Source organism: Spinacia oleracea, chromosome 2 (assembly GCF_020520425.1).
Source record: "Spinacia oleracea cultivar Varoflay chromosome 2, BTI_SOV_V1, whole genome shotgun sequence".
In the NCBI taxonomy this organism is placed as follows: domain Eukaryota; kingdom Viridiplantae; phylum Streptophyta; class Magnoliopsida; order Caryophyllales; family Amaranthaceae; genus Spinacia; species Spinacia oleracea.
The window spans coordinates 106,969,907-107,025,720 of NC_079488.1; the positions used below are offsets into that span (position 1 = coordinate 106,969,907).

General features: G+C 36.6%; 10 protein-coding genes across 18 annotated transcripts; 5 read left to right on the plus strand and 5 right to left on the minus strand.

Annotated features, from left to right (window-relative positions):
• The first annotated feature begins 3,056 nt into the window (after window positions 1-3,056).
• Window positions 3,057-7,840, plus strand: LOC110786167 (nucleolin 1). Of its 2 annotated transcripts, none has more exons than XM_021990702.2 (16): window positions 3,057-3,219; window positions 3,330-3,372; window positions 3,467-3,648; window positions 4,096-4,197; window positions 4,279-4,374; window positions 4,459-4,575; window positions 4,688-4,795; window positions 5,123-5,326; window positions 5,594-5,650; window positions 5,765-5,850; window positions 5,927-6,044; window positions 6,199-6,287; window positions 6,390-6,474; window positions 6,553-6,644; window positions 7,121-7,431; window positions 7,551-7,840. In XM_021990702.2, exons 1-16 carry the CDS (start codon window positions 3,196-3,198, stop codon window positions 7,574-7,576), a joined length of 1,740 nt encoding a protein of 579 aa, XP_021846394.2. In that variant the 5' UTR covers window positions 3,057-3,195; the 3' UTR covers window positions 7,577-7,840. The 2 variants fall into 2 exon arrangements, with proteins under 2 accessions (XP_021846394.2, XP_021846399.2); XM_021990707.2 differs by having other exon boundaries at window positions 4,279-4,323.
• Window positions 7,841-9,901: 2,061 nt separating this feature from the next.
• On the plus strand, window positions 9,902-16,321 carry LOC110786182 (uncharacterized). Of its 3 annotated transcripts, none has more exons than XM_021990729.2 (12): window positions 9,902-10,270; window positions 12,448-12,630; window positions 12,707-12,829; window positions 13,447-13,641; window positions 13,718-13,912; window positions 14,008-14,193; window positions 14,267-14,398; window positions 14,492-14,617; window positions 14,696-14,827; window positions 15,131-15,289; window positions 15,585-15,650; window positions 15,750-16,321. In XM_021990729.2, the coding sequence occupies exons 1-11, from the start codon at window positions 10,147-10,149 to the stop codon at window positions 15,602-15,604; spliced, it is 1,575 nt and encodes a 524-aa protein (XP_021846421.2). In that variant the 5' UTR covers window positions 9,902-10,146; the 3' UTR covers window positions 15,605-15,650; window positions 15,750-16,321. The 3 variants fall into 3 exon arrangements, with proteins under 3 accessions (XP_021846421.2, XP_021846413.2, XP_021846424.2); XM_021990721.2 differs by having other exon boundaries at window positions 9,903-10,270; window positions 14,002-14,193; XM_021990732.2 differs by having other exon boundaries at window positions 9,903-10,270; window positions 12,719-12,829; window positions 14,002-14,193.
• Window positions 16,322-16,870: 549 nt separating this feature from the next.
• On the minus strand, window positions 16,871-23,463 carry LOC110786205 (long chain acyl-CoA synthetase 4-like). The gene is made up of 19 exons (XM_021990749.2): window positions 23,103-23,463; window positions 22,907-22,970; window positions 22,717-22,806; window positions 22,069-22,125; window positions 21,913-21,961; window positions 21,739-21,815; window positions 21,558-21,597; window positions 21,371-21,465; window positions 21,072-21,239; window positions 20,847-20,957; window positions 20,679-20,766; window positions 20,452-20,518; window positions 19,714-19,789; window positions 19,514-19,631; window positions 18,975-19,220; window positions 18,351-18,490; window positions 18,052-18,234; window positions 17,176-17,295; window positions 16,871-17,097 (listed from the first exon to the last, which is right to left on the minus strand). The coding sequence occupies exons 1-19, from the start codon at window positions 23,252-23,254 to the stop codon at window positions 17,056-17,058; spliced, it is 1,983 nt and encodes a 660-aa protein (XP_021846441.1). The 5' UTR covers window positions 23,255-23,463; the 3' UTR covers window positions 16,871-17,055.
• A 651-nt stretch (window positions 23,464-24,114) lies between these two features.
• Window positions 24,115-31,194, minus strand: LOC110786215 (mitochondrial inner membrane protein OXA1-like). Its single transcript, XM_021990755.2, has 10 exons — window positions 30,963-31,194; window positions 29,900-30,384; window positions 27,907-27,997; window positions 27,276-27,323; window positions 27,055-27,113; window positions 26,854-26,929; window positions 26,629-26,760; window positions 26,350-26,457; window positions 25,579-25,633; window positions 24,115-24,571 (listed from the first exon to the last, which is right to left on the minus strand). Exons 2-10 carry the CDS (start codon window positions 30,382-30,384, stop codon window positions 24,333-24,335), a joined length of 1,293 nt encoding a protein of 430 aa, XP_021846447.1. The 5' UTR covers window positions 30,963-31,194; the 3' UTR covers window positions 24,115-24,332.
• A 3,306-nt stretch (window positions 31,195-34,500) lies between these two features.
• On the minus strand, window positions 34,501-36,132 carry LOC110785019 (non-specific lipid-transfer protein A-like). Its single transcript, XM_021989465.2, has 3 exons — window positions 35,673-36,132; window positions 34,795-34,850; window positions 34,501-34,704 (listed from the first exon to the last, which is right to left on the minus strand). The coding sequence occupies exons 1-2, from the start codon at window positions 36,026-36,028 to the stop codon at window positions 34,832-34,834; spliced, it is 375 nt and encodes a 124-aa protein (XP_021845157.1). The 5' UTR covers window positions 36,029-36,132; the 3' UTR covers window positions 34,501-34,704; window positions 34,795-34,831.
• Window positions 36,133-36,633: 501 nt separating this feature from the next.
• LOC110786226 (beclin-1-like protein) lies at window positions 36,634-43,048 on the minus strand. Of its 2 annotated transcripts, none has more exons than XM_021990763.2 (10): window positions 42,744-43,048; window positions 41,777-42,180; window positions 41,442-41,612; window positions 41,001-41,125; window positions 40,825-40,873; window positions 40,385-40,543; window positions 39,546-39,631; window positions 38,548-38,619; window positions 37,865-38,014; window positions 36,634-37,156 (listed from the first exon to the last, which is right to left on the minus strand). In XM_021990763.2, exons 1-10 carry the CDS (start codon window positions 42,865-42,867, stop codon window positions 36,913-36,915), a joined length of 1,584 nt encoding a protein of 527 aa, XP_021846455.2. In that variant the 5' UTR covers window positions 42,868-43,048; the 3' UTR covers window positions 36,634-36,912. The 2 variants fall into 2 exon arrangements, with proteins under 2 accessions (XP_021846455.2, XP_021846459.2); XM_021990767.2 differs by having other exon boundaries at window positions 41,816-42,180; window positions 42,744-43,047.
• Window positions 43,049-45,234: 2,186 nt separating this feature from the next.
• Window positions 45,235-46,747, plus strand: LOC130467698 (uncharacterized). Its single transcript, XM_056836292.1, has 6 exons — window positions 45,235-45,318; window positions 45,425-45,549; window positions 45,701-45,864; window positions 45,929-46,167; window positions 46,285-46,627; window positions 46,725-46,747. Exons 1-6 carry the CDS (start codon window positions 45,235-45,237, stop codon window positions 46,745-46,747), a joined length of 978 nt encoding a protein of 325 aa, XP_056692270.1.
• A 33-nt stretch (window positions 46,748-46,780) lies between these two features.
• On the plus strand, window positions 46,781-47,407 carry LOC130467699 (uncharacterized). Its single transcript, XM_056836293.1, has one exon. It carries the CDS (start codon window positions 46,781-46,783, stop codon window positions 47,405-47,407), a length of 627 nt encoding a protein of 208 aa, XP_056692271.1.
• A 2,719-nt stretch (window positions 47,408-50,126) lies between these two features.
• LOC110786241 (uncharacterized) lies at window positions 50,127-55,067 on the plus strand. 5 transcript variants are annotated; one of them, XM_021990775.2, is made up of 5 exons: window positions 50,127-51,528; window positions 51,615-51,676; window positions 51,922-53,722; window positions 54,239-54,347; window positions 54,430-55,067. In XM_021990775.2, the coding sequence occupies exons 1-3, from the start codon at window positions 50,449-50,451 to the stop codon at window positions 52,700-52,702; spliced, it is 1,923 nt and encodes a 640-aa protein (XP_021846467.2). In that variant the 5' UTR covers window positions 50,127-50,448; the 3' UTR covers window positions 52,703-53,722; window positions 54,239-54,347; window positions 54,430-55,067. The 5 variants fall into 5 exon arrangements, with proteins under 5 accessions (XP_021846467.2, XP_021846475.2, XP_021846484.2 ...); XM_021990783.2 differs by having other exon boundaries at window positions 54,462-55,067; XM_056837704.1 differs by having other exon boundaries at window positions 50,131-51,528; window positions 51,922-53,702.
• LOC130468083 (non-specific lipid-transfer protein A-like) lies at window positions 54,428-54,845 on the minus strand. The gene has a single exon (XM_056837706.1). It carries the CDS (start codon window positions 54,843-54,845, stop codon window positions 54,486-54,488), a length of 360 nt encoding a protein of 119 aa, XP_056693684.1. The 3' UTR covers window positions 54,428-54,485.
• Window positions 55,068-55,814: the final 747 nt, after the last annotated feature.

Genomic DNA, 55,814 nt, shown 5'->3' on the forward strand with positions numbered 1-55,814 from the left:
TTCGCTCTCCTCCGCGCAAACTGCGCGCAACCACACGACCACCCCTGACTTCGCGGTTTGCCGCACCCTGCCTCCCTCCCCACACGACTTCCCTGTTCCTTCGCCGGATTGCACAACCTCAGCGCCGCCATGCTGGCGTTACCGCCGGCTTTCTGCCGCCGCCCAAGCCGCACAGACCCGCCTCCTAATCTCCTTCTTTTCTCCTCCCCCGTCGTGCTTGCTCCTCTGCTTTTCTTTTCTTGGCCTTGCGCCCTTGCCTGCTTCACGTTCCAGGAACTAAGTTCCATTTTGGAACTTTGGGCTCCTTCCAAAATCTAAATTCTGGCCCAAGTTTTTGTTAGGTGAGCCTTATGCCCTTATTTCATTTTCAGATTTTACCTATTTCTTTTCATACAATATTAATGTTTTATGAAAGAAATTTTAGTTAAGCACTTTAACCTTTGTTATAATATTATGAATTTTAATAATTATATATATATATATATATATATAAATGTATTTTGACATAAATCTAATTTAATAATATTTTGATTAAATTATGGAACTATGTTTTAAAATCATTATTTATAAACTTATTATTTATAAAAATATCGATTTTAGATTACTTATCATTTTAATAACTAATTCAATAATTTGATACCTTGAAAGAAATCGAACTCGGAACTCGGAAAGAACGAACCAAGGGCAACGCTTAACAATCGTGGAATTGAGGTAACGGTTATTGCTAGTACCCGCATTCCCTTCGAAATGTATTTATGAATGATGTTATGAATGATTGATGTTTTATAATGATGTTTTATGAATTGCGGGATTACAAGTATGATTTGATTGAATTGTTTTACGATAATGCAGCTTTATGCAAAGTATTGATTTAATGAATTATTATTATTCCTGAAAGAAATGATTTTATGAAATAATGAGATTTAATGGTTTATTGAACCACCCTGAACGATTGAGATTTTCCTGATTAATGTTCGATTAAAAGAAATGTAAACATGATAAATAAAAGTGTAAGAACTGGTCAAGTTCCCCTGATATGGAGCCCAGGCTCCCCCTGATAAGAAGCACTGGCTTCCCCTGATATGGAACCAAGGTTCCCCCTGATAAGAAGCACTGGCTTCCCCTGATATGGAACCAAGGTTCCCCCTGAAATGAAGCACTGGCTTCCCCTGTTATGGAGCATTGACTCCCCCTGTTATGAAGCACTGGCTTCCCCTGTTCGTAGGAGACGTCCTACCATGTTTTCCTGTAAAGTCATGACGACCAGAATAAATACTGTTAAAAGGAAAAAGATTAATGAAATGACGTTCCTGAAATTAATGTTCCTGAAATGATGTTTTTGAAATGATGCTTCTGAAATATTGATTTATTAAATGTTTTACTATATTCTATTCTCCCTGTTTATTAAATAAAATGAATTGAAATGATGTTACGATGCTAGGGTAACTTGTTACTGAGTCTTCGGCTCACCGTTTTGTTTTCCGTTTTAGGTACTGCTGGGGACCACGGAAACGAGTAGTGGCGAGGATTTCACTATTACCAAGTTCACCTAAGTTAATGTTAAGTTGTAATAAGTTTAAGTAAAGATTCTTGATTAAGTTTCGTACTTTTATTAAGGAATTGAGAAGGATGATTATGTTAATTTTGGAGTTTAATAGCTTATGATTGATAGTTGTCTTGTAATTCCCAAGAGGGAGTTACGGCGGGTAATGTCCCGACCGAATTAGGTTAATTCCGCTGCTAATTATGATTAAATAATTGAATTAGAGGTCGGGGCGTTACATAGAGATAACTTCCAAGTGAAGTAGAGCCATCGTTCAGGAAAATTGGTATGTTGAGAGTATCTATTCTTGCATGTTTTTGCATGTGGGTGGGGTAACCTGTGTCGGATTTCATATGGTTGTGAATTGGTTTAAGATGGATTATGGGTAGTTTTAGGTGCTATTTCTAGTGTTTGGAGTGGTTTTGGGGAAATAAGGATGGTTCCAGGTGGTTTTGAGGTGTTTCGGGCTGGGATGGTGGTGGGGTAAGGTGGTGTTGATGGTTACAGTTGTGGGTCGGCGAAAGTGGGGTGTTTTCGGTGGCTTGGGTCTTATAAAGGTTGTCGAGGTCCGTTACAATGGTCAAGGTTAGTAACAATGGTGGTCAAGGTAGTTGGACGAAGAAGAGTTGGGGGGGGGGGGAGTGATTCCCTGGGGGCTAGAGAATCATGGTAGGGGGAAATTGGAGAATTGTCGGATAAAAGGAATGATTAAAATGGTCTAACAAATATCATCAAAGGGAATAAGGTAGTTGATTACCTTTCTCTTTTCAGAATGCCCCAAACTAACGCCCCCTAATACGATGTAGTATGGACAATCAAGTCGACTAAAAAAATTCAATAATAGGCCATTCAAGTTCAATAACAAATAAAGCTCTCTCTACGCCAACAAAATTATCGCATTTGATTTAATGTCACAGATCTTGGTTTAACTAATTTTATTTTTATTGAGCTAGTATACCTAATTATACTTTCTATGTTCCTTAAATATTGCACCATGATTGACTTTTACTCCTATAAGGCTTCAACAAGGCTCGAACACATTATTTTGACAGGGTTTGACTCTTAATATCTCAAATTACGTGTAAGTAAAAATTTTAAAAACATAATATTTAGAAAATATATATCGATATTAATCTAACATGATCCCACACAACTAGAACTTTTCTTATGTATGATTCACAAAAATGGCCAAAGTCGTAGTATAAATACGAAGTAGGGTAAAAATTAAGATGTTGCGATATTTAAGGAAGGCTAAAAGTATTCGGTTTAAGTTAGCCACCGATTATTAAACGGAACTAAAGAATTGAAGCGCTAGAGTAGACGACTAAAAATTTCACATCAGGAGCATGACCTAAACTACGAAGTAGCAGGACGCGCACACACGCACGTGACAACTCACAGCACAACAAGCCCCCCTCCGCAAAATATCTCCCCCTCAAACCCGTAAAACCCTAATACCCGCCAACTATCCAGCGGTCCAGCCCCTCTTACCGATTCTTCTCTCTCTTATAAAACCTCTCTTCATTATTTTCTTTCATTTCATCCCTGCCGTAAAACCCTTACACACTTAGGGTTTTGCAGCTTCTTCCTTCTACTCTCCTCCTCCTTAAACCCTAATTTCGCACCTCCAGCCTCCCTCCATTTCTTCCGCCATGGGCAAGAAATCCGCCACCAAGGTTCGTCTCCTCCTCTCCTCTAAGTTTACAGTTTCATCTTCGTTTTGTTTCGTTCCGTGTGAAGAAATTATATTCACCTGTTTTTTGGTTTGTTTGTTTTGATGTTACAGGTCGCTGCGGCTCCAGTTGCAGTCATTCCATCTGGAAAGAAAGGTTTCATTTCATACTTTGATTATGCTGAAATGATATAATATTTTTCGATTTTTTGTTGATTTTTGCTAAATTTATTGATTTTTGTGGTTTTCAGGAAAGAGAGGCGCAGAAGACGCAGTTGAGAAGGCTGTGAGCGCAAAGAAGCAGAAGGTAGCAAAGAATGAGGCTGTGATAGCTCAGCAGAAGGCAGCGGAGAAGAAAAAGCCTAAGAAAGTTGAAAGTAGCAGTGACTCTGATGAAGATGCTACTGATTCAGACTCTGATGAAGAGCCTAAGGTCAGAGATTTTCCCTATTTTGATTTTAATTTATGTTTGAACTTTTATTATAGGATCGTATGATAATTAGGATTACTGTGGTTACAAATTAAGAGATATTCAATATCAAAGGTTTTTGTATGTGGTCCTCAGTGTATGATTGGATTTTTGATGATTGTTAATTTGTTATACTGTTTATTGTATTTCACTGTGTTTGAGTTGTAATTATACTTTTCATAGTAGTAATTGGATAGACTTCCTCCGGAATTGGTTTTGTTTGGGGATTGTAGCCGTTATGTATACGTGATTATGTTGTTGAGTTTTTTTGAAATGATTTTGCACCTTTTATTGTTTATTTTACAAGTTTTGAGATTGTTGTCCTGAATTAGCGTTTATGCTTAAACTGTAACGTTTTTAGCCAGTTTGGATTTGTGTGGATGACTGATGGACAATATTCATTTTGTTTAGGTTGTTGTGAAAAAGCCACAGCCTAAAGCTGCTGCTGCTGTTAAGAAAACCAAAAAGGAAAGCTCTTCTGACGAGTCTGACTCCGATGAAAGTGATTCTGATGTAAGGAGTAGTTGATTATCACTTAACATATATATTATATAGCTAAATATAAGCTGAGACTTATATTTATTAATTTTGCAGGACGAACCAGCACCAAAGAAACCCGCTGCCGCTGCTGTTAAAAAGGTTTCTAAGAAGGATTCTTCAGATAGTGATGATTCCTCATCAGAGGATGAGGTTCAAACTTGTCCATGTTTAATGATGCAACTAAGTTTTACATTTCTACTATGGAAATTGAATTTTGTGTGTGTAAAAATATAGGAGGATGTTAAACCCGCTGCCAAGCCAGTAAAGAACGGTTCAGTTCCTAAGGCGAAATCAAGTGATGAGAGCAGTGAAGATGACTCAGATGAAGAAAGTGATTCCGAGGATGAAAAGGTATACACCATCAGCTGCTATTAATAATGTAGCTTAACTTCTGAATTGGTAACAATACTCAGACGGTTTAGGTTCATTTTTTGACTTGCTATTTATTTTTATAATGGTGCAGAAAGTTCCTGCTAAAGTAGTTGCTGCTGCGAAAAAACCAGCAAAGGAATCCTCAAGTGATGAGGAAAGTGATAGTGACGAAGAGAGTGATGATGAGCCCCCTAAAAAGGTATGGTTCCTTTTCAAATATAATTTAGCTGTTGCAGGTTTTTGTTTCAAGAGAATTAGGAAGTAATTTAGAATGTTTTAAACCAAATACTTGATCAATAGAGTGAAAAAAATGGTCATGCCTTGTTGTGTTGTTGTGGTGTATCTCTTTTTTTGAAGAGAAGTAGAAAGGTATGTAAGAATAGGCTTTAGAGAATTTGTTTCAAATCTAAAGTGCACTTCAACAATTTTTTTGGTGTTACCCCATGATGTAATTTCAGTGCTATGTGGTTAGGAGTGGGATTTTGTCCGGTGTACTTCTATGTTCAGATAATCCTTTTTTTTACAGGTTGCTAGTGCCGCCAATGGTGCTAAAGTAGCCAAGAAAGAGAGTAGTAGTGAGGATGAGGACTCAGATGAAAGCTCTGACGATGATGAGACCCCCAAGGCAAAACCGGCTGCAGCATCGAAGAAGAGTGAAAGCTCTTCTGAAGAAGAGAGCGACAGTGATGAGGAAAGTGATGAGGAGAAGCCTCTGAAGACTCCAAAGAAGGTATAGATTAAGGCCTTGCTACCACCCCTTCTTTCCCAATCCTCTTTATGTCTCTATGCTTTTATGTATCAAACCTGTTTAATGGACAGAGGAAACTGTTAAATTGCTGTGTTCTTCTTTGCATAATCGTGTCTTGGGAAAATGTTTTTGTATCACACATATCTGTCATTTTTCATATGTAAAATCCGGGTTGAGAATTTGGTTTGTGTTGTCCTAGAGTGTGAATGTTGGTAGAAAACATCTATTGAATGTTCTTGTTTGTTTCAGGATACTGATGTAGAAATGGTTGATGCTGAGGATTCAAAGAAGTCTGCTTTGAAAACCGTGTGTACCTAATTCTTCAGCTGAAATTTGTTCATGTCTTTTCCTTACTTGAAACACACTGTTAATATCATCTGTCTCTTTTTAGTATGTCCTGAATGTTGATTTATTTTGCAGCCAAAAACACCTGATACTCCACAAGCTACTGGATCAAAGACACTGTTTGCTGGAAATCTTTCTTTTAACATCGATGAAGAGAATGTGTATGTACCCTCCTTTTTGTTTGAAGCTTGCATTGAATTTCTTACGTATTTTCTCACATGTTATTGTTGATTTCAGGAGGGAGTTTTTCAAGAGTGCAGGAGAGGTCACAGATATTAGATTTGCATCAGACCCTGATGGCAGATTTAAGGGTTTTGGCCATATTGAGTTCGAATCAGTTGAAGCTGCCCAGAAGGTGATTCTTTTAATCAAGTGATTTCATTCTATTTGTCTTCCACTGGTTATTTCTTGTGTCATTATTACAGTTTTGAATTGATATAAGATTTTGTGGGTTTAAAATACTTATTATTCGTTTGAGGAATGTATGATACATTTATTTCATTGTACAGGCTCTAGCATTGAACGGTCATGAATTAATGGGACGTGAAGTGAGGCTTGACCAAGCTCGCGAGAGAGGAGCATACACTCCCAACACCAGGTAACTGGTCATGTTATTTTGTTCTCCATACATGTCCTTATCTTTTTCCTAGATACTTGATATGATTTATTTAATTGACTGTCGTATCTTTGTTTATATCAGAGATGGTAATTCATCTCAAAGGGGTGGAGGCCAGAATTTGACAATCTTTGTCAAGGGATTTGATACTTCCGCTGATGAGGATGAGGTAAACATTTTTACTTTGTTTCCATTGTCATTATTGCCATGCAACTGTGTGTTGATTGTTTGTTCTGTTGACGTTCAGATGAGGAATGGCTTGAAAGAGCTCTTTGGCACTTGTGGAGAGATCACAAGATGTTCTATTCCCCAAGATCGTGAAAATAACTGTCTTAGAGGGTATACACTTCCTTCTCATATTTCTCCTTGTTCAACTAGTATCATCTTGTGTTTCTTTGGTGATAATAGTTTGTGTTGTTTGGATTTCTTTATGGAACTTGAATTTATGCAAAATAGGCGTTGTCCTACTGTCTTGCATAAGCAGTTTCTTTGATTGGTAGTTTGATCCTACTGTCTTGCATAAGCAGTTTCTTTGATTGGTAGTTTGATTTATCATCATTTTTCCTTGTGATATAGTTGAAGATTTCTTAGTTTCTTGCTTCATTTCTGAAGTTTCCTTTGTCATTGTGAATGGTTACTTAAAATTCTATATTATTCTACTCTGCAAGTTGTACTAGAATGTGATTACATTTTGCCTCGAGATTGAGTAAAAAAATGGCCAGTCTTCTGTTAAATGTGATGCTGCCTTGTTTATATATTCTGTGTACATGCATGTCAAATATATCTCTTGCTTACCGAGTTCTTGTGCAATGCAGTGTGGCTTACATTGATTTTGCGGATAACGATGCTTTCACCAAAGCTTTTGACCTAAACGGATCTGAACTCGGAGGTGCTTACCTAAACGTTCAAGAGGGTAAGCCAAGAGAACCCCGAGAAGGAGGATTCGGCAGTGGTGACAGAAGCTTCGGAGGAGGAAGAAGGGGACGTGGAGGAGACAGAGGAGGAGGTCGCAGTTTCGGACGTGGTGACAGAGGTGGCCGCGGTTTTGGTGGACGTGGAGGAGACAGAGGAGGAAGAAGAGGAGGACGTGGTCCACCCAAGTTCAGTGTTACCGGATCTGCCTCAGGTAACTTGTTTCTGCCTGGCCTAGTTTTTCCTGGTACTTGGTATTTGCAATTTCTTCACCGGCATTATAAAACTATGTTTTATAGTATCCTGATTAAATTTCTATTCTGATTAATGCAGGGAAGAAGACTACCTTCGATGATTAGGTTAAGCAAATGGAGAACATCAGTTTCTCGGCCGGATGTATTGAGCTGTTCTTAAATCTTCTGCACTATTCGAGTATAACAAAATTACTGTGGGACAGTTAGTTATGTTGCTTTAGTTTTTGCCCAAGTAAAGTGTGTACTTAGGCCGAATTTTTGATCAGATATGTAGTTTAATGTGTTTTTTATTTTTTCGCTTATGTACTTTTTCTTAAAACTGATTAAAGTGGAATTTCCTAGTATAATGCATGATTATGATTTGAATGACCTGTTTCTCCCCTCGGGAATCCTTATATTTCTATTTGAGTAGCTATTGATTTTGTGTTCTTCTCCAAAACTCTCCTCAACAAGTAACAAAGAAGGGAATGATTGTTAGGCATAGTGCTCAATGTGCCTCGGTTAATGCCGATCATTGTGGGACTAAGGACTTAAGAGCAATACCAATGGTTATATTTAGGGACTTGTTTGAAATTTTCAAAACTTTTAAGCGAGTAGCTAAATTATTTTGTTAAATTAGCTAGGCAAAGCAAATTAGCTCTACCAAGCTAATTAGCTTGGAAATAAACAATGTTTTTTTCCCCTAATTATTAGGAATGTAAATGTAAGAGTAGAATAATTTTTTTTTTAAAAGAAGTTAAACAAAAATCAAGCTACTTGCTAACCATTGGAGTATGTTGTGGCTAGGGCCCCTTGTGGCTAGAAAATGTTGTTGGAGCCGCTTGTGGCTAGAAAATGTTGTTGTATTCCATTGGAGCCGCTTGTGGCTATAAAATGTGTTGCTAAAAATTGATGTGGCATACCAAGCTACAATGATATTAGCTAACCATTAAAGATGCTCTAATGAGTAGTTGATTAGGACAAGTGAATCAAAACACGAAAAAAAGGAGCTTAGGATGAAAATTAAGCTTGTAGATGATGAAGAATTAACTTGGGACTATGACGTTATTAATTCGAGTCTTACTATTTGCTTGTATTTTGAAAGTGAAGACCCCTTACCTTCCTCCCTTACGCAGTTGAGTTGACTAACGCAGTTGGATTAACTGACCAATTTGAGTTGCTGGTTCATAACTTTTTAAAAGCACAACTGTCCAACAATATTAATGAATGTGATAATTTGTATCTGTAAATGAGTTGGTTCAATATTTCAATGTCAATGAAATTAAGTTAAAATTGTGATAACTTGTACTCCATATCATGCTTCAATATTTGTGGCAATTATTTAGTTGTGGTTGAGAAATTCAGGATGAATGACGACAATTTTTATAAGTCCAATTTCAAATAAAAATAGATCTGTTCTCACTCACTACTACTCATCATTTTGGATGACTTAATTTGCCAATTTGGTGGTGATTATATCCTTGTTGAATAATGAAGGTATTGAAAGGTGATAAATTCCACTAGATCAACTTGAGCCTATAATAGAGGAGAGTCTGACCACATATAAAATGACATGGTTTCATGATGAAACCGATTACACAAATTCTTATTTACAATGGGTGTACAATAAATATTGTACACCGGAGTAAAAGTTAACTCAAAATGCTTAAAAGTTAAGCATATATATGTAAAAGTTATCTATTTTTCAGTAATAAATTTTTTCATTTTAGTAAAACTTATTTCTTCAAACTAACTAATAATATATAAAATTAATCATTTAACCTTTTAAAATATTTATCTATCAAATTTTTTTTTACTAATATAAAAGTTAATCAAAATTAGGTTAAAGTTACAAAAAAAAGAGTTAAAGTTATCTTGGTGTACGATAAATTTATTGTACACCTTATGCGCACAAGACCTTTTGAACCAATTATTATCAAGGATTGAAGCAATATGAATATCATGTCCCTAGTTGTTTTCTTTTCCCTCTCTCATCAATATTATAACTTCAACATACCCGAGTACGGAGTATATATTTTATTGTGCGGATAAAAGTTAAATTTGCGTTTGGCTTGGCACGATTCGTAGATCAAGTACTTCCTCCGTTTTTTATTTGCACCGTTTGCAATTTTATACTGTTCACATATCCTTTTTATCAATTTTTATTTATTTATATCAATGAATCATACAATATCAAATAAATCTAACAAGATCTTTAACAATTAACTCTAATTATATATATTGTATTATCTTTAACAGTCATGTAAAATCTTGTTAGATTTATTCGATATATTTTCAAATTATCAACTTTTTATAATTAGAGTTAATTGTTAAAGATTTACATCGGCAAGCGTGAAATGATACAAGTAAAAAAAACGGAGATATATCTTTCGTATTAAAATATTATATTTGACGATCGAGTATAAAAGAAAGACATTAGCCCATTACGCATTTACGCGGTGTTGAGTGGTTAGAGTTAGTTCGTTCATACTTGGTTCAACCAAGAAACAACATTTTTCACTCGTGATTGCCTCAACAAATTTTGTCCACATATATATATTTGAATTTTTTTTTTTTCTCCTCATCACCACCTTGTAGAGTTGTAGGTGTATTTTTCTTTTTTCATTTTTTGAGAGAAATTGAAGATGTATTCCATATTTGGTTAATCAATTAACACAAAATTAGCAGCAATAATAATGACTTTTGGAAAAGATGCTCCTCCATTGCCAATGTACGAGCGTAAGGTCCTCAGACATGTGCCTACTATGGTTCGAAGACGATACGATCGAGATCTCGACAACAAGCTTGATGATACTATAGGTACAAACGCACTTAATTATTACTCCGTATTTGATTTATTTTCTGTTTTATTTTTATGGGACGACGGGATTTTCTCCAGTAACTGGATTGTCAAATTAATTTTAACTCATAAAGTATACAGTAATAATACAATATCGCATGAAATAGAGTTATGTTATATCTGAGCTCGTTATTTTCAACAATTTCCCTCTTTTCAAGTTCTCAATCTGAAACTAAACACTCTTGTACATAATGTAGTAATGTACCTCCGTTTCTGGAAAAAAATGGGGCAAAAAAAAGAGGACGAGGAAAGGGAGATGTATCAATGGAAGTCAACGGGTGAGTGAGGGAGATAGTGAATGGATTAAGAGTATTTTGTTGATATTTAATTTGAATTTAGGTGTAGTAATTAAATGAGGTGGTGAAGGAGAAGTAATGTGGGGGTTAATTAATTTTTTGTTTTGTTTGAGCATAGTCCACACAGTAAGATAAATAGTCTGACTACTGGCATATAATAGATGATTTTTTTTTTTGGTGTACCATCCGGTTCACCCTTAGGGCTAATCCGGATTCGGGGCGAGTTCTGAGTGGATAGGTTCCATTCCCCTCCCAATTGTTGTTGCGGGGGATCGAACACAGGTCCTCCCTACCAAGTTCAGCCTCAATCACCACTGAACCAACAGTCAATTGGTGCATATAATAGATGATGATTCTGCAAGGAGTGATAATGATGGGAGAGTTAAGTGCACATGTTGAAAGATACAGAAAGTATATTTTTCCATTTTTATACAACAATCAAATAATGCTAGGGGTAGACGTGTATTCCCGAGTCTTCTATTCCCCAATTTCAGCACATTTAAGTGTATCTTGCACTAAAGATGGTTGTAGGTGGGTCGGGCTTTTAGCCGAGCCCATAAGCTGTGGATATGGCCCACACCAAGCCCACATGTAACCGGCCACCAGAAATTTAAAAAATACAGCCCGTGACCACGTTCCTCTCCGTGTGTGTTACTTGTCCGATTGGTTGATATTGTTACGTGGTTAACTAATTTGTATTTTCTAATTAAAATTACATTAACATCGACCGATATAAAACAATTGGTATATAATTGTGGGACAAAAGATTTTAAGTCGTAGATGATACAGAGTAGGAGTTTTATCTTATCATCATCTTGAGTTATGGTTTCACTATTATTGTTCTTGAACTCATATTGTATTATTCGGTAACTTTTGTGTAATACCGCCTTACCAGAAAGACCACTTTGATTGTTTAACTAATCGGTTACATATATTAACTAATTAGTTTTAGTTCTTAACTTACTAGTTTTATTGTTTAACTTATTGGTTTCAGTGCTTAACTAATTAGTTTCAGTGCTTAACTAATTGATCTATATGATTCCAAAGTAGTCTTTGTGTAAGACTGTTTTACATAAAAGTTTGTATTCTTTTCAATACGTCTCGTCATTTAAAGTGGTTTTTTTTGTTGGTTTCATATGATTCAGTGATTCACTCACGATTCCCACACTAAGATACTTTAGGGTAAGAGGATGAAGTCATATGAATGGGGAGAGGAAAGGCTTGTGGAGGGATAGAAGAAGATGAAAAGATGCAAAAACCCATCCTCAATTAAAAAATAATGAGGCTTTATAAGAATTGAAGCCTAATTTTCAAAAGTTTTTACCTCAAAAGGAATTTCATGCCATTCTCAACTCCGGGTAAAACAAAAAAACAAAATGTGTTGCAGTATCAAGTTTCTTAAAAAAAAATCTTGTAAAATGTTATTAAATAAGTGTTGATGTATGTATAATTTCACAATATCAATTTTATAATGCTTACTACTCAATGAATTGATGGGTGTACAAAGGTTGATTGTGTTAACCGTTGCTCCCTCCGTATTTATTTAATAGATACACTTGGCCGGACACGCGTATTAAGAAAAAGAATTAAATGAAATAAAGTAATAAAACAAGTGGGGTTGAGTAATAAGAAAAACAAGTGGGGACTATGTCATTTTAGGGAGTGGGGGGGTGGGGATGGGATGTAGATATATTATTTAATTAGATGGTGGGGTTGATAATTTATTAAAAATGGCAAGTGTATCTCTTAAATAAATACGGCCGAAAAAGTCAAGTGTATCCCTTAAATAAATACAGAGGGAGTATGTAGTAGCTAGATGATAAACTAGTTGAAATATGCAGGCTTGCCATCAAAAGGCGGCGAAAGCCAAAATGATGATGAAGTTGTTCCAGATGCCAATCCTGCTAGTGTTATTGATGTGGATGATTTTGTTGATGACGAAGACGATGATGATTTACATTCACATTTTGAAGATGAACAAGATACACAAATATTATGTGTTAAACATTTTGGATCAAGTGCGAGTAAGTGTAACAAACTATATTACTGAAATTCAATTGTTTGAATGACCGAGCTCAAAGTTTTCTCCTAAATTTGTAGTTATGTATTCAGAAGATAACAAAAGTGAAAGTGGAGGTGCTGAAGAGGCGAATTTAGCAAGCATTATGAATGTTAATGTCGAAGATAAAATTGAGGACGATGCACAATTCGAAAATGATGAAGGTACGCAAATAAATAAATTCAATTTGTAATAATTTCATATACCTCTAAAGTGTAGACTAAGGGGAGGTTTATTTCAACTTATTTGAACTTATTTTGACTTGTTTCAGCAAAAATAAGTTCACATAAGTCCAGTTCAATAAAAATAAGTTCACATAAGTCTAATTCAGCAAAAATAAGTCTTTCCAGATAATTTACATGCACAATTAACTAATTCAACAAAAACAAGTTTTTTTTTTTCCAGATAATTAACATACATAGATAAGTTATTTTCAGACAATTTACATACACAGATACGTTATTTTCAGCAGAAATAAATTCAGATAAGTTCGGTTCAGATAAGATCAGATAAGTTAATTTCAGTTGAACCAAACAGAGCCTAACTTCAATATATATGTAGCCGATGTAGGTATATGTTTAGAAGATTGTGGAGTTGAAGGTGATGAAGTTGTGGATGCAAATACCCTAGTAAATTATGTGGATGGTAGCATACAAGAGGAAGTAAAGGATAATGATCATGGAAACTCGAAAATAAACAAGATATTGAATTGAATAAATGAGTTGCTCTGCCCAGATGTCTGGACAAATAAATTGACTAAATTGAAAATGTACATTTGTAGATATGCAAGTTGAAGACGACAAAAGTGAATATGATGGAACTAAAGACGCAAATGTTACTACCAATTATGTGGAGGATAGTGATCAAGATGAAGTTGAGGACAAAGATCATGAAAATTCTGACAACAGTTGTTTGAAGGATAGTGATCAAGATGAAGTCAAGGACAACGATCATAAATTTGTTGACAATAAACAAGGTATGTAATTATGTAGATGTATTGTAAAAGTGCTGAAACAAAAGAATTAACTAAATTGAAATATGTATATTTGTAGATGTGCAAGTTGAAGACAACAAAAGTGAAAATGATGGAACTAAAGACGCAAATATTGCTAACAATTATGTGGAGGATAGTGATCAAGATGAAGTCGAGGACAAGGATCATGAAAAATTTGACAACAATTATGTGGAGGATAGTGATCAAGACAAAGTCGAGGACAAAGATCATGAAAATTTTGACAACAAACAAGGTATGTACGTAGTTATGTAGATGTGTTGTAAAAGTGTCTAAACAAAAGAATTAACTAAATTGAAATATGTATATTTGTAAATGTGCAAGTTGAAGACAACAAAAGTGAAGATGATGGAATTAAAAGCGCAAATGTTGCTAACAATTATGTGGAAGTGGAAGATAGTGATCAAGACAAAGTCAATGACAAGGATCATGAAAAATTTGACAAAAAATATGTGGAGGATAGTGATCAAGATGAAGTCCAGGACAAAGATCATGAAAATTTTGACAATAAACAAGGTATGTATTTATGCAGATGTGTTTAAAAGTGCCTAAACAAAAGAGTTAACTAAATTAAAATACGTATTTGTAGATGTGCAAGTTGAAGACAACAAAAATGTAGATGATGGAACTAAATGTGCAAATGTGGCTAACAATTATGTGAAGGATAGTGTCAAAGCCGAAGTAGAGGACAATGATCATGATAACTCTAACGATAAACAAGGTATGCAAGCTAGAAGTGTGTTATGAAGATGCATACTGAAAAAATTTGACTAAAAATTGAAATGTGTGTGTATATATATATATATATATATAGATATACAAGTGGAAGATAGCAAAAGTGAAGGTGATGAAACTAAAGATGTAGATGTTGCTAGTAATTATATGGACGCCATGGACGAAATCGAGGACAAGAATCGTGGAAATTCTGATGACAAGAAAGGTAAGAAAACATGTTGTATACGAAGATACATATATAAGTAAACAACGAAAGTTTAAATCGAAATGTGTATATATACAGATATTCAAGGGAAAGACAACAAAATAGAAGGCGATGGAACTAAAAATACAAATATTGTTAGGCATCGTATGGATATTTGTGCCAAAGATGATGACTTGAATATTGAACCTGAAAACTTTGACAATAAACAAGGTACGTGCACATATGTATTATTGTATAGTCAAGACTAAGAGTGTTATATATTATCGTTCATGACTATACTATTTTGAGATGTACAAAATTTATCTTCTCGATCTTACCTATGACTAAAATCCTCCCTCCTTTTCCACTTTCAATTTCATTACTTCACATTTAGAAACATTTAAAAATTCTTCCTACTAGATTTTTTTTTATAAAATTTGGACGGAGGAAGTAATAACGTAGCTATTTTGCTTGTCTTTTGTTTCATTGAGTTTTAATATGAAACATATTGATAAACAATTGAAGCATATGCAGGTTTTAGCCCTAAAGCATTCAAGAAAACTCTGGAACGAAAAGATTACGATTTATGTTGTCCGAATTGCAAGAATTATATCACCCATACAATGATTTTTCGAAGAAGGGAAGAATGCCAACAAGAGAAAACAACATGCTATTCCTTTCTAATTGATCTATGTAAGATTTTAAGCTAACCATCTTGAGTCGAATATTGTTGCCATACATATTGAATGGGGAAATTAGAATCTTTGTTCACCAAGGTCATGTCCAACTAGGTCATTCATCATAATTGTGCACTAAATTACTTTTCTCATATACTCGTACTTCTCTTTTAAGTTGATTGATTAATGTCAAATGATATTCTATTAATTAGGATAACTACGTTATCTTCAACTAGTTAAGTTTGCTTTGATATTTCTCCTTGGCCGAAGTTTGATTTTTTTTACTAACAACAATCTTGATGAACTTACAGTAAGTTGCATTCGAGGGTAGTTCACTACTTCACTACTTCACTGGACATATAGTTGCTCACACTAAGGTATGTTCGTTTCCTATTAACTGGCTCTAAATTAAGGGCATTCTAATTAATTGTTTTCACTGGTTTCTTTATATTCTTAATTTTGTTGCATAAATCAAGGCATTGGTGGAACGAATTCGAGAAGATGATCGTGATATTCGAGCAAGCTAGCTCTACCATGAATCTGGTGGCGATTCCAGAGGAATTCTATGTCAAAAGTGGCTTGTGTTCAAAATGGCGTTACTACGTAAGTGACTGTATTGGTACTGATTAATTTGGTATTGGTACTTAACTGGTGAATTAATGTTCTATTGTTATACCAAGACGCTACTAATTAGTACCAATAAGAGTTACTTGTACATACTCTGTATTGGTACTTGAAGAAATTGTATTTGGTTGACTTGTGTCCAATTTGGTCACAAGCCACTTGATTTTAGAAACCCCAATGATTGCAGTGTAGCTAATTGTAGCTTTCTTTGTTGCAACAGAAAATTTCCCTCCCTAGTTTTGTACGATTTCTTACATACATTCGGGTGCATTAAACTCTTTTGAAATAAGTTTAGGGACCTTAGAGGCTTTGCTAATCTCTATTTACTAATCAACTAGATAGGTGTTTGTACTTTATTTTTTTTGATTGTTCCTTTTTAACTGTACACACACTTAATAAATTAGTCTACGTAACATTTTTAAAATTTGATATCATGAAACTATGTATCGTGACGAATTTAACAATACACACAACATTGGAAATGATCTAAGTATCTAACTATCACGTGAAAGTTGAAACCAAACCCACTTGAAATCATTAAACTATTTGTGTATGCTCAATAAGTCGATTTGAGGCTTTCTCTAGATTTAGCTTGCCTGTTGACTCCATCAGTTTGAGGCCGTATAATAATTATGAAAACTAGTATTTTGGCTCGGACGATGCCCGAACTATATAAATAACAATCAATTATTATATTCCATAATGAAATTGTGTTTGAATTTTTTTCACAAAATAATTTTTCTGTAGTATATTAATATTAATTTTCAAAAATAACATGTAAAAGGTCATAGCTCAATTGGAAAATGATATATATGAGTAGTGTAGATCATGCCAACTAGATTTTTAAACCGACAATTTATCAAATGCAAAAAGCTTCATTATATAAGACCTAAGTCTTGGGGCTTATTTGCCACATATCCCTATAAAATTGTTAGTTCATTAGAAGCAGTAATATTAGTAGTAGTAGAATCGGTAAGTCAAGCACAAAGAATTTACTGAAGTCTGTTCTGTAACTCTGTAAGTAAATCAAATATTTCAAGAATATCCATAGCAATCTACAATCTGTATCAATGAGGGTAGTTTAAAACTATAGTAGATGTCCCATTTGCAGCATTGAATGATGCTTTGATATGATAGTCATTTCTCATTTCTCATTTCTCATTTCTGATTCCGTTCTTGGTATAAGCTGTCAACAATATCCTGTAAGAATTGTACGTTTCATTAGATCCCAATTTCACAATACATCTGAAGAAACACAGGGTATCAAGATGTACCAACCTTATAATAGTTGAGCAATTGAGGCCTCTTCTTCTTAAAAGTTGGAGTCATGAGATCACGTTCCATGTCAAATGGCACAGGGTCAAGATATGCTGCCTTTATTAACTCAAAACCTCTCAACTGTAGAGAAGAAAACGAGTTGGATAATGTTGTTAATTACAGGAGGATGAAATACAAACAGAAGGGAGCATTTCAACTCGAGACCTAGGCCCCGTTTGTGTAAAACGTTTACATGGAAAACGATTTCCCTTTTTTTTTTTTTCTTTTTTTTTTTTTTTTTTTCTCTTTTTTCCGTTGTTCGGTTTGACAAGAGATTCATTATCATTATCCCATTGCCTCAAAGAGGCTCCCGCAAGAAGCGGGGTAAGGGAGGGTCGGACGTACGCAACCTTACCCCTGCAATTGCAGAGATGTTGTTTGGTTTGACAAGAGATGAAAAATAATTTTCTATAACTCCCTCAAAGGTGGAAAAATATTTTCCATTTGAAAGGAAGGAAAACTACTTTTCCATTTTTTCTACTTACCCATATGAAAGGAAGGAAAAATATCTTCACCCATTTTCCTTTTTCTATTACTCCGTACTTTTCTTGTAAGGGACCAAACAAAGGAAAACTAGTTTGGAATTGTGTTTTTCCTTGAAAACCGTTTTCCATAGAAAATCATTCTTCACTGAAAACGTTTTACATCAAACCAAACGGAGCCCTCGTATAACTTGGATCTTTAGCCTTTGAGAAACACTATTGTAAGCCCTCACTTGTAGAATAGCTCATACTTGGTTACGCGATAGTGTTTTGCAAAAGCTGACAAAACTACTGCAGCAACTAAAAGCTACTAAAACATCTAATTGGGAGTAGTTAAAGATGTTCAGAGGGATACCTTATTCTCTTTGCCAATCTTGTTGAGTTTCTCAATAATGTAGGCTTTTGCTCTAGGATGCTGGCATATTGAACTAAAATCACCTAAAATACCGTGTTCTTCAGCCCAGCATTCAAGAGCCTGCTTGTTGGGGTTAACTACAGCAACGAGGAAAGATTGGAAGCTATTTCCATAAACCCATATCTGAAACATACAGACAGATGAGTTCAGAACAGAACAAAGCCAAACTATATGATTCATAAACAAATGATGCTACAGAATTGCTTATTCTTGTGCAAACTATATGAGATCAGACATACTGCATCAATTTCGGAAGCAAGACTGTAAGTATTCTCCAAGTTTTCAACTGAAACATATTCTCCCTGTGAAAGTTTGAAGATGTTTTTCTTGCGATCAATGATCTTCATGCATCCATTAGATTGCCACTCTCCAATATCCCCTGTATAGATGTTTGTTATTTAGGATATTAAAAAAATGTTGTAGTAAATGGTAAGAAGTAGAGCTGATCAAATTGGCAGGCCCGGGTTTGGGCAAAACAACCAAACCAATAATTTGGCCTGCTCCGATTAGTTTTATTCACCCTGGGACAAAATACGTTGGTATTTTAGGGCCATTTACCCATAAGGATGGCCTGGCCCGTGCACGAAAAATCACGGGCTGGCACAAGCATAAAGTCGTGGGCCGTGGACTGCATTTTTTTTGGAATAAGCACGCTAAATTTAGTAAAATTAGACTTAGACACGTTGGACTGTGAGCCTGGGCCCTATCTCGAACTTCTTGGCCCGGCCCGATAAAGAATGGGCTTTTAGGGGCCGGACACAACCCAAAGATAGAGCCGGTCCAGGCCCACATCCATCTTTAATTACCCATGACTCCAGCTCTAGCCTCTAAGAACTAGGAAGAAAAAACATGACCAGACTAACCTGTGTGGAACCAGCCATCAACCATGACTTCTTCAGTGAGGTCTTCTCGTTTATAGTAACCTGTAAAGAGAGTATTTCCTCGAATGCAAACCTCTCCACTCGGAATGCTGGAAAGAGCATCATATCCCATTTCTGGAACTGATTCTAAGCAGACATCAACATTTGGTACAGGAGGTCCCACAGTTCCAATCATTGCCATATCATGAGGTTGTGCAATGAATGAAGCTGCACAGCTTTCTGTAAGACCTGTCATAACAGGGAAACCAGGCATCTTAGCAATTGTTATATTAAGATGACATCTATTTGTTATATCTTTAGCCCCTATACTTTATATTTACGTAATGTTTTTTTAAAATTCGTTATAATCATTAATTTACTTTTTCATTCCAAGATAAACATGAGCACATAGGTAAAATTCCAGAATGCAGACTGTGCCTCCTTCTGAAGTTTCTGTAGTTCTTTTTAAGATTCTATACCTGGAGAAGGGTTGAGTATAGTATTGATTATTCATACAAAGCAATGACTAGAAAACAACATACCATATCCTTGAAGCACATGAGCACATGTGACCACGCGTAGGAAAGTTTCAACACTAGGAGCAAGAGGTGCTCCTCCTGAAAGGATTAAACGAAGTTTCCCTCCTAGACCCTCCTTGATCTGAGGCCACAACAATAACAACCCGATATAAGACTGAAGAGTTCAAAGTTATAATCTATTTCAAGAGAAGAAGCAATATTACCTTGCTAAAAACAATCTTATCAAAAAGGGGGGATGCCTCTTCATGTTTATACCCTTTGTTCAAGTTGCTCAATTTGCTGCATTATCCGAAACATTGGTAAATTACCTTTCAATAATTTAAGAGCAAAAAAAAAAAGAAAATCGAAGCAGTTTCCATTAACAAACAACCAACAAATAGTTCATGGAAAAGAAGAAGAGTAAGACTGTAAGAGGAAACACTGATCATAAGTATCAGAAAGGTCGTCCCCGAACAAAATGTGGCTTATTATTGAGGAACGAAAGGAATACAGTATGCAAAAGTAATGTTTTTCTGGTTGTCAGAGATGGCATAGTGCAACTACTAACTCAGGGTAGCTGTTCTGGTATTTGTATTTAGGCTCCGTTTGGTAGGGTGTAAAACGTTTTCATGGAATACGATTTTCTTCTTTTCAATTATTTTACGTTGTTTGTTTTGACATGGGATGAAAAACAATTTTCCATAACTCCCTCGAAGATGGAAAAACCTTTTTATTTGAAAGGAAGGGAAACCACTTTTCCACCTTTTCTCTTTTCCTCCTTACCTCCCTTCCCTTCTTCCCCTCAATCTTCACCATCTTCTTTTAAGGAACCAAACAAAGGAAAACTAGTTTGGAATTGTGTTTTCCATGAAAACTCATTTTGCACTGAAAACCTTTACACCAAACCAAACGGAGCCTTAGATAAATAACATTTTCATGCATGAAGTAGAACAGTAACTTACTAGGAGTAGGCAGCGTTGAACAGTGTACGCTTCAGAACCCCAGAAGACGAGATCTTCTCCATCAAACCTGATGTCATACGAAAATACAGTAGACGGGTCACCAGGATAGAAAACAGTGAGTGCAACAACATAAAGCATCATAATAGCTTCTTCAGAGGATACTCTCATCATATATATTACTAATTTTCGGTTGGCTAATTCACATTAAAAGATTTATAATGGCTTACCTGAATAAATTCTTTCTAGCACACGCGGAACAGAACAAAGAAGTGTTGGTTTCAAATCTTTGATGTCTTCAGCCAACAGTTTGACATCCTGCGTATGCAGTTAACTGAGATATTAAGTAAAAGAAAGCTTCCATTTGTTGTAAAATTACCTCTAAAGTTTTCACTTACCCCGCGCCAATATCCTATTGAAGCACCAATTGAGATGAACAATTCCTCAACAACTCGGTCAAAAATATGTGCCAGGGGAAGATATGAGAGGTATACATCATCTTGACTAAGCTGTTGAATTTTCCAAAGAGAAGAAAAAGAATAAGTAAATGTCACAAACTATGAAAACAAATACAAGTATGAAGTATACAATATTATGTGCAGGACATGAGACTCTAAACTTACCTCTTCATTTATGCTCTTCAAAGAGAAATTTATGCCAGATACAACAGTGACAACAGTTTCATTGGAAATCAATACTCCCTTGGGCTCGCTTGTTGTACCACTTGTATACATTATTGTGCAAATGTCTGTTTTCTTTTTTTCAGGAAGATCAAACTGCTGGTTGTTTCCCTGTTTGTTCATTTTCATGCAGAGCATTGTCAGAAATGTTACTTAGTACAAGTTAAAGGAAAACACCACCAAATAGAACTATATTTTCTTCAAAACATATTTCTGTAACTAAGAAATTCAGAGGCACAAACCAGTTGAAGAAAGTCATCCCAAGAGTAGATTGCCAAGCCTAATCTTTCGGCATCTTCTTTATGGTTGGTTTGAACCTTACCAAAGCTCACAAGTGCTGCGGTTGTAAAAAGAATATCTTAGTCAAAAATGATATTTCTTTCATTCAAGGATTTACCAGTAAAATAGGGAGACAAAAGCTCAACTTACTTTTCAGGTACTTTGTTGTATTAGGCAATGTCTTGAGAACCTATCAAAAGGGGCTAAAGTTATAACGAATTTTGCCCGACTGCCACTAAAACCATTATGATGGCAAGGATAATACTAACAGAAAAGTAAAACATGTGTGAAAAATACAATCTGTTTCAGCAAGCACCTAGCCAAAACTTACCTCTGAAATCTTCTTTTCTTCGACAAAAGCAATAGACACCTCTGCATGACATAAGATGTATTCTACTGCACCAGCACCTATTAACGAACAAAATGCTAACACTTAGAAACTCTCCATTTTTTTTCCCGAGGTTAAAAAAACTGGAGACGGAGAAAGAAGGTATTGACTTCATACCTAGGGAGTCATAGAGAGGGACACAATACAATCCATGAGCGTTACAGGCCTACAAACGTTAATAGTACTAGACATCAGCACCATCTCCAGGAAAAAAAATGTAAAAAGAGTTGGCATATGCAACTGAAACTGCAACCAGAATTATCAGATCTTTACCTGCATGCTGATCATCCACTTTGGGCAATTAGTACTGTAGATGCCACATCGCTCTCCCTGCAGAATTGAAGTAAAATGGCAAAAAAATAGGAAAAGAAGCCAAACTAATTATCAACCATACATATACAGAAACAGAAAAATGAAATCTTAAATTGGGGGATAGGGAAAGTGGACAAAAGTGACTCGCTTAAGGTGCGAGATTGTAGTCTCTGTTCTAAATGCTTATGATTTTACCACTGATCAAGGAGTTAGTTTGTTCTATGATCACCATATACAGAATGTCATTTGGGGCTCTGAAACTAACTTGACCTGTGACCACTTTTACCAATAAGAGGAATGCTATGTAGAGCATACACTATGCCAAAAACACACAAGTGTTTGCTAACAGTCTATGTTGAGGTTGTGTTTGGTTGAATGGAAAACTAATTTTCTGATTTCTCCCTGTTTGGTTTATTGAAGGGGTGAAAATGATTTTCTTGGTCATCGTCTCCCTGTTTGGTTTAATATTCGTTAAGGAAGGAAATCCGCATTGTCCTCCCCATCATCTCCCTTTACTAATTAATATTTTTTTTTCTAGTAAGAGCAGATATTTATCCTAAAACAAGATACTCATGTTTTATCATGTCAAGAATTCAAGAAATAACTCACTTTATTGATTCCACAGCTACGGATAGATGCTCCAACTTTCATGACAGTGTCATACACCTCCTTGTATGTTAACCAAAAATAGTCGCCTGTCTGTGAGTGATCCATTTTAGCATACAAAAAGCAAACATGTTAACATGTAGTAAGAGTATGTATGGCATACAAGAAAAGATAAAGGGACAATCTGCCTTACTTTTCCACTCCCAGTTTCTCGACATCCAAGCATTCGGTTCTCTGGGAATTTCTCAACTGACATACTGCATTTATGAAATGCAAATGAGCTAACATATCAAATAACATAATCCTGTAACTAATTTAGAAAAGTGAAGCACAAATCTTATATAGGAGTACTATAAATTGAAAGAAAATACTCCTAGATATTGTCATACCGGAATATATCCCAGCAGGTTTCCATTCCTGGTAAAAGAGGTGGGAAACCATCTTTAGCATTTACACTCCTGTAAACTGGTCCAACCGATGGCCTCCCATCCTTGGCTTCTTTGCCCTTCTCTACCTCCACCACATACTTCTTCTCTGCCATTCTTCTTGCTGATCTTTTCTTTTTTGGTTGTTGAAGCTAACTTCAGTTTCAATTTCAATAATTTCTCTTCCCTCCATACAGGAGAATGCACTTATAGAATATGGACACCACAAGAAAGTTCCTTGGTGAGACTTTCAAGAATTTGGAAGCTTTTGGTGGCCAGAATCAACCAAGTTTTTGTTTGGATACAAACTTGGTGACAAAGCAACCATACCATTGACTTAATTTCACTCTTTCATTTAAACAATACAAAGTATTCCGTATAATTTGTGTTACATACACATCAATTTTGTTAAGGTAAGATAAAATACCCTATCAGGCTAAAACTCCTCTCAGGTTAACCCAAGTCGAGTTTGCAGACTAGACACTTTTGGGAGAAAGGGGGAAAGAATAAAGGAAAACTCTCCCCTAAAGTGTCCCTCATGGAGATCGAACCCCCAACCTTAAGATTGGAAGGTGAAATCGTATTTTAGATACACATCATGACATCTCATTACATCATACTATAAGGAGACATTTGTATATTCCACGCTACAAAACAAGGATGAACTCATTGCTCTGTGATTGGTGGGTGGTGATTAGATCAACTACTTTTAACAGAAAAAAAGAAAAAAAAGGAAGAGATGTTGGATTTTGCAACTTTTTTTTAATGAAGTCCTCCATATTTTCTACAACTTGCCGTATACTTGAGTTTACTTTTTTTGAACCATCGTAGAAGTAAAGTTTCCAACATACATCAACCAACAAGAAAATATAAGTCTTTGAAGTCTTCAAACTGTAAGTTGGTTTTCTCACTTAGATCGACTCAATTTACACGTTTAGAAATCTATAGGCGAAAAGAAAGGGAGGGGGAGAGGGGGTAAGAAAAAGGGATTATATCATTAGAAGTCAAGGATCAAGGGATTTAGCCTGTTTTACATGTTCTTGATATGGAATTAGAACAAGGGCTTCGACAACAATATCGTGTTGTAAGCTCCACTTACAAAGATATTCAACTAGAATTCTTTGATAGAATGGAAAACCTGACAATAAAAACAATGGAGGTTCATGTAACATTACTGAGTCGAGTTTACAGCTGCTACTTTTTCTTCATTCCCTTGTTTCCCTTTAGTTGTTTTTCTAGATATCTGATCCTTTGTTTCATAATTGCGTGTGTCCTTCTGTCAGAGGTTTGCTTAGTTTCTTCTGAGGGATTTTGTTGTTGGAATGTTGAAACTGATGATGTGTCTGGCCGGGACTGTGATGTGGACGTACTAGGTGGAAATACGGGTGGTCTAGTAAGATCCAAGAACTTGCTCACTTCTGGGTGCTTAATAGCTGCAAGGAAAAATATTACAAAAATGTGACACTCACATTTGTGACTCATTGAGCATGCAAGGAAGCCGCTTCTAGAAGAGGGACTATGCACATAAAATGTTCTCGAAGAAAATGTTAGTTTAAGATTTGGGAATTTTTTTTTTTTTTTTAATCACCTACAAAAATCCAAAATTGTTTCTTACCACCTAAAAACTAAAACTTGTGTTTTACCACCTAAGAAAAGAAAATTAAAACTTATTTATTACCACCTGAAAACAGAAAAATAAATGAAACCGTTATGTGGGTCACTAATTCAATTTTCCTCCAATATTTTACACTCCATGTGCGATTTTCTTTAACTCCTTCATGCAGGAACTCTTTACTACCTTTGAATTTTGTCAATTATGAATTAGTGGGAGGGAAAATTATGTGAATCCATGGAAGAGAGTGAAGTAGGGGAAAAGAAGGGAGTTAAATATATGAAATCTTGAAAAAGGAAAATATATCAGAAATATTACCGTTATTGTGGCCCCCCACATAACAGTTTTATCTCTTTTTTCATTTCCAGGTGGTAAAAAACAAGTTTTAATTTTTTCTTATAGGTGGTAACATACAAGTTTTTTTGATTTTTTTAGGTGGTAAAAAACAATTTCCAAGGAAATCATTTTACTGAAGTCTCTATAGTTTAAGGCTAAAGTGGTCCACAACACAATATTTTGATAATACTGATATGATGAACACACAACGAAAAGAAAACATATATTGTACTGTATATTATGCACACAAGGATTGAAGTGATAAACCAAAAAGCCTAGTTTTACAATTGGAAGGCAAGAAACATCCTAAGTGCATGATTTTGTTAGTTGTCTGAAAAGCACCTCAACACGTATGGATATGGACGACTGATATTTGTGACAAAAGGACGCTACACTAGCCAGGATTTTATTTTGTTCGCCATTGTAGATGCTGATAGTCAGAAGACCTTTGGTTAACATGCCATCACTCAAGTTAAAGGGTCAAAGACTTACCTAATCCATATGACATCGTAAACAGGTTGGAGGTTATCCAATAACAAAAGAGTGCCTGCAATAAACAAAAATTGGCTTCCTCAGCAATAAAAACCAAGACAGAAAAACATACAAAAAAGCAGCTAGGTAGTGCATCTAGAGGAAACATATATACTAACTGAATAGGGATATTACATTAGAATAAATGTCAGCCTCATTGGCAAAACTAGATTGGGGCCAGTAGAGATCCCTGACCCTGCAACAGTTTTGTGACGGTACCTTTGCACATAAGCACTCTCCACACTAGTGTAGTCGTGTACAATCCTAGTTTAGCATATGTAAGGAAAAGGAAAGAAAAGGACCGCTGTACAGCCAACTTAAGTGGGATTACCCAGGGGGGAGGGGGGTTGGCGTGGTCGAACAGAGCACTACCACAGAAAAATACTTCCTCCGTTTTTATTTAGTTGCAAGACTGCAACGTTCTATTTTTACATTACCCACACATTACTATACTTTAAAAGTAAAGTGGATCTTGTTAAATTCGTTTCAATGCATATTTTCAAAATATAAACTTTTTATACGGACTAATTTTATTGATTAGTTAAAAGTAAAACTGTTGAATTTATGCATTCACAAGCTTGAAAATAGAAACGCTGCAACTAATAAAAAAACGGAGGAAGTATATTAGCACAAACATGGAACAAATATGATGCCCTTCTTGATTTTTTCCACAAATTTTTCAAAACCTAAAGTGTTACTTTGGTTAACAGTTGAAGAAAAAAAATTACATACCGTAGGAAAACCCATTGTAAATGGCACTGCAAGAAAAGCAAAGATCCTTGAGACATTCTTCACGTTACCAGTTTTAGGATTACCTTCAAAGCCTTCTTGCATGTTGTACTAAGGATTTACAGTAAGCAATGATACAAGTTAGTGGAAAAGAAATAACATGCAAGTACTAGCAGTCTATTCCTCCAAGAAATAAAAAGTGAGATTTTTTTTAAAGAAGTAAGAGAAGATAAGAAGAGCAATAGCAAGAGGTGCTCAAAAGCACACCCAAAAACTCCTTACCTCTACAAGGACCAAGAATGATAGTGATGCCAAAATTGGACCAATAAACAAACTATCTGGAGTAGTGAGATCCGTGAACCAGAGCGCTCCACCACTTTTTAATGATGGAACCTTTTCAACCATGTTTGAGATCTGATACATCATTAAAGAGAAGTTTTGAGATAAAAATTAGAATTTTAAGCTAATTTGCGAAAGAGCGAGATGCTTACAAGAATGAAATCTTACTGCAAGGAAAAAGCTGATAAAGATAGGACCTTGAATTAGAAGTCCTTTCAAAGGAGTAAATGGGCTAACTCCATATCTGTCATCATCCAAGAAATATATATGTCAGTCGCTAACACGTGCCCAGCAGTCCAGCGAACGCAACAAGATTTGCTTATACAAATTGGTGGATCTTTTAGATGACCTAGACAGAAAATTACTTACTGTTTAAGTAAAGCATTTATTTCCTTTTGGCCTACAGCAACAGCAATGGGATCCATACCCTAAAAATATAAATCAATGAAAAAAGTATATACATAACACACATCAAATCAAGTACGAAAAACAAAACCCATAAGCATGAACCTCGCGGCAAGCCTTGAGATTTCTTTTTAAGATTTGATAAATCTAACCTAATACACGAGTAACAGATGGGAAGTTCATACCGAGGCTTGCACCCTCTGTTTTATCTCCTCCAAACGTGGGCTTATTAGCTACACAGAAATGATTTACGTCAAAGGCATACTAGCATCATCACTAGAAATTTAAATATAAATAAAAAATAATAACACAAGTCAGAGCACCCTGAATGAATTGACATGATAATTAAGGATACAACACATGAGACCTCTATGTAAATGTGAGAGATGGATCACGAAATGGCCTAAGAACTTACATTTCTACATTTCATCCTAATCTGATATTGGTTAATACTGTATTATATTTAAGATGTAGAAAAAGGTGTTTTCTTTTTGTGCTTGCAACTGCAACTAACCCCCCTCCAACTCCATGAAAACAGTAGCAGTAGAAGAGGACAAGACGAACATAGCTGTACTGAAAAAAATGGAAAAAAAGGAAGTATCTTATCAAACAGAATGATGTTCGAAGAATCATAGAAGAATATAAGATTCTCCAAAGAAGTTTGTTCTGTAATATGTCATATCAATTATTTCCAACATAAAATCTAGACAGCATCTGCCAATGAATAGGAAGTAGCTACTTTACTGATAAAAGAAGAAAAAATAGGAGTAGGAGTGGTCACTCAAATATCTGAGCACAGAGAGGTCAGAGACTCACGTTAAGTCTGTAATTAGCTTTGAGCTGATTTATGACAAAGGGCAAGGTTGCTCCTCGAATCATAATAGTTGTCAAAGCAATAGCTGCCCACCTGGAAGGTAAAGAGAGCCAATATTTGAAATTTAGGACAAAATATGACTGAATACGAAGAATTTGGTAATATGGTGAGGCCTCACAACAAGCAAACTACATTATTATTTTGTTTTAGAATCTAAGAACCTCTCGTCCAACAGCTCTTCTTTAGCATTCCTTATTTATTTTCTAAAGCTTCAGGCCCTCAACCTCCCCCCATCCCCACCCACACACATAAACAACAAAAAAACATATTCCTAGTCATGGACATAAAAAGAAAGGAAAATCACTAAAATAACCTAATACAAAAGCCAAATATATCCTCCAGAAAAACTAAATGGAAGTTTCCATGTCAATACATTAGTTAAACACATCATCATTTTCACTCTATCCCTCTGCCAAAAAAAGTGAAAGTTCCCATCTCAACCCTTGTTTGCTCTTAGATATATACATGGGTTATTTCTATATCACCCCCTTTCCCTCTTTACTCCTTTAGATATGCATAAAATGATTGGTCTTTTATATTTCCTTGGCTTAGGCATAGAAGCCAACTCTGTTGCGCGGAGACGGGTACGGGGACAGGGACGGAAAATGGCAAATTACAAAATTCACGGGTACGGGGTACAGCAAAAATAACAATCAAATAAAACGCAATTTGCACAAATTTTATAGATGCAAAACAAAAGAGAGGGATAATAGTAATGATATACATAAATAATACTTCAGTAAATTATTAATAATGTAATAATAGTATTAATAAGACCGTGCTCCATAAAAAACCAAAACATAGAGATCTAAAAAGTTAATAGAGAAAGGCGTACACCCCCGGCCGTCCCCAAGTCCCCGATACAGGAACGGGTACGAGAAACGGCTACCCACTGCCGTCCCGTGCTAAACAGGAAGCGCAAACCCCTTGAAAGATATAGTTCAAGACTCTTCAGATCTTCTAAAGCTCCTAAAATTACTAGTATCCTACTATCCTGTGTATTAACCTCACTAAATGAACATCAAAATAATGTTAATACCTCTACAGAGGCCCTTCCCTAGAAAGGAGTAAACGGGTAAGGAGGCTAGAATGTAGAAATTCCCATCCCTATTTCCAGTCGATCCTTGATCTTAAACACAAAGACTATTAACAAAAGGTGCATAGCCTTAGACAAACCATTTTGATATATCATTATTATCTTAAATCAGAGGAGACTAAATCTTTTGGCTTTGTTGAAAATCAAATAGTGTATGGCATTAACCTCAACTAGCCAGATATTTTTCATTAGATTAGGCTTCCTAATATATTACATTAGCGCAACCTACTAATTACAGAATGCTACATTGCTACTAGGCTTCCTCTTACAACTATATGGCCATACAGGAAGCATCCAACAAAGTATAACTTACAAGCCTACAGTGTAAGATACACAATATAACAAGGTTTCATACAAAAAATAACAATAAGTACAACATAGATTAGTATGAAAAGGTCATGAACCAAGGAAAATATGAACAGCAAGCGGAAAGAAATGATAAGATTGTCCAAATATACATGCAAACACATTAAGGCATAGTATCACTATCACACAACCACATTGCACTAGAAACTTTATAATGTGTGAGCTTAGAAAAATTATCCACTATTTATGTGTCTCATATGCAGTTCTAGTGGAGAATGGAGATCATATCACCAAAAAGAAGGAACTAAAATTTTTGCCCCTGCCCACCCGCCAACACGAAAAATGGAAATATTGTGAATCAAATGAGATCTGTTGGAAACTCGTAATGCTTTAATATTACGATAGACTGCCAACAGAGTTATAGACTCAGTACAAAGAGCAATAAAGGTCTATAAAAGGAAACAAAGACAAGAGATGAAAGTCAGGGAACCAGTTTAACAGCAAATAAAATAATAAGAAAAAGGAGGGAGTACCAATTCAACCCAGTAAATGAATGCACACCATCAATCAAGTGTTGCAGTGCAGCAACTGGTAAGGCGGAATCGGCTGCTGCAACAGCCACCTCATTAATGGCAGGAGCTTGTAAGGACACTACTTCCACAGTCCCATCACTTAAAATGTCAGCAATGTCGCCAATACGATCAAAATTTTCAGAGCCTTCCCCAGTTGCGCTTGACATATGTCTAGAAAATGACGTTCCAACCCCAACCGCCGGTGGGAGAAAGAAGGCAGGTAGACATTTACTCTGCCCACAAAGTGCTCCAAATCGCCTATTACCACCTATGCTGTTTCCATAAGGAGTCTCTGACACACTATTCCTAATTCCTCCAGGTTGACTTGGACATGGTTTGAAGTTCTCGTCACTTTCATCACCACGATGAAAAATGTGGCTTAATGACGGGTGATACCATCTCCTTAAGATAGTGCCTTGTTTTGTTAACATACGTCTGCAAGCCATCTGAATATCGAGCAAGAAGCAATTAAACAGGGTGACCCAAGTAACCAACACAAGACAAATACTCAAAAGCATACTTGCAGCAAATCAATCCCCAGAATCCATCCAAAATTACACTCTCAGTCTCGCCATTACCCAAACCCATCTTTTGTATTATTGTTCACAGAAAGAATTGCAATTCACAATCATAAATCTACAAAGGGCATACATATTTTTGCTTGATTCCATCACAGAAAGCAATCAAGCCATCAAGCAACCAATCATCTTAACTATGCAAAAAGCGCCCATTTCCCGCCACCAAAAATAAGGCGTAAATAACCGTAAAAAACAACACAAACCCTAATTTCTCGCATGGATGAAAGCACACAGGCAGAAAATAGCCAATCAAATGCTTAAATTGAACAGCAAACAAAGTCAACACACTCATCTTCAAAACAATTCGCATTATCATCAACCTAATTACTAACTTCAAAAGGCAATTTTGAAAAGAAGATATGAATTTACAACATAAAGAAGAAAAATAAATCGTCGGAAATCATAAACAATAAATCAAAAGAACAAAAGTGTAGTTACAGACTTACAGCAAATGTGGAAGACAAAATAACCTCAATCAATCCAACAAATAGAGGGGAAGATCAAAAGCGCAGTATCAAAACAAGATTCACTTCCGACATTGTTAACGGGAATCAGTAGAATGAGGACCGAAGAAGTGTAGTTGATTCCGATCTTCAGAGTTCACAAGGGTTTAAGATTTTAGTACCACAAATGTAATACAAGGGGTTTACGAGCCCAGCTGGTTCGTGAAATATTAGAGCTTGGCTCGATATTTTCATGAGCCCGGGGCGCTCGTCCTGCACAACAAAGCTCGACTTGGGTACAAGCTTGAATTTTTTAAAAACATTTTCTATTGATAATAAATAGAGATGGTTAATGGGAAGGTGTTTGGGTGGGTCATAGGTCGGGATAGTTGGCACACGATCCGCATTAGTGAAAGTCAGGGTGGGTCGGGTCGTTGATTGTGTCGGAAAAAATAGTTACGGACTTACGGTGTGTGATGGGTCGTGGGTTATGTGGATCGTGGTAGGTTGTGCGGGTCGAGTGCGTCCAATGGATTTTGGTGGGTTACGTCAGGGTTTGGGGCCTGATGTGACTCCGATCGGTCAGGTGGATGTAAATGAGTTTTAGGAGCCGTTGGGGGTCAAGTAGTTTTGGATGATTACTTAGCGTTATGTTATTAACATACTCAAGTAAATGTACTTAATGTATATTTATTTAAACAGTAAAATTCAACTAGCATTTTAAACATACAAAATAGTTTAAATTAGGATGGCAGTCTGGTGGGTCACACAGTTAGGTGGGTTGGGTTCGTAAGTTCCGTGGGTTGGGTGTGCCGTGGTGGGTTGTGTCAGGTCCGATGAGATGGGTCGAAATGAGTTGTGTTGGAAAACCTCTACCAACGACACATCAAAACAAATATCAGTTTGGGCGGTTTGTGTTATGTCATAAGTGGATCCAACCCACGTGACCGACAGTGTCAAGATGGGCCGGACCCAACCCACTGGTCATCTCTAATAATAAGTGAGGTTGGCAACTTGACATGGGTCCAATCAGGCCTAGACATGCGGGCTTGGCACAAACCACCGGCCCCGCATGACCCAAAATCATATGTGTTGTTAGGGAAACACTGAAAATTTAAAATTGGCAGCTCAGGCACAACCTAAGCACACATGCCCGCGCATCGTGCTCACATGCCTATACCAAATTTCACTCAATTTATCTTGCTTTGTCGTGCCGTGCGCGTCGTGCCATGCCTTGTAGTGCTTCTAACGAGAGTGAAGGAGTGATATCAGTAGGGCGCATTGGTTCTTGCCGAATTGAGTAGTTGACACTAAGGAAAAGGAGTGTCACCTTTGTTTAGGAATGGAGATATTATAGTTCGTGTTTAGGGTTTAATATCTCTCTAAATGCAATATTATTTTCCAACATTATTTTCTTATATGCATACAATGTTTTTAGCTAGTATCTTTTACTTTATATAGAGAGAACATGAAAAGTTAGTGGGTGCAATCAGTATAAGAATTAACAGGAGGGAAATCAATATCAGCTCCACATTCAATAGGCAGCTGGTGACTTTAGCAGGATCATATGTTGTATCATCCAATCCTTGCTTAAGGCACTCACAGATCTCCACCACAGCTGATCGGTTCTTGGCTATACCCGCCGCCACGTTCTGCACTCCACTGCAGCAAGACTCTTCAGCAATGGCCGCGTAATCCTTTATGAAATCCGCACAGGGTGACAATTCTGTTATGACAGTTCTGCATTTGGTTGACAGTGTTTCGAACAAGGCAGAACTTGAACCGTACTGTGGCAGATGATGCAGGGCTAGAATGGTAATAACAACACCAAGACAGTAAGTTTCCATCATCTTTGGCATTGTCATTGTAACTAAATGTTATTGCATTGTTTGTTGTGACTTTGCTAGTCTCACTTGCTAAGTGCAAATATTCATGAAAGAAACTCAACAATATTTATAACTGTGAGGCAGAAGGTTATGACCTTACGTGTCATGCATAGGGTTTAGGGTCATGCATAGACCTGGTTATTGGACAGGGTAGTCCAATGGATATAGGGTTAGGGTCAAGTTAATAGGGCTTTTATTGGGCAGAGCTCTTATTGGACAAGGCCTTTATTGGACAGGGTCATTATAGGGTCAAACTTATACTACAATTATTTTGAAAATTAAAATAGTAATGACACAAAAAATTACGTGTATAGCTTCGTATTTACTTGTACTTGCACATGGCTCTTTTGTTTTTCATTTTTCATTGCTCGTTTATTGACCCGCTATTGACCCGCGACCCGTTTTGACCCGCCCATTACCGACCCGCTAAAAATGACCCTTTCAATACCCGACCCTCTTTTGACCCGCACCGACCCTGACCCGCCCCGCCCGATAACCAGGTCTAGTCATGCATTTGGCAATTGGTTAGAGTTGATAAAAAAAATTATAGGCCAATTAAGCCAAATCTAGCCCGATTGACCGGGTTCTGAAAATTATTAGGTGCGCGTGTGCATCAAAGGATATTTTTATGCCAATTAGTGGTCCTAATCATATTTTCTCCTCACATGTAAAGAAAAAAATGTGAGAGGGTGCACCTGCATGGTGCACCCGAGTGCATCTAGAATGCTATAGTGCATTTTTGGCAACCCGTGCGTTCTCTTGGGGATTGAGGTTGGCAGGTTGCAATATTGGTTATGGACTTATGGTACACAGAAGTAACTTGTCGTGGATGTTATATATACTACGCCATAAATTTACTAATTGACGGGGGATCAATTTTATTTAGTAGGTAAGAAGAAGGACCATACTGAACCAATAACTATTTCAGGTTAGTCAGCCTACTATGCAGGTCAAAGTTTGAGTCGCTCCCAACATATTCAGCTGATAGGGCTCGACCTTATGACCTCCAAGTCACAAGGTGAGTTTCCTACCAATTCCGGTGAGAATTCTGAAAGAAAGGGGTTTGGAGTTCGGACTTAATGTTGTGCTTTCAAAGCCTAGTGGACTCAGCCACTCGGGGTAACCTAGGAGTTAGCTAATTGCCTTCCTTGAGAGGAAGGAAGGATAGTTTGGTTAATTGATACGGAGTAAATCGAGTAATCATTTTCATATTGTTGCAAATCTTGCTATGATTTAAGATTTTAAGTAACGCAATTGCTTGGATGTTTCAGGTTTGCTCTCATAAAAAGACATGGTTTTGACAATTACCACTTACTCTGTCTTTAATTAGTCATTTCCATTTTTGGGTTAACCAACAATGTGTCGTCTTGCTTGACTTTATGTTGTATCTTATCAACTTGATTAAGTCCCTAAATATGAGCTGGGAAAGAAAGGTAAGGTCTGTATTTTTCAGATTGGTCAAGATTGGATGCAAATGCAAAGAGCATGGTCTTAGAATTGACTCATTGGCTCTCAAAATGGTCTTTGTTTTCACGTTTAGCCGCCTTTTTGTAAGTTCAGTTCTTTATATTTTACCCGTTGCATATTTCACAAACTGTCATGGGTAGCTGATAATCAACATAAATACGTTCTGAGTAAAGAATTGCAAGCAAAGATCAAAAGAGACCCATTGATATTAAGATAATTGATCATCTGTTTCAAGTAACTCGAAAACAATAATTTGAAAGCAAAATCTATTATTATTTGATCTAAGTAGCATAATGATGTTTATTCCTTCTCAAATCCGTAATATGCTAACATTATTGATGATCTTTCTTAACTGTTCAGGAGAGCACTTATTTTAGCAGCACTTGCAAAACCTGCATAAAAATCAAATTACTCAGAAACCCAGAAATTATGTTCAAAATACTCAGAAAACACATTTAAGAACGAGTTTTAGCTAAACTTACTGCAGTGTAAACACTAAATGTGTAGCTTGCACTTCATTCAGTTCCCAAAACTAATCCTGCAAAGAAATAATACAGTAAGAAACTTCTGACAATGGCAAAAATAACAGAAGGGGATGCAATGGTAAGATGAAAGACCCCATTGGACCAGATCAGACTAGGTGAAAACTTATATTAATGTATTACGGAGTAGAACTTATCAAAACTTATTTTATTTATAAATTGTACTAGTTCAACCCTTATTTTTCCTGAACTTATCTTATCTGAACTTATTTTTCTTGAAATAAGTCAATAACTAGTGGGAAAAGGCAAGAAAATGTGGTTTTTTTTTTAATTCAATAATTAATTAGTTTTTTTGGGATCAATAATTAATTAGTTTTGGTACCACAATTTTGGAAAGTGGAGTAGGAAAAAACCAAAATTATCTACCCAAATCAGTTTCACGTGATACCACCTTGAAAATTGGGAATTTTATTCCACCTTTTCCTCCTTTCTATATTATCGCTGGCTTGTTTGGGGGACCATAAATATAATTTTTTTTTTAAATTCAAATAACAAATACTTTCTAATGTTTTTTTTTTGAAAAATAATGGGGTCCCATGGACCCTATGGGGTATAATTTTTTTATTTTTAATTCAAATAACAAATACTTTTTATTTTATGAAAAATAATGGGGGTCCGCATAGACCCTATGGGGTATAAATTTTTTTTTTCAAAATTCAAATAACAAATACTTTCTCTTTTTTTTTTTGAAAAATAATAGGGTTCCCCATGGACCCTATATGGTATCCATAGGTCCGCCCTTGGAAAAAAAGTGGAAATAAGGTGAACATAGTAGAGGCTAAGTCTGTTGAGTAGGTGTGGAGAAAAGAAATGATTACTTGGAGCAGTCAGTGTCTGAGCTGATAGGAGGGAAGTTCAGGTTGACTGCACATTTGCTAGGCAGAGAAGCAACAAGAGCAGGATCATAAGTAAAGGCAGCCATTTCAGTCTTCAAACAACTGCAAATGGAGACCTGGTTATCATGGGTCATCGCCATGTTGGCCACATTCTGAACCCCAGTGCAACAGATATCTGAAGGCGAAGCAGAGGTGTGTGAAATGTACGGTAAACAAGGGGCAGTATATGATACCACATCTGGGCATGAAGGCGCAGTATCTGCACAAAGGGTTGATCTTGCAAATAGTAAGGTCAGTACAGCAATGTAACCAAGAAAACAAGTCATTTTGTTTGCCATAATATTGTAGTTTGTAATGTAGCTTAGCAGAAGAGGAAGTAGTGTAGTACAGGAAAGATGTGTTTGTGTTTGTGTTTGTGTGTGTTTGAGAAAGGAATAGTGGGTTTGTGCTATAAATATACGCGATTGGGGTTTAGAAGCTACAATTTCTGCGTGGAAACTTACTACTGGGAAGAAATCTTCTTTCTGCTTCCTAGATTATGCCACAAATATTGGTGTCATGCTTTTGGCACATATTCTTGTTTCCCCAACAGAAAACTAATGCATTCTTGCACCCTGTGAGTTTAACAGGTCAAAACTGCATTTTTCAATCTGTGCATATTTCAACCATCAAACTATCAGCAAGTTCAAGTGGCCAAGGAAAGTTGACTGCCCCATCCAAAATCAGCAAATAATTGAAGTCATTTGAGAAAAAAACAGTCTGAATCATGAGTCAGATAACAGAGAAGCAATAATACGAACATTGATAGTAGTTGTGTTGTTTCTATCCCCTCCTCATCACTCGATTTAGTCTATGTCATATTAAGGAAATCGTATTATAAATAAAGCCACAGTATTTCACAAAAGGTTTAGGATTTTACTATACTTCAAAACGACTACTCGTATTTGTCAATTTGCAAACTTCAGAACACAATTTGATGGTGCCAATTGCCAAATACATTGTACTTTACATTGATTCTATTGTGCTATATGTGACTATTGGTTACGAAAGGAGAAAGTATACATCAAAATGACTACCCCTAAACAAAACCAAAATAAATAAATATCGGTTTGATTACAACGAATTTTGGAAGCTGTACAGAATTACCTTAGGGAGCTAACTAGTCAAACGAATTCATTTTGATATATACACGACAAATGTTGACAAATCACAAGTATCTGCATCATTGGCCAGATGAATTTCGAATATCAGACTTGGGGTTGTTACTGCGCTTTACATATGAAGTGCCTGCGGCTGGAACATCAACTTGAGAGGAAGCGGAGAGAGGCTGAAAGCTTGTGTTACCAACAAACCAGAAGAGTGCCCATTTCAAGTTGCAAAGAGTGTACTTGAGAGCTTTTGTCCAGTTCTCTGGCTTGTTAAAGCTTTGTGTGATGGAGTAGGCTTCCACTTTGTCATTCTCAATTCTGTATAATTGATATTGAGATTAAAATATCGATTCAAAATTAGTATAACTCTGATAATAGGACTGTGTAAAAGGACCATAATCAGTAACAAGATATGTCGATGGAAACGCCTCTAACTAGACTGACTGACTGTATTACACGAAGAGGCTGCATCTGAAGACTTCAATCAACTTAAACATCATAATGTTCAGTTCCAGTGAATGTGATAGAAATGCATTTGAGCATCAAAATATGTACTTTGTAACTTATTAGTTCAACATCTGCGAGAATAGTATTTATACCCGTCTATAAGGTAAATGAATAATACAGAGTATTTAAACACTGACTCAAGCCTGCTTGTGAAACAAGCAACAACTCCAAGTCTACAACCTCATCTCTGTTTAGTCAGGACTCGCAGGTTATAAAATCAACCCCCCCCCCCCCCCCCCCCCCACACACACACACACAATTCTAAAAAGTTTAATAGATTCTTTTTATGTAACGATATGCCAGATTTTCATCCATTAGTATGTGACAAAAGTGGTGTTGAATCAAGTCCATGATCCCCGATAAGTTTACATGTACGCACGACAATGAGCTTTGTTGATTTTTAAAGCTTTTGAGCTTTTGGTACAGGCAATTTAGCCATTACAATCCCAAACATATACAACAGATGTAAACAAGAAATAGGCTATTATTGAGAGATTTCAAGCTGGTAAGAAACTGTACCTATATGGCAGCTTGAAACACTTATCAGGAGGTATGTTATTCTCCAGATCCTTCATCCGGGCAAATTCTGAAAAGTCCCTTAAGCATGTTAAGAACAGTGTCATTGCTTTGTCATAACGTGTGCTCCAGAACAAGTTCACCGGCCCAAACCTATAAAAGGAACAAAGATTAGAGTAATTAGACTCTGTAGAGTCTGTAGCAATCAACTAAACATGAGAGTTGAGATTGAGATTATGTGATCCAAATATCAAACTACATATCCTCTCTTCAAACCTCACCAGCCACACTGTTCATGGCAGTATGGCTGCATCTTCTAGTGAATAAAGGCCGATCAGGCGATCAGGCGATCAGGCAGTTTGTGTACCACCTCCTGTCCCCCTCACCCAATCTTTTTCACCCCTGCCCCTTCATCACCTAATGCTTTGCTAAAAGTCTTTTGGCCTTTTTTTGAGTTTCATATCTTACGAGTAACACTGTACGCGTCTGACCTTGTTGCACAAGAACCAAAGTATTTCCTTTTGTCAGATATGAAGAAATCTGAGAGAGCAACAATTCTCTTTGCCACAATCATGTATTTCAAAAACTTGGTTCTCAATTCATCTAATAAGTACCAAAAACTGAATATGCCGGGTGGTACTGAACTACTGAATCAAAGGATATCATAGAGGTAGTTTGCTGCTTACAGGTCATAAGTGTTGTTGCTTGTGTCCATAATCCGAGGATAACTTCCCATGGGAAGAATTTTTATTCTGTAGCTGAAGATCACATGGTTAAAGAAAATATGACAGTAATTTTTAAGAAACAAAGCTCTTGAAAATAACTCATTAGCGTGACAATTGAAACAGAACATGGCTCTGGTTTCTTTTTAAGTTAGTTTTTAACAGAACCTAGGTACGTCGCTAAACTTCATACAGTACTGTGAAATATGTAATTTAGTTCCGAAATGCATTTGTAAAGAAGGGTACCATGCCAAAGACAGGTGACATCAATTATAGTTAGCAGAACTACAGCTTATCTATCTAGTACATGCAGAACTTTATAATAAAATAAAGAAAAAAAACCCTCTCTACTACTCCCTTGTCTGGAAATAATAGTCACTTATTCTATTTGGAGTCTTAAGGATATGACAGAAATCCAGAAGTTTCCTAAGGTAGTAGTTGTGGACTTCTAGTACTGATTTATGATTGAACTTCCAAAAATACCCCTGCTTACATAGAGTAATACTGTAATAGAATGGGTGTAAAAACACCTCAATTCAAGGGTCATTTAAGACGACCGTGTCACATCCTGTAAATGCCAATGGTGGGGTGCTAGGGTCCACCCAATTGTTGTTGGAACTAGTATCACTGCAAATCCCAGCCTAGATTCAGTGAAGAAGACCACATTGCATATCACATTGCATATAACAATTATTTATCAGCTACCAGTGACATTATCCACTCTTTATCACCTTTACTAATTTGTATCCAGAACAAATATCTGAGATACACCAATAAAAGTTGCTGGTTTATTAGCAGTACCTGAAGAAGGACAAGCACTATCCCAATGACTAAAAGGACAAAGCTCAGAATGCCTCTCCTTTTGAAGGAAACCATTCCTTTTTTTTGTCTCAAATAACATAAAAGTAACAGTAAGGACCAATCATAGGTAACCAAGGAAAGAACTAAATCAGAGAGGATACTGAAATTTTGGAGTGAAATATTGACACATTGTGTGGAGGAGAAGGCAAGCTTGGCCCCAAGCAGCATTTATCTCATCCCATTCAACCTACAAAGAGCAAACGAGGAGCGTGAACTTTTATTGTACAAGATATGATGTACACACTACACAACATAAATTTACATGAGAATTTATGCCTGAAAAAACCAAAATATTAGATCAAATCCCCCACTCCCTACACTTGACCCCCGTGGTTTACTAATTACTATGTCAACAGTACTCATGGAGTAAACTAAACCAAATATTGAGGTCTTGAGGAAGGCTCAACTAGAGAAGACAGGTATATATCTTTAACATAAAAGCATCGGGAAGACGGGAACCCATTCACAGAATCCACACGTATAAAGCGTTTGGCAGCACACATCCACACTTCCACACTAAGATAAGGAGACAAGACATAAACATCCAAAACTGTAGTTTTTCAATAGTACAGAGTTATTAAAACACATTGCACGTTAGAGAGACTTTGGTAATAAGATCCAAGTTGGATATCAATACAATTTACTATGTGCAACTTGGTTAGGTCTCCATATTTGAACTCAGTCTTCCAATAGTGAGTTACATCTTTTTTAATATTATTGTACTCTGAAAGGATAAGTATAAAAAAATGACAATCTAAAACTGTATTTCTAATTGGAGGCAGTCTCATTGGAAATTGTGAAAGTCTCAATCATGGACCTAACTTGAGGCTCCAATGGTAAGCTGTTGAGATTACAACTTGGGATGGTCTAATACCTCAAGCTTGATCTAGATATTATTTTCTATACGCATTATTTGGAACTGCAAGAGAAAAGCTCATACCGGAACTTTAGGGAGTCGTCCAAGTCGGAAATTATTGATTGTCCCAAATTCTCCATCATGCCAGATAGGAAAAGCATCATTTAAGACATTGGTCCGCTTCAACAGATCCAGATGTGCCTGTGAAACTTCAATCTTTGCCAATATAGCATCCCTTTCTTCCTATTGCCAAAAGATTTCGATAAAAATTAAGCACAAAGTTCAAGGAGTTGCATACCCTTTAGTCAGCAATAAAAAGAGTAAACAACAAATCTCAATACAGGTGCTCCTATACTCCTATAGTATTGTTCTAGTGCTCGCTAACCTAACATATGGACTACAAAGACATGAACAGTATTAGACAAGCCAGAAGCAAACTAAGCAAATGAATTCTACAAACTAAAAATCACAAATTTATGGAATTACTATAAGTTAATGAATAATGCAGGACAGATCCAGCATACCTGATGTGATATTAGTTGAAACTGGAAATTATTGAACTCATGCCAGTACCTGAAACAAAAGTGTCCCGTGATACATACATAAATCTAAAACACAACACTTCCCCTTGGAAACAAAAAGACATTAATCATAAGATAATTGCTGCTTCAAAGTTTGTGGAGAACTAAGATTTGGCTACCTCTCCTCCAACTCTTTAAAACGGCTAGACTTCATCTCCAATTCTTTCAGTTCAGTGTTTACTTTCGAGCACTGCTTCTCTGTTTCTTCAATCGCAGCTTCAAGCTTCCTTTCTTCTTCTTCAACCTTTAACCATCACGCGGGGAGTATTTAGTTGCAAAACCAACACTCATGATTAAAAATAGAGTAAATTTGGGCATTGCAAGTTTGGTAGAAGCATTTCAAAATCAACTATCGACGACAAATCTATAAGCTAAACCCTGGTTATATGAAAAGTTTATTCATCACAAGTTGGTGGAAACCTATAGAATGTGTTCACACCATAAAGGATCACTAGTCATTCAGAACACGTTATGATAAGCATCTCTTCACATGTCGCTTTCAACTTTTTAATCGCATAAAGAAAGATCTAATGTGGGGATGTAGATTGCTGGGTGAGCACCTTTAATTTTTCTTTAAGGAAGTCAGCCTCACTAAGGACATCACGAGCTTCACCTTCCAAACGCTGAAGACAAGCTTCATAAGCTTTTATATCTCGGTTGACATCTTCAACCTCCTTATCAAGCTTATCTGACAACACCCTCATGCACTCAAGGCATAATGGTTGTTCCACCTAGAGGACAGAAAACCAAGGACATTAATTGACAATGTAGATAACGAATATCCGCCATTTGGGCATAGGTAATAAAGGAAAAAAATTAAATCTTCAAAAGGCCAAAACCTGTGGCTTACTTCTTCCAACAAGACAAATTTCCAACAAACTAACCATGAACCCACCTCATAAATCCAAGTGATTGTGGAAATTGTTAAACGCACCTGGGTCTGTGCGGTTGCAATTTCAAAAGCACGTTTGAGAACAGTTATAGTCGAGTGAAACCCAGAAGTGCCAGGGTTTAACTGGCCACTAGGGCTGCCTTCGGCAGATTGTGCATGTGCTCCACCACCATCTGTTTGGGATTCACTCCGGTAAACAGAGGCGGGAGCTGGAGGTAAAACCACAAATGATTCATCCATCATCTTCCCAGACTGAGATGTTTCCGGGTGGATCCCACAACCACTACGAGGTCGAGGAGGGGCACCAGGTGATTGATTTTTTTGCTTTGGCAACACAACAAATGAATGGTCCATTTGTGAGGAAGCCAATACACTGCCTGCCCCCTGGAGTGATGATCCCTGTAACCCTGCAGGTTGTCTTAAACATCACATACCGCCATGACTAATTACATTCTATTAAACCAAAACCCAAAACCATATTGGAAAATCTCCATCCAATATGTCTTCCAAATAGTACAGATTAACCCTCTAGAAAAAGGGGGAACTCCCCTTAAAAACCTAACAATTTCCCACAGAATTTCTAAATTAACAATTTGACTTATATCATAAACCTTCTTAACTAACCAACAACTAATCAACCCAATTGCATAAACAAGCAGCTAGAAATAGCAAAGATTGATCAATCCAATCAAAACAATTGCACCCACAAATTTAATTGAAAACAAATTCAGAATTCCGCAATCACAATTGGAATTTCTAAATTAACATTTTGAGTTTTATCATAAACCTTCTTCACTAAACAACAACTAATCAACCCAATTGCATAAACAAGCAGCTAGAAATAGCAAAGATTGATCAATCCAATCAAAACAATTGCACCCACAAATTAAATCGAAAACAAATTCAGAATTCCGCAATCACAAACAGGAATTAAACCAACAATCAAAAAGCAAAAGGAAGAAACCCTAACCGAAGGAATCGACGACGCCGACAATGGAGAGAGAATGACGGCAATTCTGACAGACCCATTTAGGAAGATTGGGGTCCACCTCAAAGTTCCCTCCTTTATCATTACCTTGCTCTTTTTCCTTCATCTGATCGAAAATTGAAAATTGAAAATTGAGATGATATAGGGTTGTACTACTTGAGTTTTGTGCGTTTCTTCAACAGGATTTTTTTGGTTCACAGTGTTCTCTGATATCAAGATCGCACTAACGGAGGAAGAAGGAGTTCATACTCCATTTGTTTTTGCACTCCTCAATTTTCCGGTAATTATTCCCTCTTTTACCCCCCTTGATATTTTTTAATACTTCAAAAGTTTTATAAAAAATCTATATAATTAACGGTTTTTTCATGAAATGTTCTTAAGGTTTGCAAAAACGTATCAAATATCACCGCGTCTTTCGAATCACATAATATACCCCTAAATATCTGTACTGTTCATGAGATGCACCTTCAGTTAACGGCGTTAGTCTGTCGTTAGTGGCATTTTACTATTTTGCCCTTAATTGTGTTATGGCGTCAACAAGTTGTATGGCAAAATAAAAAAAGCCGCTCCTCCTTCCTCTCTCCCTTTCAAACCCTAACCTCCATTAGTGAATTTTGAAGGGGCTTCCATCGATTTTATCGGTGGAAAGCCCCAATCTTTATTATTTTGTTAATTTATTTCTTTAATTGTGTTTGTCTTTAGGTTATAATAATGCTTCCTCCTTGTGCGAGGACCTTTGCTCCCTTGAAAAACAGGGCTTCTCTAGGAAATTTGTTTCTTAGGTTATTTCGTAGATCTATGTGTATTAGAGAAGAGTATTACTGGTTGAAGATCAAGAACGTCAAGATGAAGGTCAGATTTCAATTGCTAACATCAGGCATTAAAGATATTGAGTTATCGAAAGTCGATTATGGTTGGAATACTACCATATCAAAGAAGCGGTTTCGAAGCGTGCATACTAGTAAATTGGATGAAGAATTTCATATTGATGTTTTAGATTATATGTTATTTAGGGATAATTATTGTTGTAGATGCCGTATGGCGATTTATTAATGATAATTTTCCTATTCCCTTCAAAAATTGTGTTATGGCGTCATTCACTTCCCTTCCCTTTGACAGAAACTCAAAAAAAAAAAATCTCATCTTCTTAGGTTTCTCTCTCCTCTCCCTATTCTTCTTCAAGCTTCAATCCTACTCGAAACCAGTAATTCTGGGTAGATCTTCATTGTTCTTGTGAAATTTACTGCGCACCTTAAAGGCGAGTTCGTGGTTGTGCTTTTGCTTCATTCGCGACAAAAAAGGGAGAAACTTGAGGCGATTTACAGCGTGAGTTAGTGTCGAAGAGGAAGCGCCATTTTTTAAGTTTTCCCGGTAATAATCTCTTCGTCTCTGTATTTTTTTGCTTGTTAAGTTGCTTTTTTCGCGAAATTGATTAGGGTTAGGGTTTGTGAAATTGTCAGTTATTTTTTTGAAATTGCGCAAATTTGTTGTTAGTGTTTATTTTTCCTGGAAATGCATTGTTTATTGATGAACTTGATTATTTGATGTTGGTTATTGATCAATTGTGGTTGTTGGAATGAAATTCATGTTTTGTTTCATTAATTTTTCCTTTAGGATGACTGTTATTTGGTTGTTACTGCATTATGGATCACATAGTTTTGATATTAGAGTGACAGACATGGAAAAATATCATTTGTTGAAGTTGTTTCTGGATATCTTTGAGGAATCAGTTAAGCAAGATGTTTTTTTGCCTAGTACCTTTAGCTTGTATGTTGAGGGTCCTTGTGGTAAGGTTGCGTTGAATGATGATAAGACCTTAAGTCTTTTGTGGGGATGGAATTGGGGTAAAGACACTGCTGAAATTTGGGTTGAGGGAACAGATAATCCAGGGTTAGTTTAGGAATGTTGTTGCAACAATTGAGAATCATAGGAAAAAAAAAGAGGCATCTTAAGGAGAGACAAGATGAATTGTTAAGGGCTCAAAGAGAGGAGGAAGAGGCATTGAGGAAACAACAGGAAAGGGAGGACATTTTGAGGGAAATACAGGAACAAATGGAGTTCACTGTGGCTATAGAGGTCCCTGTGGTTGATTGTGAGGACTTGAAGGTTGAATATGTGAGAATCATTAGCAAAGATGATGCTGATGAGGTGTTTCCAGGTGGCTCTCACCCACAACCAACACAAGAATCCCCACCCCCAAAGCAAAAACCTGTTGCTTCTAAGTCAAAAGCCAAGGATAAGTCTGCTGCCAAGAAACTAACCCCAAAAAGGAGGTCATCAGCTAAACCAGCCACTCCACCACCTCACTCCACTTAACCCCCACCACCACATAAACAACATACCAAACAACCCACCAAACAATCCACCAAACTACCCACCCCACCACCACCACAACCCACCAAACAACCCACCCCACCACCACAACAGCACACCCCTCCACCACCACAACCCACTCCTCCACAGAACAGCCAAAATGATGAGCCTGGTGATGTACCTGATTTGGGGTTTGAGGATTGTCTGGATGGTTCTTCAAAGATGGATAAGGCCTATAAAAATGGTAAAATATGGACTGATCAACCATATGGGTCCATTAAGTTAGAACCCTGGTTGATCTGTTCAGATAAGGCCACATTTCTTAAATTTTGAGAAGTTATTGCATACAGTTGGGGTTTGGGCTTAGTGGTGAGAGGGATGACAATAGGAGGTACACAGCAGTGTGTGCAGTAGAATCATGTGACTGGAGGATACATGCTAGTAGGTTGTTTACTATGTTAGCTGGACAATTAAGGTGATTAGTGGGTCCCACAGAACTTGTGGGAGACTTGAAGAGAACCCAATGGTGACCTCTGAGCGGTTGTATAAGCACATGTTAGGGGGAAATAGAGGCCAATCCTGGGATTCCAGTGGAGACATTGAGGAGGTTGGTATGCACATGAGAGGTTCCAGTTGATTGTGAAGAAGAGGTTGTTGTACAAGGTTATGAGTATGGCCAAGGAGAAGCTACATGGTGGTTGGGCTGAAGCATATGAGTTGCTGCCTAGATATGTTGAGATGATTAAGCAAACTAACCCAGGGAGTTATGCACTGATAACATGGGGGACCAGTAGTGGGGACGTGAACCCTAAATTTAGAGCTTGCTTCTTCTCTTTTTGATGCACAAATCAAAGGGTTTTTAAGGGGTTGTAGGCCTATAATTGGAATAGATGGGGATCATTTAAGTGGTTTCTACAATCTACTGACAATAGTTGACATTGATGGGAACAATGAAATATTTGTTCTGGCCTATAGGATAGTAGACACTGAGAGATGTGACAGTTGGACCTACTTCATGAGATGCTTGAGGAAAATGTTTGAGCAGGAGGGTTGCAACAAAAATGATTGGACCTTCATCAGCGATAGGATGAAGGTATGTACTGATCGTTACTCTTTTCTTATGTTTATGTTTTTATATTCCCAAGTCGGACACTTGAACACGTACCCGACTAACATTAATGTACCTGTTTGTTGTTTGTGTTGTTTGTAGGGTGTTGAGTTGGTAGTTAGAGAAACTTTTCCTAGAGCAACTAGGAGAGTTTGCTGCCAACACTTATACATGAAGTGTAAGAACAATGGCTTCAGTGGATCTGCATTCCACAAGCTCTTTTGGATAGCTGCTGATGCATACAATGAGTATGTATTTGGTAAGGCAACGGTGAAGATCACTGAGCATAATCCACAAGCTCTTTTGGACAGTTGCATTGAGCAGTGGTCTAGGCACAAGTTTGATTCTACTGTTTGTTGTAATCACAACACAACAAACTTTGTGGAGTCATTCAATGCATGCACAAAGACATTCAGAGACATGTCTGTCTTCTCATTATTGGAAGGTATAACTCCTCAAATCACAGTCATATGCATAATATACCCATGTTTTGTGTTGTTTGTTGTTGTGTTGTGTTTAATGTTATATCTGTTGGTGTACAGCAATAAGAAGTTGGTGTGTGTAGAGGGTGGGGGTTATATTTGACAAGGTAGTTGACATGGAGGATGGTCAACTCAATGCATATGCATTAAAAGAGTTGGAGGAAAGAACAGCTGAGTCCAGGTTATGTTACGCCACAGCCTATGGAGGGGGTGAATTTGAGGTTATGTATGGACATGTCAACTTCCCAATTAGGCTTGCAACAAGAAGCTGTGCCTATGGGAAGTGGCAGATCTGTGGAATCCCTTGTAAGCATGCACTGAGGGTGATATATGACCAAAGGATGAACCCCCATGATTATATCTCCCCATGGTTCAAGGCTGCTGCATACAAGCTCACCTATGCAGAACACATTCATCCCATGGCAGATCCAACTCAGTGGCCTGACTTTGGCCTTCCTACCATTCAGCCTCCAATCATCAAAAGACCAGCTGGCAGACCTGCTAAGAAGAAAAAGAGAGGGGCAAATGAACCCAAGAAGGGGAAGAGGAACACCAATGTCAAATGTGGAAAGTGCAGAGAGTTTGGTCACAACTCAAGAACATGCAAGAGTGGAGAAACAAATGTCACTGGACCAAGCACTTCAAAGAGGGGGTGCAGCAGGAGCAAGTACATCAAAGGGGGAACCAAACACAAGGAAGAGGTCAAAGACAGCTGCTTAGTCACCTCAGAACATTTTTTGTGAATTGTAGTGCACAAAGTTAAACTAACTTAGTAAATTCAGTTTAGTCAGAATCAGGTTTTGGAAACAGTTGTGCATTTTAAGTGGTGTTTGTCCACTTAGAGATCATTTTTTGGAAATAGTGAAATACTGAAATGCTTAGAACACCTGTTTTTGTGCAGTTTCAGTGGTGTTTGTCCACTTAGAGATCAGTTTATGTAAAGCCAATATGCTTGAACAAGTATTTATGGAACAAAGTCTCTCTTTATTTCATGAAATTTGTTACAACTTTACTTCATTGCTATCTAAATCAGAAATGCAAACATTAATACACCGATTTTTATTGCAAAATTGATCTGCCGTTTCTGTCGTTTGATCTTCTTCTTCAATAGTTTCAACTCTTCATGCATTCCCCTGCTTTCTTCTTGCATTCCCCTATTTTCATTAGCTATGTTTCCCTTGCTCTGAACTTCATCAATTGTCTGCTCAAGAAAACCTTCGCACCACTTGAAATTGTCACAAGGATCACACTTGTAGTAAAGCTTTTGCGGATTTTTTGTCGTTTCCGAGCTTCTAATGGAAAATCTTCTCCCGCACGAGCAATTTTTATTTGGAACTCTAATATATGCTAAATTTGGGATGGAGAAGATTCGGTTTTTGAATGAAAGCTCATGGCTAATTAGGAGAGGGGAAAGTAGCATTTATAGGCAGCAAGAATATACCGGCTATATTTTGCTCCCTAGGTATAAAAACTAGCCGTTAAATTCAAATTCCTGCAATTTGGGTATCTAGTGCAACTTAGTTTGAAAATAGGTGTATATTGTGCAATAAGTTTATACATAGGGGTATAGTGTGAAATATAAACACGGCTTAACGGAGAACTAACGGAAGGTCGGTTTAGGGGTATTTGGTGCAAACGTGGAAAAAAATAGGGGTATATTATGTGATTCGAAAGACGCGGGGGTATTTGGTGCGTTTTTGCAAACCTCATGGGCATTTCACGAAAAAACCGTATAATTAAAGTAGACTAGTAGAGTGATGGTTAACGAGAGGTGGGAAAACCTCCAATTCTCCTTTCTCACTTATACCACGTCAATGGCCATGTCATACCCACTCAAAAGGCAACTAATCAATTCACAACTTTAATGTTTCAATCAAGCATTAATCACGCGGGGGGGGGGGGGGGGGGAAAGGAGAATTCAAACTAACAATAAAAGGAAAAATAACCATTTACAAAAAAAGGGAATGGCAAAATTTGTATTAATTAAATGGAATATAAATACAAATAAACAAAGGAAAAAAAATAATGACATAAATATTTTTATGATGGAAATTTGAATAACATAAATACTAGTATGTGTCCGTGCTAACGCACGGGATAACTAAATTTATAATCTTGCTAAATCAATACTCTGTATAATAACTAACAATGTGTATAGAGAATCAACATCACAATGGACATGAATACTCCGTATAATGTTTGGATAAACATAAAAACCAAACTAAGAAACTAATTAAGAGCAATAAAGGATATTTATAGAAAATCATGATGACCTTTACAAATAAAAACTTAGAAAATGATCATGTGGTTAATTTTAATTTGCGGATACCATATCGTAATAATAAAGTTATTTTTCTAATCTCATTCAAGTTATTATTCTCATCTAGTTCAAAGGATTGTCGTTAGCCGCCACCCACATTACTTCATTTCTTCTCGTGAAACACGTAGAATAAAAGTAAATGAATTCATGTGATGCTTACGTAAAGATTTTGTTGATATGCTTCATAATTTTTAGTCTTTATAAACTTGAGTTTTTATAATCCTCCAAACTTATTAAATCTAAAAATCATAATTTTTACCAAATGATCCTTATACTACGTATTTTTTTATTTCATATTACGGGAATGCTTTACCCTCTAAAGTTAATTGTCATATTTTAAAATTCAATCTATCTTATGCGTCTTTAATTGTGTGGTTTTAATGGACGTACATTGTTATTTGTTGGAGATTGAACCGGAGATTTTGGAAAATAACTTTATAGTGTATTTTTAAGATTCTAACTAAACCAATTTTCTCATTTAGAATCTCTATTTATTAGGATTTTAGTATGTATAATGGAGATTGATCGAAATTATATTATTTAATTTCTTCCCTACTCTGTATAGTGTGTATCATTTCCTACGTACTTGTTCTTTTTACTATTTATAGTGTGCTATATACGTATTACTTATTTTAGGTTTATTTCTGAAATTATATTATTTCTTCCTATTGTTGATTTTTTATGCTTATTTCGGGAACTTTGATTTTTATTATGTTAGATTATAACTATTTAAGATATGTAAATTTGATTAATTGAGTTATATTAAATTAGAGAGTGAATGACGAAGGGTTTGAGAGGAAAGGGTAGAGGGTGTTTTAGACTTTTTGACGGAAAACACGAAATGTGTTATTACGGTTAAGCCCTCAGATATTTCTTTCTATTAGACCTGATCAAAAGTCGGGTCGGGCCGAGAGAATAAAAACTGCCCGTTGTGTCGGGCCGGGCCGGGCCAAGTTTGTGTGCCCAAATCCCGCTATTTCGGGTCAAAATTAACGGGTTTTTCGGATCGGGCCAAATTTATAACTAAAAATATTGTTTTATGTTGCCCAAAACCCGCAATTTTTTAAAAAAGTTCGGGCCGGACCCATGATGATTAGCTCTACTTTATACGATAGAGATTCAGAATAAAAAATCTTGCTGAGCTTAACTTCTCTAATTATAAAGAAAAAGAGATTGAGAAATAGGGTTTTTTAATAGTTTGGGCGACGTTTCTCGTGCGTCTTCTATTCCATCGGCGACGAGCGGCGACTGGTGGTGTGAGGTAGAGATTAAGAAATAGGGTTTTTTAATCCTTTGGGCGACGTTTCTCGTGCGTGTTCGATTCCATCGGCGACGTTTCTCCGGCGACGAGCGGCGATTGGTGGTGTTCTTTGGTTGGTCTGAATAGCAATTGGATTCAAGGTTAGTTATTTAGGTTTCAATTATAATAGAAAATTAGAACCTGTAAATTTATAGCTTAAAAACATGATAGAGATTGAGAATTCATTGCCAGTCCGTCGTGTTCATGAGCGGGAGGAGTTATTGGTGCCTATTGCCAACCAGGATGTCTTAGGTTCGCCATTATTTGAGTTAAATTACATTAGTGTAACCACTGACACTTTTCAAAAATATGATAAAGAGTCTGGTTTTCCACTTCTTACAATGTCGTTTCTCGAGCTTTATGGCCATATCACTCTTACTGATGATCTCGACAACACATTCACCCTTTTTCGTCGTGACGTTGATGACCCTAAAACCGTGTTTCTGCCTGATAACCAACTTCGAGCAAAAATCATTCAGAATTTCGAACTTCAAACCCCTCGCGTCTTACCAAAGACAATTACCTTGCATTTTTATCTTCTTGACAAATATCGAAATATTGTTATTCTTGATGAGAAAAAGTTCATTGATTGCTCTAGAGAGTTGCCAATGCCATATGATAAAGATTTCCTTGTTAGTTATGACAAATATCACATGTGTGGAAAGTATAGCTCTTGTCTTCAATTGGTTGATGTGTCATACATCATATTCAAGTGTGCAATATCTGCTTGCGTTGGCATTGCGGTTGTGGAAACTGGTGGAGAAGGTGGAAACGATGGAAGGGTAGGTGCTCAAGTAAGTGGAACTATATCTGCTTCAAATAAAGCGACAGATATGAAAGTTATGGTTCTTAATAAGTCACCCGGCGAAGAGTTGAAGTTGGAATTTGGAGCTTTTGCCAAGTTGTCTTACTTTGCCGTGCCATCATATTCCTTGCTTGACCTTGAAGCCAAATTGAATATCAATGGCGAGCAAATTTCCAGTAAGGATGATGATTTGTTATTTGAGCCAACAAGCGAGTGCTATCCTTGGTACCAAAAGGAGATTGTGGGGAAGAAATGTCGTGTCTTAGTGTTTGTTTCTTGGAGACATGCTATTTATTTCCCTGATTATGATTTATCTGAGTTTCGGGGTGCCCATGAAGAAATTGAATATCCTTTCTCAGTTAAGAAAAAGAGCAGTATTCCAAAGTTTAAGGAAAAGGGATCAACAACCATAAAGTCAAACCATACAAACGAATACAAGGTTGGTGCATTTGCATTTGTTTTTGTTGTTTTTTTTGTTTGTTGGTTTATTTGTGGAATTAACTTTGCTTTTTTCTTATGTTACAGTCCTTTGATATCAAACCACGAGTGCTAGCCTCGAGCATGCTGGAGAAGAGGGTGAGGAAGTGGTAGGTGTCTCGCCAACCCTGTTATAAATTAGTCGCATATCATTTGGGAATGGGCGATCATAAATTCAGAATACCAAAAATGATGGCCTGATGGGAAATGTCATTTCTAATGATTCCAGTTATCAAAGTTCAGTTTTTGAAAATTTAAATTCATGTTCTTTTTACTTTTAAAGTTTTGTAAATTGATTTTCTTGATAGATTATTTAAGATGGAAACTGATTGTGGAGTAACTCCTGCTTTTCTAGGAAATCTGATGTTGAAAAACTTGTGGAAGTTTTCTCGATTTCCATTTGTTCATCTGATGGTGGCCTTACTTCTACTGTCTATGGTAAAATCTCGTGTATTGATTACATTGGGAAGTTTGTTATCTTCAAAAGAGATAAGAAGAAACTTGAGAGGGTTGACACCTTGCAATCTGATGGAACTGTACAATTGGGAGAGCCTGGTCGTTGTTACATGTGCCCATTTTTTTGTTTAAATTTTGACATTAAGGATGATCAAGACCGTGAAATCTGCGTGGGGTATGTGTCCCATGATTCCGCACCAGCTGATAGTTGGCTTAATAGGCGGCTCTGTTCAGTTGTTCGGGGCCAGTATGGTTATGCTGCCGTGTACTATACAATTTTCAGCGATGCTTTAGAAGCCAAACTTAAATGCACTGTAGAGTCTGTCACTGGACGTGCTGTTTATTGTCAAGTTAGTGGCAAGATTATTGCTATGTATAGCAATAGCAGATACCCTACCATCTTTGAAAAGAAGTTTTATCGAAGTACACTGTTTAATAAGGGAAAGGGGGAGTTTGTAGATTCAAATGATGGTAAAATTCCATTGGAAAAATCTCTGGTTGCTGTGTCACGTGATGATAAACTGATTGTGGCAGCAGACATTTGTGTGCGGATTGATGGTTATCCCAACTTATTGAAGTTTGAGGCAATGTTCACCCCTGAAAATCCTGAGAAAAGAATCATCAGTGTTTGTGAAGGATCAAACTACAGTTTCTCTGTTTCAGTGGAATGGAGTCAATGACTTGTTTATCGAGTCCTATAATCAAATTTTACTACTATTATTTTTTAGGATATATGTTCATATCTGTTTGGTGAAACGTTTCTGTTCATCTGGGTTAATATTGCCCATCATCCATCCTAAAATGATTAGTTTCTTTAAGAAAGTTGTTTAGCTGCTTGTTAGGTTTTCGACTGGTGAATAAAAAGTTTTTAATCTAAATTATTACCTTTTTCTAGGTTTTCGACTGGTGAATTAAAAGTTTTTAATCTAAATTATGACCTTTTTTCTAGGTTTTCGACTGGTGAATTAAAAGTTTTTAATCTAAATTATGGCCTTTTTTCTTCTTCTAATTATAATTATGCATGTAGTGATTAGCAATGTTAGAAGTACTACTGATTTTAGTTAAATTCACACTGCATGTTCTTGGTATGGGAAAGGTTGAAAACTGAACAACAACTTGTGACTTTAGAGCTCACTGCCTTCATAACTTATGTACTTATGGGATTGTGTTTTCCGTTAGAAGTTTACGTTTTTAATGAAGGTTGTTTGTCTTGCTGGTTTAGGTTGATCGGTTTTGATGGGTGTTCGTTAATTTTTGCTTATGCTTTCTGCTTTGTAGTTGTGATTTGATTTTTTTTGGTGGATTAATTATGGAATGTATTATATGAATGTTAATGCATTTGTTTAGCTAATCATATGGCAATTCCATTCTAAATTGTTTATTATATTTTTGTAAGTACTTATCGAATCATATCGCAAAATGTTTATAGGCAGCTGGTGAACTTTAGCAGGATCATATGTTGTATCATATGATCTCCGGCACAGCTGATCGGCTCTTGGCTATACCCGCCGCCACGTTGGCACTCCACTGCAGCAAGACTCTTTAGGGATGGCCGCGTAATCCCTTATGAAATCTGCGCAGGGTGACAACTCTGTTATGACAGTTCTGCATTTGGTTGACCGTGTTTCGAACAAGGCAGAACTTGAACCGTACTGTGGCAGATGATGCAGGGCTAGAATGGTAATAACAACACCAAGACAGTAAGTTTCCTATCATTTTTGGCGTTGTCATTGTAGCTTGACTTTATGTTGTATCTCAACAACTCGATTAGATCCCTAAACATGAGCTCGGACAGAAAGGTAAGGTCTGTAGTTTTCAGATTGTTCGCGTAGTTTCATTGTCAAGATTGGATGCAAGTGCAAAGAGCATGGCCTTAGAATCTGCTCATTGGCTCTCAAAATGGTCTTTGTTTTAACGTTTAACCGGCTTTTTCTAAGGTCACTTCTTTATATTTTACTCAGTTGCATATTTCACAAACTGTCTTGGGTAGCTGATAATCAACATAACATACGTTCGAGAAAAGAATTGCTAGCAAAGATATATATATAAGTAAGATAATTGATCATCTATTTCAACTTTCATGTAACTCAGAAAACAATCATTTGAAAGCAAATCTATTATTTGATCCAGGTAGCATTATGATGTTTTATTCCTTCTCAAATAAGAGTACTCCGTTAACATCCTAACATCATTGATGATCTTTCTTAACTGGACAGGAGAGCACTTATTTTAGCAGCACCTGCAAAACCTGCATAAAAATCAATTACTTAGAAACACAGAAATTATGTTCAAGATGCTCGGAACACATTTAAGAACAAGTTTTAGGTAACTTACTGCAGCTTAATCACTAAATGTGTAGCTTGTACTTCATTCAGTTCCCAAAACTAATCCTGCATAGAAAATACAGTAAGAAACTTCTGACAACGGCAAAAATAACAGAATGGGATGCAATAAAAGAAATGATTACTTGGAGCAGTCGGTGTCTGAGCTGATTGGAGGGAAATTGAGGTTGACTGCGCATTTGCTAGGCAGAGAAGCAACAAGAGCAGGATCATAAGTAAAGGCAGCCATTTCAGTCTTCAAACAACTGCAAATGGAGACCTGGTTATCATGGGTCATAGCCATGTTCGCCACATTCTGAACCCCAGTGCAACAAATATCTGAAGGCGAAGGAGATGTGTGTGAAATGTACGGTAAACAAGGGGCAGTATATGATACCACATCCGGGCATGAAGGAGCAGTTTCTGCACTAAAGGTTGATCTTGCAAATAGTAAGCTCAGTACAGCAATGTAACCAAGAAAACAAGTCATTTTGTTTGCCATAATATTGAAGTTTGTAATGTAGCTTAGCAGAAGAGGAAGTAGTGTAGTACAGGAAAGATGTGTTTGTGTGTGTTTGAGAAAGGAATAGTGGGTTGTGCTATAAATATACACGATTGGGGGTTTAGAAGCTACAATTTCTGTGTGGAAAGTTACTACTGGGAAGAAATCTTCTTTCTGCTTCCTAGATTATGCCACAAATTATGCTGTCATGCTTTTTGCACACATTCTTGTTTCCCCAACAGAAAACTAAAGCATTCTATTATTGAAAGATTTCAAGCTGGTAAGAAACTTTACCTAAATGGTAGCTTGAAAACTTAACATGGGGTATGTTATTCTCCATATCCTTCATCCAGGCAAATTGTGAAAAGTCCCTTAAGCATGTTAAGAACAGTGTCATTGCTTTGTCATAAATAACTTGTGCTCCAGAACAAGTTTACCAGCACAAACAACAAATCTCAATACAGGTGCTCCTATAGTATTGTTCTCGTGCTGGTTAACCTAACATATGGACTACAAAGACATGAACAGTATTAGACAAGCCAGAAGGAAACTATGCAAATGAATGTTAAAGACTACAAATCACAATTTATGGAATTACTAAAAAAACAATAAAGAATGCAGCACAGATCCATCATACCTGATGTGATATTAGTTGAAACTGGAAATTATTGAACTCATGCCAGTACCTGAAACAAAAGTGTCTCGTGACACATACATAAATCGAAACCAGAGTTTAACTAGCCACTAGGGCTGCCTTCGGCAGATTGTGCATGAGTTCCACCACAATCTGTAAACAAAATTCCATACCAAATTTCAAATCGTCACTAATGAACCTTTATAGTCATATTATAAATCAAAAGGGGATAATATCTATATTTGAGTCAAATTTGATATAACCACAATTATTTTTTCTTCTTCATTCTTCTCGCCCGTTAGTACATCGCATTTGATGGCAAAATCGATTTGTAA

What these genes read in the sequence shown, in the direction of transcription:
- LOC110786167 (XM_021990702.2), top strand. Translation starts at nt 3,196, where the DNA reads ATGGGCAAGAAATCCGCCACCAAG. An exon ending in ACTCTGATGAAGAGCCTAAG is followed by an intron (nt 3,649 to 4,095) that starts GTCAGAGATTTT and finishes CATTTTGTTTAG; the next exon opens with GTTGTTGTGAAAAAGCCACA. An exon ending in TGTTACCGGATCTGCCTCAG is followed by an intron (nt 7,432 to 7,550) that starts GTAACTTGTTTC and finishes TGATTAATGCAG; the next exon opens with GGAAGAAGACTACCTTCGAT.
- LOC110786182 (XM_021990721.2), top strand. Translation starts at nt 10,147, where the DNA reads ATGACTTTTGGAAAAGATGCTCCTCCATTGCCAATGTACGAGCGTAAG. An exon ending in TAACTCTAACGATAAACAAG is followed by an intron (nt 14,399 to 14,491) that starts GTATGCAAGCTA and finishes ATATATATATAG; the next exon opens with ATATACAAGTGGAAGATAGC. An exon ending in AAATTCTGATGACAAGAAAG is followed by an intron (nt 14,618 to 14,695) that starts GTAAGAAAACAT and finishes GTATATATACAG; the next exon opens with ATATTCAAGGGAAAGACAAC.
- LOC110786205 (XM_021990749.2), bottom strand. Translation starts at nt 23,254, where the DNA reads ATGGCAGAGAAGAAGTATGTGGTGGAGGTAGAGAAGGGCAAAGAAGCC. An exon ending in TTCAACGCTGCCTACTCCTA is followed by an intron (nt 19,790 to 20,451) that starts GTAAGTTACTGT and finishes CGGATAATGCAG; the next exon opens with CAAATTGAGCAACTTGAACA. An exon ending in TGATGGCTGGTTCCACACAG is followed by an intron (nt 18,491 to 18,974) that starts GTTAGTCTGGTC and finishes ACATCTATACAG; the next exon opens with GGGATATTGGAGAGTGGCAA.
- LOC110786215 (XM_021990755.2), bottom strand. Translation starts at nt 30,384, where the DNA reads ATGGCTTGCAGACGTATGTTAACAAAACAAGGCACTATCTTAAGGAGA. An exon ending in ATAAATGCTTTACTTAAACA is followed by an intron (nt 26,930 to 27,054) that starts GTAAGTAATTTT and finishes GGATGATGACAG; the next exon opens with ATATGGAGTTAGCCCATTTA. An exon ending in TTACAATGGGTTTTCCTACG is followed by an intron (nt 25,634 to 26,349) that starts GTATGTAATTTT and finishes TGTTTATTGCAG; the next exon opens with GCACTCTTTTGTTATTGGAT.
- LOC110785019 (XM_021989465.2), bottom strand. Translation starts at nt 36,028, where the DNA reads ATGGCAAACAAAATGACTTGTTTTCTTGGTTACATTGCTGTACTGACC.
- LOC110786226 (XM_021990763.2), bottom strand. Translation starts at nt 42,867, where the DNA reads ATGAAGGAAAAAGAGCAAGGTAATGATAAAGGAGGGAACTTTGAGGTG. An exon ending in CAATCACTTGGATTTATGAG is followed by an intron (nt 41,613 to 41,776) that starts GTGGGTTCATGG and finishes TCTGTCCTCTAG; the next exon opens with GTGGAACAACCATTATGCCT. An exon ending in TATTTCACTCCAAAATTTCA is followed by an intron (nt 38,620 to 39,545) that starts GTATCCTCTCTG and finishes TGTGATCTTCAG; the next exon opens with CTACAGAATAAAAATTCTTC.
- LOC130467698 (XM_056836292.1), top strand. Translation starts at nt 45,235, where the DNA reads ATGATGAGCCTGGTGATGTACCTGATTTGGGGTTTGAGGATTGTCTGG. An exon ending in GGATAAGGCCTATAAAAATG is followed by an intron (nt 45,319 to 45,424) that starts GTAAAATATGGA and finishes TATTGCATACAG; the next exon opens with TTGGGGTTTGGGCTTAGTGG. An exon ending in TGTCTTCTCATTATTGGAAG is followed by an intron (nt 46,628 to 46,724) that starts GTATAACTCCTC and finishes GTTGGTGTACAG; the next exon opens with CAATAAGAAGTTGGTGTGTG.
- LOC130467699 (XM_056836293.1), top strand. Translation starts at nt 46,781, where the DNA reads ATGGAGGATGGTCAACTCAATGCATATGCATTAAAAGAGTTGGAGGAA.
- LOC110786241 (XM_021990775.2), top strand. Translation starts at nt 50,449, where the DNA reads ATGATAGAGATTGAGAATTCATTGCCAGTCCGTCGTGTTCATGAGCGG. An exon ending in ACCATACAAACGAATACAAG is followed by an intron (nt 51,529 to 51,614) that starts GTTGGTGCATTT and finishes CTTATGTTACAG; the next exon opens with TCCTTTGATATCAAACCACG. An exon ending in GAGAAGAGGGTGAGGAAGTG is followed by an intron (nt 51,677 to 51,921) that starts GTAGGTGTCTCG and finishes CTGCTTTTCTAG; the next exon opens with GAAATCTGATGTTGAAAAAC.
- LOC130468083 (XM_056837706.1), bottom strand. Translation starts at nt 54,845, where the DNA reads ATGGCAAACAAAATGACTTGTTTTCTTGGTTACATTGCTGTACTGAGC.